At 51.2% G+C, this 67158-nt stretch overlaps 4 protein-coding genes across 5 annotated transcripts; 3 read left to right on the top strand and 1 right to left on the bottom strand.

Annotated features, from left to right (window-relative positions):
* Positions 1-6732: 6732 nt before the first annotated feature.
* On the bottom strand, positions 6733-15553 carry EMC8 (ER membrane protein complex subunit 8). The gene is made up of 5 exons (XM_065641170.1): positions 15206-15553; positions 9708-9784; positions 8230-8299; positions 7629-7723; positions 6733-7402 (listed from the first exon to the last, which is right to left on the bottom strand). Exons 1-5 carry the CDS (start codon positions 15413-15415, stop codon positions 7243-7245), a joined length of 612 nt encoding a protein of 203 aa, XP_065497242.1. The 5' UTR covers positions 15416-15553; the 3' UTR covers positions 6733-7242.
* Positions 15554-15586: 33 nt separating this feature from the next.
* LOC135992177 (cytochrome c oxidase subunit 4 isoform 1, mitochondrial) lies at positions 15587-19761 on the top strand. The gene is made up of 5 exons (XM_065641171.1): positions 15587-15693; positions 16960-17039; positions 17601-17768; positions 18772-18903; positions 19494-19761. The coding sequence occupies exons 2-5, from the start codon at positions 16961-16963 to the stop codon at positions 19628-19630; spliced, it is 516 nt and encodes a 171-aa protein (XP_065497243.1). The 5' UTR covers positions 15587-15693; position 16960; the 3' UTR covers positions 19631-19761.
* A 1548-nt stretch (positions 19762-21309) lies between these two features.
* On the top strand, positions 21310-36301 carry LOC135992195 (dual specificity protein phosphatase 22-A-like). Of its 2 annotated transcripts, XM_065641191.1 has the most exons (8): positions 21310-21362; positions 21491-21566; positions 23381-23414; positions 23942-24024; positions 27276-27325; positions 29930-30004; positions 30844-31015; positions 34947-36301. In XM_065641191.1, the coding sequence occupies exons 2-8, from the start codon at positions 21546-21548 to the stop codon at positions 35151-35153; spliced, it is 642 nt and encodes a 213-aa protein (XP_065497263.1). In that variant the 5' UTR covers positions 21310-21362; positions 21491-21545; the 3' UTR covers positions 35154-36301. The 2 variants fall into 2 exon arrangements, with proteins under 2 accessions (XP_065497263.1, XP_065497264.1); XM_065641192.1 differs by lacking the exons at positions 21310-21362; positions 21491-21566; positions 23381-23414; positions 23942-24024 and adding an exon at positions 24506-24551.
* A 2535-nt stretch (positions 36302-38836) lies between these two features.
* Positions 38837-48291, top strand: IRF8 (interferon regulatory factor 8). Its single transcript, XM_065641065.1, has 9 exons — positions 38837-38851; positions 40671-40845; positions 42035-42218; positions 43266-43354; positions 43788-43899; positions 44262-44309; positions 45017-45403; positions 45938-46050; positions 47112-48291. The coding sequence occupies exons 2-9, from the start codon at positions 40672-40674 to the stop codon at positions 47286-47288; spliced, it is 1284 nt and encodes a 427-aa protein (XP_065497137.1). The 5' UTR covers positions 38837-38851; position 40671; the 3' UTR covers positions 47289-48291.
* Positions 48292-67158: the final 18867 nt, after the last annotated feature.

The raw sequence follows: 67158 nt of genomic DNA, 5'->3' as shown, positions 1-67158 counted from the left end.
GCTGCACAATCCAAGCCGGTGCTGAGACAGAGAGGGGCAGGATGACCCCTTGCCTGCAGACGAAGCCACTGGACCACCAAGCATCCCTACAAGTGGTCCAATGGGCCACCAAGCGCCTAGAAACACAAGCAGGGGTCTGGTATAAGGGTACCGCACCCAGCTCTGGCACCACCCATCACCATCCCTAATTTCTAGAGAGCAGAGATGCTCCCAGAGCATCTTCACCTCCTCCGGCCTCCAGAAAGGAGCTTTTCCCCCCTCTCATCTGAGCCCCCAGCCCCCAAACCATCAGCAGAAGCAGCACCAGGCAGAGGGTTTCTCACCCCCCACCCCCCAGCAATACCATAAAATTTTAGTAATCACCAGGATAAGAGCTCCAGGTTGGGTACCACCCCACGGCGAGGATGCTAAGGCGAAGGCTCTGCCTCCAGAGCATCCACCTTCTCCTGCATTAAAAGCAGCCAGAAGCTTTTTTTTCCCATGCTCACCTCCTCCGCAATTAAGAGGTGAAGCCCCGAGACGGCTCCTTTACAGAGAGCGCTGAAAAGCAGGGGGTTCACATCCAGGGCGCTGGCGTGCAGGGAACACCGGCTGCGCGTTAAATACCCCGCGGCTGCAGGGAGGAACGAAGGGAAAAAGCTTTGAACTTCACCCAAGGATGGCACTGAGCTGATCCCAGGAGCTTGGGAGGTCTCGGCGAGATCAGAGCCTCATGAGTGACACCAAACCCTGTGTAAAGGGGAGTGAGGAGGGGAAACGGGTGGTTTTGCTCCAGTTTCTGCTGGCCTGATCCTGCCACGCTTGGTGAGAAATCACCAACATGGAAAGGGCTGATTTCCTTCCCGATCTGTTTCCTCTGATTTAATAAAATAGCTGAGCTATTGGAAAGCTTTGAGCTCAAGAGCTGGGCACGGGGGAAAGGCTGCAGCCCCAGCTGCAGGCACCGGCCCTGGATACAGAGGCCAGGGCAGGGACATTTGCAACCTGTGGCTTCAGTTTTGCCCCAGAAAAATACAGAAAAATTAACTGGTTCATGGCTGCAAAGTCCAGGTGCCAGAGGACAAGGTCTGAGGCAGAGCCTGGTCTTTCCAGACCCCATCCCAAGCTCAGTGGATGCAGCATCCTGGGACTGGCAGCATCAGCTCTTTTGATGCCTCTCTCCAAAACTGTTTGCTGCTCTTGAGTGAGAACAAACAGCCCCGAACCCAAAAGGGCTGGAATTCGCCTGGCAGCAGCAGTTATTGTTAAAACTGTGAGTGATGGGAAGCCGCGGCTTGCTGCAGGGAGTAAATATCAACATCAGCTGCTAAAATACCTGTGGTGAGCCCTGCGGGCTGCAGCACAGCTCCGGCTGGTGCGAGGACACCAGAGAGGCATCGCACCCCGTTTCCTCTTGTCCCCATGGGCTGGGACACAAAGACCCGTGGGCAAGTTCATATGGTGGGGGTCAGCCACCTCAAGGTGGCTGTTACAGCCCAGAGCCCCATTCACTAGTGGAAAAAGCCCCTGGACAAACAACGTTGGGCAGATCCGAGTCCTGAGCAGCCCCATGGGGCAGGCACCTCCTTCCCACGGGCACCGCGAGACCCTCGAGCAGCCTCGTCCCTGCTCCACATCCCTCCCGGGAGCTCCCGATGCCCGTGGTGGGGCCAGGGCTACGAGACGCTGAGCATCGCATCAGGGCAACCGGCCAACCCCCCCCAGGAGCCAGCGGGAAGAAGACGGGCTCATAAATCTGCCTCGGTAGGTCGGTGCAGAGCTGGATGACTTCTGTGGGTGAGGATTCGTCCCTCCAGCCCAGGCAACCAGCCTCTCCCCAGGCTCAGCACGTCCCAACCCATCGGCCCCATCCTGCCCGGGTGCAGAGGAGGGTGGAGGGGGCTGAATCACCAAAAAGGGGGCGAGGATGGACGGGAACCTCCTAATTTCTCTGGAAGGATGAGCTCACAGCTCCCCAGCTGCCGGAGGAACCGCAGGGAGAGGGATGTGTTTAGCAAACACCAGCCACAAAGAAAAGCTTCAGCTGGAGATACCGACAGATCGGAGCGGTTCCTGCAAACACCAGCTGGGCTCAGTGGAGAAAAGGAGGGAGGGGAAGCGGCTTTGTGGGTCATGGAGTCCCAGGGTAATGCAGGTGACACGTCACCCTGGCTCTGCGCTCATGGAGGGACGAGGCAACACAGAAGAAAAGACTGGTCCCAGTTTGGCTCGGGAATTGTCCTAGAAGGGGCCATGGGGACACTGCACGGGATGAGCTGGAGGTGCTGGGAGGGGGACAGAACCCCCTGTTCCAGGCTCGCAGCCACCCCAGGCAGAACGGGACCTGGAGGGGACGCCAGGCGTGGGCAGGGAGGAGGATGTCACGACGAAGAAGCTGGAGATGCAGGCGCTGGGCAAACTGGAGCAGCTCCAGCAGTCCCCGGGCGCAGGCTCTTGGCAGGAACTGTTCGGGCAGAAAACACCCCCAAAGAAAACCCAGCGGGTCGTGGCAGCGGCTCCAACAAGCAAACCGGGAGCTGCTGTGGCTGTGGCGGGGGGGGAAGGAAGCAAAGCGGGAAGCGAGGACATACCTGAAGCACAAAACCAGTGGGTGCTGGGCTCTCCTGCTGGAGCTGCATCCAGAGCAAACCCCCTCCCTGCCGGGCAGGAACTCAGCGGGAACTGGCTTAGGGACCTGGACACGACTGCCGTGCTCCTCGCCTCGCCGAGCGCCAGGTTAATCTCAGCCCAGCTTTTATCCCCTGCTACAACCTCGATACACTCTTTTTTTTTTTTTTTTCCAATTAGATCCATCTTTTAAGCTCCGGAGCGCATTTCTAGGAAGGGCTGCGTCGTTTCTCATGGCCCTCGTGGGTTGATGCTGCGCAGATCGGGACATCCCTGGCACTGGTCCTGCCCGCATCCAGCCAAAGTGCTGCTGCAGCCAGCACGGCGCTGCCTGGAACCGCTCACGGAGCTCCCCAGTTCCCCCCAGCCCAACCTACCGGGTGTTTTTAAGAGCAGAGTTCCCTGCCTCCCTCATCACAGGTTGCAAAGCTCCTCACGCAGGAGTACGGACCGATTCCACCTTTCCTGCGGTCCCGTTATTGGAAACCCTGCGGCAGCAACCAGCCTCCGTCCTCTGCTAATCCGCCCTTTCGCAGGGCGACGGCCGGAAAGGAAAATGTGCAGCGAGAGTGTACTTTTGGAGGAGAAGGCTGGGTGAAAATGTGGTCTAAAAGCAACAGCAAAAAAAAAAAAAAGAAAAAGAAAAAAATCAATAAAGTCCTCAGTGGATACTTCAGCAGAGCGAAATCGCTGGCGGCTGTGGTAGGGCTGGTTGAAGGGTGATGGGTAAAGCAAAAGAGGAGTTTGCAAGGTTGAGATGTTTGGAGTTGGGAGTAACGTAGCCCGAGTAGGATGGGAAAGAAGCAGCTTGTCCAGCCTGCTCTGCCCAACACCGGCCAGCTCCCCACAGCTCCTACGGGCACTGGCGGGCGACCCAGCTCCGCTCCAGGAGCTGAATTCAACCCCAGCCGAGAAGCGCAGCTCACAGATGAGCACATTTCCCCTCGAGGCCATTTTCCAAGCTGCAGTCGACCGCAAGTCCACGCTGCTAACAGCCTCCTCCATTAGCACAGGCGTGCTCCTTCCGTAGCGGCGATGCCCTCCGCCCCGGCATCTCCAGACGTTTCGCAAAGAGCAGCAGAGTGCAGTGATTAGGCCTCTGGCCAGGGAGCAAAGAGACCCAGCTCTGCTTCCTGCATCTGTCACTGTCACCCTCTGCAGGCATTTCTGCCGCTTAAATAAGAAATTCTGGGGGGGTAAGGGGGTCACCTCTCAGGGTGCATCTCCGCGGGGCCATGCGGAGCAGGGCTGGGCTCTGCACATCTGTCTGGCCCGGGCTCCAGCTGTGCTGGGCGAAGAGGTTGCGGCTCCTCCGTCCCGACAGCTCGACCGCTTCGCGCACTCGTGTCAGTGCTAATGAGCTGAACAGGTAACGAGCTGTCTTGGCTCGTTTTCATGCTGACACAGGCCAGCGAACAACATCTCGTCAACAGCTCAGCCGGGAGGGGGGAAGGGGGAGAAACTCCAGCAGCAGGCTGCTCCACTTGCCAAATAAAGGAAAAAGAACCCAAACTCCTCGTAATACACACGGAGCAACGAGCTCAGAGAGAATATGGCACCAGTGTGTTCCCCAGGAACAGGAATCTCACTTGTGAGCAGCTGATCAAAAACACCCCTTGGCTCTTGTCACCATCTGCTCTTCTCACTTGTGACGCTGCATGAGGCAGGAGGAGCAGAGACCATTCCCAACATCCATCCAGCCCCAACCAGTCAGTGATTCTCCGAATTATAAGGCAGACTCATTTCTCAGTTAAAATAATGCCTACAAGCCCCCCCAAACTCTCTGTTCCCCTCTGGGTTTCTCAAGCTGGATCTGTACAGGGGGTTTTTGAGCACAGCTGGAAGTTGCCAGGGGCTGGTGGCACCACTGGGGACACATCTCGTGGCTGCTGGGCTCTCAGGTCAACCCAACCTTTAATTTCAAACCAAACTGGTGCCTGAAGCAACACAGGCTCAAGGCTCCTCGTACTCTGCTGTGAGTAAAGGATTCAAGGTGAGCACACACGTGGATACTGCCGAGTAGTCTGCATCCTCCCACTCAAACCTGAGCACTTGGTACTGGTATTTTCAGATACCTGCAGGGTCTGTTTATCACCATTTTGAAATATCAGGGCTGAGAGTGGAAAAAAGTAATCCTACATGGGAATAATTCTGGATTTCCAAGTGCCTGAGGTCCTACAGATGAGGTAAAGAGCTGTGAGTTAAACATCTGGGCAGGCAAATGCCAAATGTCGGTGAACAGGGGGAAAAAAATAACCTTGCATGTCATTAATTGCTAACGAAACAAAAAAATAAGACATCCAGGCCCCGTGCCATCTTTGCAACGATCACAAGGACTCCAGCAATGGAGACACAGGTGCCTTCCCCACGATTTCTTCCCCCAGAAGTTTTAAAAGGAGTTACCTTGAATGCCCCCGATGAATCCCACCAGCATTTGCTCCTGCGGGCAGGTTGTGTTCCACGGCAGCTTCCTCCTTCTTTCACAAGAGCCAGCACGCTGTTTTATGAAATTGCTGCCTTTTGTCCAGCCTTCAATGCAAATAGGGCAGGTGAGATAAGATCTGAGCAGCACAGGGCTTGTCCTTTTCGCTCCAAGCCAGCCTGGGGTTCTGCTGGTGGCAAAACACCCAAAGGACGTCATTGAAAAGCAAACAGGAGATAAGGAAAGGGAAAGACAAAGCATTAAAAGCTGCTCCTCTTCCAGCAAGGGTTGGTCACCGGGAGCGTTTCCATCAGGTTACGGACTGATGAGATACATTCTGCTTATTATTAGCATACATAGGATCAAAGCTTGATTGTGACATCGAGTTACAAAGAAGAAGAAATAACATTTCCCGTGGCTCAGGAGACACAGCAGCTTACACCAGCTGACAACCTCACTGATACGCTACGATAACATCTGCCTTGGGAACAAGAGGCTGGATTGCAGGAGGTGTTTGTACAAAGACAACAACCCTCTTCCCGCAGAGTCTGCGATTTTGCTCCATACGTTGCCAGAGCATTCTGGTTTCCAGGATATTTTTTCACACAGCCGTGGATGTGCAGTAAAACAGCTGCTGGAAGGTGTTTATCTCGCTGCTTGTGAGCCAGGTGAGTTTTTTTTGTTCAACAAGTGAAAACATTTTCCTTTCCTGCACACGTATCTGACTCATGGTTAGGAAAGGTTATTGACTAAGTGCCCATCACACCTCACACTTGCACAGCAGGGAGACAAACCCAGCGTTCAAACCTTCCTCTCCTCCTTGGAAAAGGGAGCAGAACATCAGACCTCGCGCCTCTGCGGAATCTGAACTGCACGGAACTCCACAACCAGGTATCTTGGCTCTATTCACCAGTTCAGAACAGGATTTGAGCCTTGTCCCATCTCTCACTAAGACCAAGAGGAAAACTTGTGCTTATTTAAACGAAGCAGAGGTTTTGACAATCCCACCGCTCATGTTTTAAAATAAGAACACTAAGGAAAACTTGGAGAGAGGCAGGCCACTTGCTGGACATTCAGATCTTCCTTGTAAAGACATTTGGATCCTCATAAAGACATTTTTGGGTAGGAAGAGAAGGAAATCTCGAGAAACCACTGCAGGTTGAGACCATGTTTAACTAGAGTTTGACAAAAGGTAAGAAGACTCACTAAGAACTGCACTAGTCTGATGTAAAGCTTGTCTAATAAACTTAAATCTTAGAAACAAAAATTAATTAGGACAGGCAGAAGCTGAACTAGACTATATCCAGGCTCCTTGATTTGATGTACTCAGATCATTTGCCTTCAACTTGTAGGGACACATTTTAGACCTGCTTAAATGGACACATATGGACCAGGTGAAAATCACATTTGTTTATAAACCCCCAAAAGATTGCATAAAATTAATAAGGTATTTCACTCTCCTCTTCTTTTGTAGACTCAAACTGTTTCAGAATTGTCGTTCAAACTCATTAGTGTGCTTCCAGTCCCTGTGATGAATCATTACATTAATGTGTGTTTTGACCTTGGGTTTAACATTTTCAAGCAAGAACTGTGGTTAGATGCCCACGGAGAGCAGGAATCACTGTCGCGCTTGGGATTATCATTTTAACACGTTCTCAGTAGCTGTGTCACGCTAAACCACTGCAAAACAGGCGACACATGAGCACTGTACATACAGCAGTTCGCATTTTACTGTGCCGACAGAATGACACTTCCATACCAGGCTGAAAGAAACCGTTAACCTTGTATTTTATGTATTTGACCTTAAAATTTCTCATCCGAGGACAAGAATGATTTTTTTTTAAAGGTATTTCCATAAATCATTAAAAAGTAATCTCTCTAAAGATTAGAAAAGCTTAGTCAAAACTCTGTAATAGGAACAGCAGGGACAAGCAGAAGTAGTTCTGGTTTCGAAGGAACAGCAACATTCGTTACAACCGGGAAGGCGCCCACAAGGACAGCTGGAAGCGACAGTTCTTCCAGGGAATCTCAATAAAAAGATTCACCGGTTTACGGACACATCACTCTTAGCAGCGTGATGCGTCACTCCTTTTTAATCAGACGGGTTTCCACACAAGGTACTGAATATTATTCTATTTACATTCAAAAATAGCATTTTTTTCTCTCTTCAGTACGTAGCGGGAATGCCCGTCAATCAGTCAGTAGAAACCCCTCTAACACAGGTGGAGAACGGCCTTGTTGATCTCTGGGTTCGTCCAGTCGTTGCGGATATCATCCAGGTGATTATCAAAATCCACGAGCGTCTCGTAGGACTTGCTGTCCAAGAGAGATGCGGCGATTCTCTGGGCTTCGCTCCAATCTTCGCAAAAATCACTGGGACGGAAAACGAACCAGGAATTAAAAGCCATCACAAAGACAATCACCACCACCACCTTCTCTGCTCTGGAAATTAAGCCACACATTCTGCAATGTGGAGCTTTAAAAGCACCGTCAGCTACACCCGCCGCCCTTACAGTGTCACTCAGCACAATCCAGGTTTTGCCCTTAACCAGGCAACTTGTTTTTCCCTTACAGAAATAAAACTCTGAAGTTTACTCACACGTGCGGGTCCTTGCACCTCCACTTGTTCTCGTGAAGCTCGTACACATGGATGGCAGGCTCTAGGCACTCCATCGAAAACTTGGCGTTGTCAACCTGTCACATAACACAAAACCACCACCTTAGTCCCCTCCTCAAGATCCCAAGTAAAGAGACGAAATTAAAGAGTCAGTTTTTACAAACAGGGCACCTTACACTAACTTGTCCACTGTTCTACCTTCAAATGACCCAAATTTTACATCCAACATCCTTTGTCAGTGTGGCAAGGAGGCAAAGCATCGTTTGCTTCATGTAAAACAAGAGTTTAAGTCACAGAAGGGGTCTGAAGTCATGAAGTCGCTCAAACCTCATGAGTGGAGAGGCCTCCGCATCCTTTGAGATGGCAGAGACCCAACCAGAGTCTCTCTGTAGACTTAGAAAGAACTTCACTGGCTACATATCATTAAATAATTTTGGTTGCTCATCGCATGTCTTCCCCAGAGCATTTGGAGGGCAAGAGAAAATTAGTTCCTTCACTATTAAAGGCTCCAGAGAATGGCATTTAAATGGTCATAATAGTAACAATACTAAAGAAAAGGGGAAAAAAAAAAAAGAGTAATCACCATGATGAGTGCTGTATCGTTAAAGCCCTCTGCGATCCTGGAGGCCACTTTTTCCGCAACCTGGTTGGGACTGGAGCAGAAGGTACAAGTCAACTGTGTTATCTGAACTGTGACATTTTGGCTGAAAGAGGCAGGAAATACGCTTAAAGAGATGTGAAAATTACGCTGTGCGCTTACAAACAGGAACGAGATAGCAAGCTGATGCTACACTTGATTGAACTCAGGAGGCCAAAAAAAACCCAGCTCCACTCTTCAGCACACGATCAGGATCTCAGCTACGCTTAGGCAATAGGTTTTTTGAACAGCAAAATGCTCACCGCTGATTTTTTAATGTTTTTAGGACTCCTACCTTCTTTCAGCAGACCAGAGGCTGCAGACACATTTGCCCTGACAGGCACTAAAAAAAAAACAAACCCCAGTTTGCTCCCCAGTCTGCACTTGAACCCACTTGCTGCCCAGTTTCTCTACCAAAACTCAGATAATCTTTCAAAGGAAAATCTTTACCGTGTTTCAAAGATAACAATCTCTACATGGTGCCAGTTATCTCCACAAATGAAACTGGAGTTTAAAGAAATACCCGAGCCTGTGGTATTCTTTCAAACCTTAAACAGAACAGGCAAACTGTATTTCTTCCTTTAAAACACTGATTTCCCTCATAAGGAAAGGACAAATAATGTCCTTATCCCTGTTAGAAACATTAACAGTCACAAATATTACTTAAAAAACACACTTGTGACTGAAGGATATACATTAACAAAATAACTGGGACATAGCTTAATACTTTAAACAAAATGTTCATATTTTTAAATGCAAGTATGAGGTACTCTCATTAGTCCCAGTACTGGATTTGTCGAACAGATACAGGGTGAAAATATTTGATACATGTATTTAAAATATATTGTGGCTCCACAGGAAGGTTCCATTATTGCTTATTGAGTAATTTGAGTTAGCTAGCAGGAAAAAAAATGACTTATTCTGGGGAAAATAAGTGAAAAAAAAAAAAAAATATCTCTCTGCTTGACTGACATCATCTTTCATTTCAAGATCGCCCCTTTACCACGTAAGAAAATGCTTTGATAAAACTCGGAGACAATTTAGTAATTTAGTATGAATTAGGTCGCTTCTGAAAGATTTTCCACAAGATACTGGGAGTCACTCGAGTTTACAAGATCTGCACCACATGAGCAAACACACCCGCAAATTTCGGCTATTTCCCTGACAACTGTAATTAAACCGGTTGGCAGGTGTTCAAATATTGGCCTTTTATAGTATCCACGAAAGAGGAGAAATTCTGGAAAGTCGGGGTTTTCTGCACCTGAACAAAGGCCACATCCCCCAGCGCCGCCCAGACAATGCGAAACCAGATGACAGGTGGCAAAGTGAATCAACAGGCACCATTTCTGTCGCTGATTTTTGCTGGCAGAGGACGAAGTCCAAGAGAAAAGAGCAAACCGAAGGAAATATTTGCCCCAACGCACCTGGCGTCTTTCACGCGCTCGTTCGCCTGGTAATATCCAGCGATCACGTAGCTGTTCTCTTTGCACCAAGAGTCAATCTGGAAAAGTAATTGGAACAATTAAGCCCAGAGAAAAAAAAAAAAAAAGAAAACAACCCCCACAGAACTAAGGAAATGTGTGTCCTGCAAATAAAACGGCAATTGAAGCCATCACAATATCTTTGGCAATTGCTTCTTCAAATATATATGTATTCACATATATTTATGCATGTGCTCGTACAGACAGTTTGATTAATTTAACTGGAAGAGATAAAACAAATTGGGCATTTGGAAAATGATGGAAAACATGAACCAAATGGAGCAAAAGAGCAAGAAGTTATCTCAGTCAAAGCCTGGCCTAAATCCGAGTGACAGGACTTGAAACCAGCTTCAGCAATGCTGCCCAGGACAGGAATTTGGGTTTCACCTACTGAAGCCATTTGTGGGTATTTTCTGTTGGTGTTTATTTGACACAGACGCGGATGTGTGTAATTTCAAAAAGAGCTTGTTATTTGTAATGTAACATTTCTAGCTTAAAGTGGAAGCATTTTTTACCTTTATTAGCAAATAAAACTTGATGCAAAAGGTAAACGTGAGGAAGAAAAAGTTTGTCCCATTTACCATTATTTTTTTTAACCCACTCTGTTACAAAAAGGCTTTTGCCATAAAATTGATTTTGAGAGTTCATCTGCAAGGCCAACCAATCAATGGAGGAACTTATTAAAAAATGTGGGTGGATTCTCCACTATTTTAACAACTTTCAAACAAAAGTGAACACTTTTTTAAAACGACAACTGGAATAAATTCTCTCCTCTCTGTTATAGACACGGTCAGTCCAGGCAGCTCCTATTTACCACCTGTATGTAAATACTTAAACATATGCATTTATTTGCATGTAATTTATAATAGTTTATGTAGTTTGGGTTTTTTATAGGCGCAGTTTCAGCCTCCACATGCTGCTGTTATTTCTGCTTTATCCCAGGTCTCAATTCCTCCTGCTCAGCCTGTCTTGTTTTGAATATATATATCTCTCTCTCTCTCCCATGTTTCTTCTTATAATTGAGGATATCAAGTCAGCACAATAGAGAGCCCTGAAAGACACAAGTGGAGAAAGCAGCTAGAATTTTCCTTCGCAGTCCCTAGAGAGCACGCAGCAAAAAAACCTCAACAGCTACATTAAAACCGAGTCTAAAAATACATCTGATGCCAACCGGTCGCATCCTGTAAGTCAAAACAATCTCATTTTTCGCAATAATTATAGTATTAGGCTGCATCAACAAACAAAGCCATGTGAATAATCCCTCCTCTACAAGGGATGACATGGATTTATGTGATAAAACAACAACAACAACAAGCTACGTGGCTCTGCTATAGCTGAGGGCCAACTGCTGTTTCAATTACAAACCCATTTTGAGGGTTTAAAACCAGGATTTGTTAGTGGCTTGAAAGCCTGGCATTAAAGCCAGAAGCCTAGACACTAAAATTATTATTATTATTATTAATAAAAGTCCATTAATTTTAAAATTAAAACCCTTAGTTCTACATAATTTTTCGTTGCGTACCGAAAATGGTCTTAATTTAAAATAAGAGCATGATTTTCAAGTTCTCATCTGCCTAAGTGGTAATTAAAATTTGCTTCTGGAAAAAAATAAAAATGTTTTTAGAATGAAAGCCGTTTGCACCTGCGATTTCCAAGCACTCTCAAACCGCGGCTCTGTCACCGCCGGTCGCCTTCGTATCAATTAACCCCTGATATTTTTAGTCACATCCAGCCCTGACCAGAGGACACCGATGGGGGACAAATCGTGCCTTGATCCCACACGGCGGTGCTGTTCCGTTTGTATTTTTGGTTTTTTTGAGGTTGCAAAACCACATCAATTAGCCGAGAAATTCAAGAGCACCAAGGATAAAACAACCAAAGTGAAACTTAATTCATTTTTTCTTTAATGACTCCGTTTTTGAAAGGGATTTCAAACCAACAAGCCAAGTGCAAATTAAATGCACGAGCTACAAACCTTCAAGCACAGCTGAGTATTTAAAAAAACCTCATCTTGCTGACTCCGTTCGCAATTTTTAGAAGTTACCACACGGACAAGCCTGTTTGCAAGCGTATCCTCTATTTTCAGATGAAATCTGGAGCCTATCAGTCCCTTTTGATGTTCTGGGAAAACTCAGGTCAGAGAAGAGGAAGTGAAACTCGTGGGGCTGGCTCTAGAAAACCCTCTCTTGACCCAGAATCAGCAGCGATTGAACTGGAAGAGAAACAAATCCCATCAAAACCCGCCAAAGCTTCAAAATCTTTCAGAAACAGGCACTTCACTACAAACATGGAGTTTCAACCACGCTAATTTTGCTCATTTATTCAGTAACTGCACATTACATTGGGTGGGGCAGGTGAGAGCGCCCTCCTGTTAAACTTTCCAACAATAAAATCCTGTTTTCATAACTGTGCCAGTATTTATTGACACCTTTGCCTTTGTTTCAACAAAAAAACGAGAGCAAAAGGCTTTGGGCTCCTGTCAAATGCTGTTTTAAATATGCCAAGTATCACAGGAGGCATCAAGTGTGACTGCAAACCACAATATCTCTTTGCAAGTCTGAATTAATGTGGGAAACACCAGGGGTTTCCTATCTTTAACTTTTTGTATCAAAAACCAAGAGTAAATGCGTGAGATGGGGCCATTTCTTCGGTTCCATAATGATTTGCTTACTGTTGATGTCATAAGATGTTTCAGATGTTGTAAGAAACAGGATTTATTTCCTAATCATCTGATCCTGTAGCAAGATCTACATCAGAAAAGTCCACTGGAGGCTGAAAGTTCATCAAAATACCAACCCTGTAGAAAGACGTCAAATCCTGATTCAAAGACAAACCCTATAGATACTTTAAATACATTATATGTGTTATTCTACACATCACAAGCGACTTGCACTTACTCATTCCTAAAGAAAAAACTAATTACTGTGGTTCAAAAAGGTAAAGTCCATACCCCGCCTACATTAAAGCACTAACAAACAGAATTATTACATTTTCCCAAGCAGCAATACGAGAAAACCATAAGCAAAAAAAGTTTACACCAGCAGCGCATATTTCTGTGTCACTCCTGTGCTGTTATGCTCCTGTAAATATATTTAAGAGTGACAAATTTGGGGTGTTCCACAGCAATATGGCAAATCTAAAAGGCCAAGGCCCCTGTTCCTAAACCTCTGGCTGTGTTTAATCACACCCTGACCCCAGAAAGATCTCAGTGTTCCCCTGGTGTCACCTCAACTTGAGAAAACCAGCATTTATTTAATAATAATTATCTTTTGAGGAAGCAATTGGTTAAACTCAGGGAAACAGGGCAGGAAGCCTACAAGAATCAGAAACAAGTTCCTTTTTACAGGTATCAAAAGGGGACGGACTTTCTTCTGCTAATAACAGCAAGTCTTGACCTCACAACACACCCAGATCTCACTTTAGCGGCGGCTACACCTGCCCTGAAGGTGGCCAAGCACTTCTTTGCCTCCAGATTTGCTCCAGTCCACCCTAATTCCCTGTTACAATAAAATTTAAGGCTGTTTTGCTACCTCCATCTCCTGGTTTTGACCAAAGGTCAGGCACAAAGGAGCTGTGACCCAACAGATATTCTTCATGTTCTGGGAGCTGAGACCAGAAAGCACCGGCCCTACAATCCTGACGTTGTTCTTGTCCTGCCCATGTCACGACAGGGAGAAAACCAGATTATTCCATGACGATATCGTACCAGAAAGTACTCAGCTGCCCCTGACTGCCCTGCGCTTACTGCAACACACCCAGTGAGATTACACACCCAAGTCAGACCTGCAGTGCAAAGAAACTTCATTTTTTTGTTCCTATTTAGGCTAATAAATGGAGAAAGTACACCAAAATGAATTAAGCAATATGTTTATACGCATCTATACACTTGTACTTGGAGACAAGTGTGCCTTTTTCCAATTATCTGATACTGCTTCAAAGTGCCTTAAAGGGAAGCTGGGAAAAGCTTTTTCTGCTGTAGAATAAGGACATTCCCTCTGGGAGTTATTTGGGGATAATGACACCAATATAAACAGCAGTTTCTCCGCGCTGAAAAATATATTAATACGAAACTACCAAGCTCTGTAGTTTTCTGCTGCATCCCCAGCAAAAATCTGTACAGCACATGGGCCAGGGGGGTGGCGGGTTCCATAATAGAAACACTCAGCTCACCCCACAGATTTGGCACAGGGCTGGGGGAGGTACCTCAGCACCCTGAGCCCCCTCAACCCTCCACCCCCAGTCACCTTAGAACCTCCCCCAGTCCCCTCAGCACCCCAAGTCCCCTCTGATCCCCCTGAAATCCCCTCAGCACCCCAAGTCCCCTCTGAACCCCCCCAAACCCCCTTAGCACCCCAAGTCCTCTCAGAACTTTGAGACCACATCTGGAATATTGTGTCCAGTTCTGGGTCCCTCAGTTCCAGAAGGGCAGGAAACTGCTGGAGAGAGTCCAGCGCAGAGCAATGAAGATGATGGAGAGAGTGGAGCATCTCCCGTGTGAGAAAAGGCTGAGGGAGCTGAGATCTCAGAAGGAACTGAATAGCTTTATTATGTTAGAAATTAGACAGAAGGGAACTTGAAGGTAGATACTCTTATGTGATCGCTGTAGAGAAAAAAAAAAAAATATCTTTTTTTTTCCAAGTCTGAAATAGTGTAGTTTATATACAGGATAGGAATATTTTTACTAGACACTAGACATTTTAAAAGATAAGGATGATGCTAATTACCTTCATGTGTTAAGACGCGTCAGCACAGAAGGTTTTTTCAAAAATAAAAATCCAATATAATCCTGGAAAATGAAGTACTTCCCTGGAGAATAACACTGAGGCACCTGACTTGTTTCATCTGAATCTATTAGAAGTTACAAAATACCAATATGATGAAGGGAGTGGAGCATCTCCCGTGTGAGGAAAGGCTGAGGGAGCTGGGGCTCTTGAGCTGAAGAAGAGGAGACTGAGGGGTGACCTAATTCATGGGGATCAATATGGAAAGGGTGAGTGTCAGGAGGATGGAGCCAGGCTCTTCTCGGTGACAACCAATGATAGGACAGGGGGCAATAGGTGCAAACTGGAACACAGGAGGTTCCACTTTGAGAAGAAACTTCTTCTCAGTGAGGGCACCAGAGCCTGGCCCAGGCTGCCCAGGGGGTTGTGGAGTCTCCTTCTCTGCAGACATTCCAACCCGCCTGGACACCTTCCTGTGTAACCTCAGCTGGGTGTTCCTGCTCCGGCGGGGGGGTTGGACTGGATGAGCTTTCGAGGTCCCTTCCAACCCCTGACATTCTGTGACTCTGTGAAGTCACCTCAGCACCTCAACTCACCTCAGAACCCCCCAGATCCCCTCAGCACCCCCGGCCGCGCCTCCCGAGCTCTGCCAGGGCCTGGACACGACTCCCCTTCCTTCTTCTCCCTCTCTCAGGCCTAAGAACAGCCCCAGGACCTTACCAGGGTGAGCGCCACCTCCAGCATGGGCGCCAGGGCCAGGGTGCCGTGGAACAGCGGGATACAATCCACGAAGAGCGAGGGGGACCCGGGCTGGTCGCGGCGCGGGGCCCCCGGCGGCCGCTCGGCCACCAGCAGCCCGTTGACGGCGCAGTGCGGGTACTTGGCGCCGTGCAGCAGCATCTTGCAGTAGGCCTGGGTGGTCAGCTTCATCCCGCCGCCACGCCGGGCCCGCTCCCCTCCCTCCGCCCGCCGCCAAGTGTCGCCAAACGCCGCCAAGCGCTGTCGTAAAAAAATAAAAAAATAAAGACAAGTGCGTGGAGAGGCGGGGGGGCGGGGGACGGGACGGATGGGGACGATCCGCCCGCATCCCATCAGCCTCCGCGGGCGGGGGACGCTCTGTTGAGGCGTCTCGCTGACCCTCCCGGCGTGCCCCGCGCTTCCGCTCGGCGGCTCCTTCCGGTGGCAGCCCGGTAGAGGACGGTCGGCAGGTCGTTGGGCGGCGGGGCTGGGACGGGGGGTCCTGGGGGTCCCCAACCCCCGCTGCTGGCAGGGGGACCTTTCCCGCCACCTCCACCCGCCCTGGGGGGCGGCTAGGGCAGCGCGGGTTGGGGGGTGGAGGTGGAGGCGGGGGGGCGGTGCGGCCGCCCCCCGGCGGGGCCTGTTTGCGGTGACATCGCGCCGGTGTCGCGGCGTGTGGGGCCGGGGGGAGGTGTCACCACCGGGGGGGACACGGTGAGGGGTGGGGAGAGGCGCTTCTCTGAGCCGCAAGCCAAGGTCAGGCGGGGCCGTGGGCTCCGCGATCGCCCCACGGGGGGTCGGGGGGTTTGGGGAGAGGTCGGGGGCCTGTGGGACCCCGGGGGCGGGGGTGGCGCTGCCGGTGAGTCCTTGTGTGGGCAGCGGGTCTGCGGGAGAGTCACAGAATCATTTTGGTTGGAAAAGACCCTCAAGATCACTGACTCTAATTGTTACCCCATCACTACTCCATGTCCCTGAGAACCTCATCTCTGTCTGTCCAACCCCTCCAGGGATGGCGACTCCACCACTGCCCTGGGCAGCCTGTTCCAATGCCCCACAGCCCTTTCTGGGAAGACACATTTCCTTGCCATTACCTGGGTGTCTGCCCATCCCTCAGATGTGGCGCCATTATTCGCTGCAGAGTTGTTTGTTCCATGGGTGTGAGATGTGTTTAGGCTTAGATGTGTTTAGACTGCAGCTCCAGGCTGGTGCCCAGTAATGATTTGTTACTGAGTGAAAGCATCCCTGAAGTGCGACACGAACAAGGGAACACCTGTGGGTTCAAACGGCCTCAAGTTGCGCCAGGGGAGGTTGAGGTTGGATCTAGGGCACAATTTCTTCCCCAAAGGGCTGTCGGGCATTGGAACAGGCTGCCCAGGGCACTGCTGGAGTCACCATCCCTGGAGGGGTTGAACAGATGCGGAGATGAGGTTCTCAGGGATGTGGGTTAGCACCAGCGTTGGGTTGTGGTTGGACTTGATGATCTTGAGGGGCTTTTCCAACTAAAATGATGCTAAATTCAGGAGGCTGCAGGGAAAAAGGAGGAGGGGGAGACTCATCTGAGTTGCTCTGGTGGGTGAATGTCCCGGAAAAGCCCGGAGCGCTTGGGTGTGATGTGCTGCTCTGCGGACGAGGGGCAGGAAACCTCTAGGCTGCCTTTTTCTAGACAAATAGAAAATGGTGTTTTTTCACCCTCTTCACCTGACATTGATTTACCTGCTGTTGTTTTCTCCCGACAGGATGTTGGCTTCGAGGGTGTTCAGCCTCATTGGGAAGAGAACCATTTCCACCTCCGTCTGCCTGAGAGCGCACGGACATGGTAGGTGGCAACTGCTTTGGTGTTTTAGTGAGGATGATAAAATGAGAGGAAGAACACAAAAATCTGCTGCTGGGGTTTGGGTGAGGAAGGAATTTGGATCTAGGGAGGTTGGTGAGGCAGGGGCCTTCCCTGGGGCAGGAGATCTGAGCAGGTTGCGCGAGCAGATAGTGTTGCAAATGGGCGGGAGCCAAGGGCCAGGCAGAAATTAGGATGGAAAAGGTATGGAGGGCTCCAAGGTGTCAGTAGGGGAGGGGATTCGTGTGCCAGCTGAACACAAAGATACCTGAGACATTAATAAAGCCATTTTGGATATTACCTCTTTTGTAGATCCCCTTCTGCTTTATTCTTACGCTCTTAAAATAGCACCTGCTTGAGGTTCTGTCTCTTTTCCCTCTTCCTGATGAACGTTCCATCTCTAAATCTTTTCCCTCCCGGATTCCTGATCCATCGTCACCTTTTTCACTGAGTGTTGGGGTTTTTTTGTATCATAACCAGTAAGAGCTGTTTGTGAGAGCTGTTTGTGCAGGAGTCGGAACTTGTCCCTTCTCTTCCCCCATGCAGCTGGTGTTGTCAAAGCTGAGGATTTCAGCCTCCCAGCCTATGTGGACCGGCGGGACGTCCCCTTGCCTGAAGTCGCCTATGTCAGGGATCTCTCTGCTCAGCAGAAGGCACTGAAAGAGAAGGAAAAAGCCTCTTGGACTGCTCTGTCCATCGATGAGAAGGTTGAACGTAGGTAGCAGGGGCTGTAAATAACCTCACAGCCATACAATTAACCCCTCAGACATTTGTTACTGACAACTTTCACTAGACAGTAGCCGCAGGCGGTTCCTGTTGAGGCGGCCGTTAAATCCTGCTCTTCCCAATGGCTCCAAGGATTTAACGGCTGCCTCAACAGGAACTCTGAGGGAGCTTTGTAATTACGATGTAATTACTTTGTAATTATGCTGGAGCTTCTTGTGTGTACACAAGCAGAGATGTGTGGTTTGTGTTCTGAGGATCTGTGGTTTGTGTTCCAGGGATCTTTGGTGCTGTTTCAAAAAATGAGAAGCACCTGTTGTGTCTGTTACGTACCCGAGGTCAATTTCAGAGTTTCTTCCTCTTCCAGGAAACAAATAATAATTATATTTGTTTCTTGATTGCCATCTGCTTTCAACAAACCAGAAAAAATCTTTTTGTTATAACAATATATGATTGTTAGTGCAACTGAGTACAATGAACGCAATTTATTTGAATGTTAATGAGCACTGACCTTTGCATGACCCAACTTCAGGTAATTAAAGTGTTTTGACTTGCAAATAAAATTGCATCATCTTTTCTCTGCCATCACGGTGTGCGGGTGAGAACCTGCTCTGTGAACAGCACTGTGTGTGCCCATGTCACAGCGAGAAGGGGTAAAACTCTCTTAGGAACTGCTCAAATCTGCACAAGAACTTTCCAAATCTCATTGTCTTTCCAGCTTCAAAATCTTGGGGACCTTTGTGGCAAAGCTGAGAGAAGCTTTTTGAGATACAAGCGTACCTGTTGGAATTATTTGCGTTAGGGAGCTTTATGGTCAATAACCATCGTGGGAATGGGAGGGGAGGAAGGAAAAGCGACGTTTCTCCTTCTATAAACCAACTTTTGCACACGTTCACACTGACACTGACCTGGTGGGAGGATGAAACACAAGTTGCAGGAAAAGTAAAAGAAAGGATTTGATGCTTTTTAACTTTTTAACTTTTTTTTTTTGCAGTGTATCGTATCAAATTTAATGAGACCTATGCAGAAATGAACAAAGGTTCAAATGAGTGGAAGACGGTCCTGGGCGGAGTTCTGTTCTTCCTCGGCGTCACTGGGCTCATCCTCATTTGGCAGAAACATTACAGTGAGCAAACTCCTTACAGTGTTAACTCTGAAATTATGAGCTAGATCAGTTGATACCTGACGGGAAATTAGAGAATTCTCTGCAAACTGCTCTGGGGGAGTTCAAAGTAGTTTATCCAACAGCTGTTCCGGTGACCTCCTGGCAGTTGCTGTTTGTTAGTCCCTGAAAATTCAATCCTGAAGTTGTAACTTCATGGAGATCAGCGGGTCCAGGGTATAAAAAAAAATCCCAGAGCTTCCCCTCTCTCTCACAAAAACTTATTGCTGATTTGGGGGGAAACGTTTGGGTTTCTGCCACATTTGGCTTCCTTCCCAGCTGTGATTCTTCCTCGAGGAAGCCCTTGGGCTGCTGTTAAAGCCAAGGAGAAGGCAGTTGTCTCGGTACAGACTTTTCTTGACACACAAAACTGCCAGAGAACCAACGCAGGAATCTGCTCTGAGCTAAATTCTTCAAAATGGGAATTAGGAAGTGTAGGTTTGAAGAGGTGATGGGTTGTGTGTGATCGCTTTCGGGGGGAAAAAGGTTTTAATTAGCAAAACTTTCACCTCGTTTTGTCTCACGATGTAATTCTGCCCGCGTTTGGCTTGCAGTGTACGGCCCCATCCCACATACCTTCTCAGATGAGTGGGTGGCATTGCAGACCAAGAGGATGCTGGACATGCGGATGAACCCCGTGGAGGGCATCTCTTCCCAGTGGGATTTCGAGAAGAACGAGTGGAAGAAATGAAGCAACTGAGCGGAACCTGCTCGACTTGAACATGAAATGATTCCATCAACTGTGCGTGACCTCGTTGCTTATGTACTGGAACGACCTCTCCACCTACAAAGATGCTAATAAATGTCTGGTTAACTTGAAAATTTCCTTTTCTCTTGGTCTTTAGATGCGTTTTTTGCGATGGTAATGTGTAGCACAGGTCAAGGGGCAGCGCTTTTCCAAAATATTCTTGTCATGGTTCGCACATGATCAGTTAAAATGGGTGGTTTTGGGGCACAGCCGGCAGTTTGGCTGCACCGAGGTCTGAGCTACATGTAAGGTGAGCAGATCCTGACTCCTGTGCAGGCTCCGCATCTTGTAACCGCTCCAAAAATAGCACCTCTGTGCCCCAAAAGGCAGAGGTGCGAGTCAAACCGCACAGATTATGCAGTGGGGATCGACACTGCTCCGTCTGTCTGTCCTCGTGAAGGGAACTCTGTCCTCCTTGTGAAGACTGCACCTCGCTCCAGTGTCCCCTGCAGACTCCAGCGAGGGAGGGAGAGAATTTTTAAGCCAAGTTCAGCCAAGAATAGGTTTTAAGTGAAACCCCGGAGTGTGTTTCATGCCTCGAGGTGATGGGGTTCAGAGAGGATCGTTGCAGCTGAGGGAGGGAAAGAAAAGCTGTGTTTAGTGGGAGCATCTCGGAGCTTTTATGAAATGCAGCGGGCTGAACAAGTTCTGGTTTGTGATTTAACGTTTTTCAGGGCTCAGGCTGGTGCGTTTGCTTTGCTCTGCCTGTAGCTGCCAAATTTCTCCCTTTGGCTAATAAGCCCCTGGGCTTTCTGCAGGCAAACTTCTGCCTTCGGATTAAAAATGCCTGTCTGAAAACTAAAACAAGCTTCGACTTCAGCTTGCTCCTGTCCTGATTACAAGACCATCATGATTTTAAAAGCACGCGTGTGTTCAGCAGCCTTGGTGGAAAGGCCGGAGGGTCTCAGATGCTTATTATGACCTGATCTTTCAGTCAGAGAAATTCAGGGGAGGTTTTTAAGACGAGATGATTTGGTGGGAATTAAGTGATGAGCTTCCTGCATCTGAAAGATCCCTGGTGTGAAATGTTTGTCTCTGGGGTGCTGTGCAGGGTGTTACGAGGATGACGGAGTTACAGACGGGCGATGGCTGTGGGGTTTTCGCTCTCGTAGAATCATTTAAGTTGGAAAAGACCTTTAAGATCATTGAGTCCTGATTGAGTCCTGCTCGTGGTTTTCTTTTCTCTGCTCTTTGTACAGCTTGTAGGCTGATAGTATTCATCTGGGAGGAGGCTGGTGAGCTGTATCTGCTTTGAAAATTGATGGTTTTGAAGCACATGCTGGAATTGCAGCGCTGCTTTGCAGCTCCTCTCACCTCCCTTCCTGGGTTATTTATCCTCAGCGCTCCCTCAGCTGCATGCCGCTCCTGCCACGCTCGGCTTTTCGAGCTAAGTGCCTTATTCTGAATTCCGCTCTTGTGACTGGGAGAGAAATCCAGCTGAGTTGGGGGGCTTGTACCAGCCCATAGCACCCTGACCGAAGCCCAGTGAGCATCACTGGGGTGAGTGAGTCGTTCCTCCCAGTTGTCCCCCTCTTCACCCTCCCCAAAAGGCTGTGACAACCCCGGGGAGAGAAACCTGAGCCTCGCCACAGCCCCAGATCCATATTTCATCCTCCCCTGCCCGGCACCAGGTGCTCTCCTCAGTTCCTGTTGCCTGCCGGAGCAGCTCGCTGTGGTGAGTGAGCTGAGTTTTCTGGGGCTTTGCCCGCTCCCTTACTGACATGCATTCCCGTTCCTCCTGCTCACAGCGTTGTTGGAGGGGGCAGATCTCTCCAGCTGGGACTTTTGGGTGTTTATTTGCAGATAGACTTGGAGAACAAGAGGATACCTGAATTCTGACCGTGGAGAGAGAAAAGCCATGGGGAGTGGGATGAGCAAGGTACTGGGGGGACTGGGGGGTGGTGGCCAATGTGTCCTCCTTGGGCAGGACCTTCTGCAGCCCAGCTTGTCCCAGACCGCCCCGATGCCCTAAATACAATTTGCTTCTTCCCTCATTCCCCTTTGAAACTTTGAGCACTTAAGAAGGGGAATTAATTAAGAAAGCAAACACTGATTCTGGATTTGTATCCAAGGCAAAGAGCTGAGTGTCTGTGGGTGTTAGAGAAGTGACAGCTGGGTTCGGGTGCCTGTCCCTTGGGTGGTGAGGCCATGGCATTTAAATCCTCAGGGCTCATGGGGGTCGCTGCAGGGAAATTTCCCCCCTGGGTCATGTCTGTGCCCTGCAGCCCTGGGCTGCAAAGCGGGAACTGGGGTTCTACTGGTGCTTGTTGCTCAGCTGAACTCCCGGGCTGGCCCAGGGGATGAATTTCTGTTGCTATCCTTAAATAACCGTTTGGTATGTGCATTCTCCGGTTTAAAATTAGACTCTGGGACAACAGCAGAGAGATCAGTTCAGGGCAAAACTCTCTCCGCGTGGCTCTGGTGTGATATAACACTGGGATTTCACCCCCTGCAGACTCAGCCTGACCTGCAAAGCGGCTTTTACAGCCCCCCTGGTGCCACCAAAACCTTTTGGGGAGCCAGAGTTGCCTTTGCTGGAAGTTGGGTCAGTGCAGACACCAGGATCTGGCCTTGATTTGATGAGACGCAGGACTTGAAATCCCCCTTCTCATGGCAACAGCTTGTGCTGGGCACAGCCATTTGCTGAGCCCAGGTGTTTGCACCCCAGGAGCGGGCTGGGGTTCAGCTGGATGGGACATATTGGGCTGGATGTGACCCAAAGCTGCTGGAAACCCTCCCTGCAGCCTCCCTGAACTGGGTGTCTTCTGCCAGATGGGTGCAAATGAGGCCGTTAAGAAGCCAGCTCCTCTTTTCTGTGCCCCTGGAAACTGCTGTGGTGGGTTATTACACCCCGTAAATATGCTAAACTGCCCCTTTTTCTCCTTCGTAAACCTGTGGCAGCCAGTTGGAGACCAGATTTGCATATTTGACGGCACTTACTGCAACATCCTGGCCAGAAAAGTGTTATAAATAGTGCGTGTGTTGGCCTGTCTCTGCCCAGCTGGCAGAGGAAACCTTTGAAAGTATTTGCGGGAGGTGGTTGCTATAGAACAGCAAAACAAACCGGAGCTGCCTCTGGGAGCTGGGGCCTTGGGGGGGTCCCCGCTGGAGCCCCCGCTTGGAGGAGGAGCCTGAGAGGGGGCTGAGATGTTTGGGAAATCCAGCCCCCAGCGCTGCCTTTCCGATAGCAACAGGAGGAAACGCAATCCCCTTCGTTTATGGCCTCAAGTTATATCAGGGGAGGTTTAGATTAGATATTGGGAACAATTTCTTCCGCAAAGGGCTGTGGGGCATTGGAACAGGCTGCCCAGGGCAGTGCTGGAGCCACCATCCCTGGAGGGGTTGCACGGATGGAGATGAGGTTCTCAGGGGCAAGGGGTGGGTTAATGGTTGGACTCCATGATCTTGAGGGTCTTTTCCGAACAAAACTATTCTATGATTTATGTGATCAGTTTTCCTGAGCTCTGTGCTCCTGGAGAGGTTCGGGCTGGTGGTTTGAGTGGGCTCAGCCTTTGCTATTCATTAATTAAGTTGGTTATCGATTAGGTGCTCTGTTTATCACTGCCTGGGGAGTTCGGTGCTGGGTGCCCTGGTCCTGCCGGTACCACACGTTCGTGTTGATACTCCTGCCACACTGGGTGCGCGTTGCGCCTGGTGCTGTCTGAAATATTTTTCTTTTTTGTCACCTCCCAGGTTGTCAAAGGCCTCTACCTCGGGAACATCCGCGGTGAGTGCCTTTCCCTGCTCCACCTCCACGCTTCTGTGGGATCCCCCAGCAGCCGGGGGGGCTGGAGGAGCCCCTGGGGTGGGTTAATAATTGGACTCGGTGATCTTGAGAGTGTCTCCCACCCAAAATGATTGTGATTCTATGAAATCTCCTTATGTTTGCTGAGACAATATTTCCAGCCGCCAACTCCTGGTTTTCTTAGCGAGGCTCGGTGGGGAGCGGGGTGAAGCTTGGGTTTCACCCACCAGCGAGAACATACCAGCTTTTACCAAATTAACAGTAGAATTCCTGATTCTGGGGGTGCTTTTAGGAGCCTGCTGAATACCCAGTGCATCCAAGGGGGATTTTGCTTTGCAGAAGGCTCATTCTGATGCTTTGGTGTCCCTTTCTGCACCGTACGGGGGGAGCGGCAGCGAGGAGGGGCTGGCAGGGGGTTTCGGGGGTGATGGATGAGGGATGCTGGGGGGTGCTCGATCCGGCAGATTTTCCAGGAGAGCAGGTGATTCATGTGCTGCTGCTGTTTCCAGACTCTGAGGACCGGGAGAACCTGCAGAGGAATGGAGTGACACACATCCTCTCCGTTCACAACCGTGCCGAGCCCGTGCTGGAGGTGGGTGCCTGGGTTGGAGGGACTGGGGGGTCACCCCGGGGTAGCAGGAGCTGGGAAAGTGCATCTGGGACACACCGTTTTCTCTTGGCGTGGGGCAGACAGGGGAGAAGCAGTGCTGGATTTGCACCGATTTGCACCAGTTTGCACCGATTTGCACCGATTTGCACCATGCGATATTGAGCTGCACCCAAAGGGGCTCAGCGCTGGATTTTTGGAGGGGGGATTGGGGTGTTTTGGGGGGGCATGGCCATCCCAAACGATGGTTTTTCGGGCCAAGCTGTGCAGCCGCGGGGCTGGCGGGGCCGGGAGCCGGCGGGGTGGCCGGTGCTGCGGCGGGGAGAACCGCGAGAGGGCGGCGGTGACCCGCGGATGGGGACACCGGGGCCGCGGCCACCCCGACCCGGGGCAGGGGGGCCAGCGGGACCCCGAGCACCCCCCACCCCCAGGACAGGGCTCCCGGGCCGCTCTGGCTTCGCATGCCCGGTTCCCCCCACCTGACGCACCCCGGAGCGCTGCGGAACCCTCGGGTGAGTCGGGGAAACTGAGGCAGGGGGGAGCCGCCCTGTGGGTTGATGCTGGAGGTACCGGCCGGGTCTTTTGTGCGCGAACCCACGGAGCCGTTGGGGCGGGTGGAGCTGCAGCAGGAGGAGGGGGATGCTCGGCCGTGCTGCTCATCTCGCGGTTGCGTACTCCCAAAAGCACGCCCAGAAGCAGGAATTCTGCTGCTAATTTGATAAAGGCTGGTGTGTCCTCGCTGGTGGGGGAAACCCAAGCTTCACTCCGCTCCCCACGGGGCTTTGGTAAGAGAACCAGGTGTTGGCTGCTGGAAATATTGTCTCAACAAACAGGGGGAGGTTTCCTAGAATCATAGAAACATTTTGGTTGGAAGAGACCTTCAAGATCATCGAGTCCAACCGTCACCCCACCCCTGGCACTGCCCCATGTCCCTGAGAACCTCATCTCTGTCCAACCCCTCCAGGGATGGTGACTCCAGCACTGCGCTGGGCAGCCTGTTCCAATGCCTGAGTCCAACTTCACTTCATCCCAGTGTCAGCCCCACTGCTGGCTCCCAAATCCCGCGATGCTGCAGAAGGCAAAGGGGATGGCATGGACCCTTCATCCTTTGGGGCCATGATGGGCTGGGAGCCCCAGGAAAACACCAGCTCAAGCATTTAAGATGAGAGAAAATGGCCTGAAGTTTCTCCAGGGGTGGTTTAGGTTGGACATTGGGAGCAATTTCTTCCTGAAAAGGGCTTTCGGGCATTGGAACAGGCTGCCCAGGGCAGCGGTGGAGTCACCATCCCTGGAGGGGCTGAACAGACACGGAGATGAGGTTCTCAGGGACATGGGGTAGTGTCAGGGTTGGGTTAACAGTTGGACTCAATGATCACGAGGGTCTCTTTCAACCAAAATCATTCTATGATTCTAGGATTTTCCCTGCTAAGGCACTGAGTAATGTGCAGGGGGGAGAGAAGAGAAGGAAGGATACTGCAGAAAATCGGCGCAGAGAAACGGCTGGTGGCTGGAGAAGGGGCAGCATCTGGGGCTGGTGGGGCTTAGGGCATGGCCAGACGGGGAGCAAACCACACGGCGAGCTTACAACACGGAGCAAAGCCAGCAGGCTGGTGGAAAAGGGGAACAGGAAGAGCATGGTGGGTTGAGCAATGTGTCAATCACGGCCCCGGGTTGGGAACCGCAAAGCCCAGCACCGTTCCCATGTGTGGCCGAGGCAGAATGGGGGCACCAGGGGAAGGGGAAGCTGCTGGGAGCCTGGCAGTTAATCCAGGATTGGGGTGCGGGTTGCATTTTGGGGAGGTGTGGGGTCACTTTGGCTGTTTCACTGCTTGGCATGGTGGCTTTGCTGGCACGGTGGTTTTGTTGGTATGGGGACTTGAGGCTGGTGCCACATCTGGAGTCCTGTGTCCAGTTCTGGGCTCCCCAGTTTAAGAAGGACAAGGAATTATTGGAGAGTCCAGCAAGGACTACAAAGATGCTGGGGGGTCAGGGACATCCTTCTGATGAGGAGAGACTGAGAGAGCTGGGGCTGTTCAGCTGGCGAAGAGAAGGTTGAGAGGAGATCTTATTTATGTTATATGTATATTTATGTTATATAAGGTTCAGATTGGATATTAGGAACAATTTCTTCCCAAGAGGGCTGTCTGACGGTAAAACAGACTGTCTAGGGCAGTCATGGAATCACCATCCCTGGAGGGGTTGAACAGACGAGAGATGAGGTTCTCAGGGACATGGGGCAGCGCCAGGGGTGGGTTATGGTTGGACTCGATGATCTTAAAAGCCTTTTCCAAGCAAAATGATTCCATGATCCTAATATCTCAAGGGTGGGTGTCCGACGATGGACCAGACTCTGTTCAGTGGTGCCCACCAACAGAGTGAGGTGCAACAGGCACAGACTGAAACACAGGATGTTCCATCTGAATATGAAGAGAAACTTGTTCGCTTTGAGGTGCCAGAGCCCTGGACCAGGCTGCCCAGAGCGGGTGTGGAGTCTCCTTCTCTGGAGACATTCAGTTATCCCCGTGCCCATCCCACTCTGCTCCTTCCCTCCTTAAATAATCAGGTTTTTCCAGCCTTCTGCTTTGCCCTGGGCTGGAGGAAATTGAGGGTGGTCTGGGGGGTTGGTCTTTATCAACGCAGTGGGGTCCTTCCAGCAGCTGATGGAGATGGGGCAATCCCAGGTGCTCAACCGCTTCAGCTCTGGCTGGGAGGATTTCCACCCATTTTGCTAAGTAAAAAAAAAAAAAAAAAAAAAAAAGCAACAAACCAAAACTCAGATGAAAAGTATCTAATTTTAGCTCAGAACAGGGAGGATCGAGGAAGCGACATTTTAAAGAAAGTAATCTGACCTACGCCAACATGCGGCGGGATGATTTATTGTGTATGAAAAGGACGGGGAGGAAATAACTCATTGATGAGGGTGACTTCATCGGTGCGTGTTCGCACACGTCTTCCTGATGGGACTCGCCGGTCGGGGCCCCGGGAAAAGGGCGGCTCTGTTTTGGGGTGGTCCTGAGCATCGTGGTGGTTCCCCACAGTTCTCTGGGCTGAAATGGGGGGGAAATAGCCTGGGGTGGGATGGGTGTGACACGTCATGGAGCGGGACGATGGCACTGAAAGTGGATTGAGGTTTCCTCCTCACCTCAGGGTCAGCTGGGGTGAGGAAAAGAGAAAAAAAGGGGGATTTTGTGTTTCTCAGAGGTATCTTATTACTGCAACCATCTTTTGTATTGCAGGACATGACTTATCTCTGCATCTCGGCCTCGGATTCATCCAGTCAAAACCTGTAAGTCGTTTGCCATCCTCCCGCCTCCCAGCAGCGCGTGTTGGTAGCTGTCGGTCAGTAGAAGTTCAGATTCTGCAGGATGAAGGTTCAGTTCATTGGTGCTGTGGAAACTTTGCAGCATCGCTGAGCTTGGCAGAAGTTGTAGCTCATTCTCAGGTGATATATCGCATTTGTAGGGCTTAAAATCTGTTTCTGTGTGTGTTTGCAGTCAGTAAATTTAATTTTCCATCGAGTGTTAGAATTATTCTACTGGGCGAGGTTTCAAATTGGAGCCTTTTTAATTGGTTTAGAAAGACGATGATTTGTGTCAGTCTTCCAGACATCCTCCTGGAGAAGAGGAATAAAATATTTATTAAAACCAATGGTTTTTTCCCCCACACAAAGCTTAGGTACTTGTAAATCCTTTGATGATGTCCTCAAAGCTGGCGAGAGATGCTGCCCCAGGTTTGGTGGAACACCGTCCTGGAGTGGCCCTGGGTGGGTCCTGGTACCTGCTGCTGCTTGTGCATCGGGCATCCGTAAACCACCCATTCCAACCAGAAAATGGGTGACTCCGAGGGATTTTTCTCACCAATAAAACCCTACAAATGAAGCTGGTTTGTGGAGCTGCTGGTTTTCCCGCATCCTGGGGAGCCGCCGTGCCCAGGGCTGCGATTCTGCTCACTCACCCTCCCGCTGAGCGGAAATAGAAGCTTTACAAGAAAATCCTGCCTCAGCAAGAACTGCCTTTTTTTGGCTATTTTTTTTTCTCTCATTTCTTTGCATTTGTGGCATGTTCACTGAAAGGAAAAAAAAAAAAGGGAAAAAAAAAAAAAAAAAGAAAAGACTGAATGCCGGAAGGAAGACTTATTCAAGGAACTATTTTCTGCTTGTTAGTTTGTGCCTTGGATTTCACAATCCTGGTGAGCTCCGTGTCCTGCAGAGACATCGCTCCTGGAGGCAAAAGTATCACATCCTGGTGAGCGAGGTGCATCCCGGCTGGTCCCAGCCTGGGGGCTGAAGGGGAAAACTGGGATCTGGAGAGCTCAGAGCTGTGTCAGCACCACATGCAGGTCCTGGGGGATGCTGGTTGCTCTGAGAAGATAAGTAGGATGAAGAGAAATGCTCCGGGACAAGGTTTAGGCAGGGAAAGGCTCCCCAAAGCGTGATGATCCGTTTGCTATGGTGGTCAAGGAGGAGACACGTCTGTATCCCACGAGGAACAATGAGCTGACATCATCTTCTAGGGTTTTATATTTTCAGTATGACCGTGTCTTCAGAGACTCCTCCACCTCTTCTCTTCTTGGGCAGCAGAACCCCCTGCTATTTTTGAATTTCATAGAATCACAGAACAGTTTGGGCCAGAAAGGACCTTCCCAGCTCCCGCAGTGCCCCCCCTGCCATGAGCAGGGACATCTGCACCAGCTCAGGTTGCTCAGAGCCCCGTCCAGCCTGGCCTGGGATGTCTCCAGGGATGGTTCATCCACCACCTCTCTGGGAACCTGGGCCAGGCTCTCACCACCCTCAGCGTAAAAAATTTCTTCGTCATGTCCAGCCTGGATTTGTCCTTGGCTGGTTTCTTAGAAGGCACCTGAGCTTTTCACATCCAGGAAGGGGTGAGGAGCATCATCCCTTCAATCCCTCATCCAGGAGAGGGTGAAGAGCATCCCCTTTGATGGGCCAACAGGGATGGGGGAGATTTGGGAGGGTTCTGCCTTGTCCCCAGAGGGAAGGCAGCTCTGAGCCCCACCGGCCTCTCGGAGGAGGATACTCTTGCTGTGACCAAGCCCTTGGTGAGGGGCGCGGGGGAAACAACCCTGTGGCAGCTCGTGCCTTGGCTTCTGAGAAATCAGGAAGGTTGTGCGGGCACTCACCCACCCCATCACGTGGAGGCAGAGGAACTGCTGGCTCCAGCAATTGCTGCCGGGTGGCAGGAACCCTCTTCTCCTCCTCCTGAAAAAGCCAGGGCTGTGTGGTCAGCGAGTCTACCAGCAGCCCAAGTTACCCAGGACCAGGTTTTCTGCCTCAAAACTCCCCCAGGGCTTGGTGGGACCCCGAGGGCGAGCAGGGGTGGGCAGCCTTGATCTCCTGAGGAGCCGAATATTCACTGCGGCGTGAGCTCTTGGAGATGCTGCTGACTTCAAGAGGGACCAGCTGTGGCTTCCAGCATCCTGTGCAGTGATGGGCAGGAGAGATGTGTCTCACCAGAGCCTCTGTAACCCCCCTGCTAACACATACAAGTACATACGGAGTTATTTATCCTATTTCCTAGGTCCCCATGCCTTCAAAAAGATGGTGCTGCTCATATTGCTGAGCATCCAAGTCAGAAGGAGAGAAGGTTTCTGAGCTGCCAGCAAGCACTATCTCCCTAACCTGCCCTGTTTTATCACAGAATCATTTTGGTTGGAAGAGATCCTTAACATCACCAAGTCCAACCATAACCCAACCCTGGCACTAACCCATGTCTCTGAGAACCTCATCTCTGCATCTCTTCAACCCCTCCAGGGATGGTGACTCCACCACAAGCATCACCCTGTTCCCATCTCGATGCTTTGCAAAGCAGGAAATTTCCCCAGGAAGTCATGGTTACCCCCCCATCCTCCCCTCCTGCCTCTCTCCTCACAGGCTGCAGCATTTCAAGGAGTGCATCAAGTTCATCCACGAGTGCCGGCTCGGTGGGGGAGGCTGCCTCGTCCATTGGTGAGAGATGCTGGCACCGCCCCGTGTCCCTATGTCACATGGGTCCTCTGGCAGGTAGGGGTGGGATCCCCAAAAAGTGTCCTTGGCATCAAGTGTCACATGCAGTGGAGAGGAAGAAGAGGAGAGGAGAGGACAAGGAGCAATGGGAGGGTGACAGGGGAAGGTCTCCAGTGCTGAGAGCTATGGGGATGGGTGGTCCATGCACTGAAACCCTGAACATCACAGAATCATTTCAGTTGGCAAAGACCCTCAAGATCATTGAATCCAACCATTCCCCCAGCCCTGGCACTACCCCATGTCCCTGAGAACCTCATGTCCGTCTGTCCAACCCCTCCAGGGATGGTGACTCCACCACTGCCCTGGGCAGCCTGTTCCGATGCCCCACAGCCCTTTGGGGAAGAAATTGTTCCCCAGATCCAACCTCAACCTCCCCTGGTGCAACTTGAGGCTGTTTCCTCTGGTCCTGGCGCTTGTTCCTGGGGAGCAGAGCCCGACCCCCCTGGCTCCAAGCTCCTTTCAGGCAGGTCAGAGATCAGAAGGTCTCCCCTCAGCTCCTGTTCTCCAGCTGAACCCCCAGCTCCCTCAGCCGCTCCCATCACACTTGTGCTCCAGCCCCTTCCCCAGAGGTGGGACAGGCTGGAGGGGGGGACACGGCAAAGCCACCAGCCTGGAGCCACCATCAGCAGCTCCCTGTCCTTACCCCCACCCCACCCATGTCCAGGGATCTGTGCCAGCACCCAGAGAGACGGGATGTCCATGGGAAGCTGCATCCCATGGGTGTCCCTCGCCTCCCCGGTGGGAATTCCTGTCCCTGACACTGCTCCCTCGCCCCTTCCCAGCCTGGCTGGGGTCTCCCGCAGCACCACCATCCTGGTGGCTTATCTGATGACGGTGACAGAGCTCGGCTGGGAGGGCTGCCTGGCGGCCACCAAGGCCGTCCGGTCCTATGTCAGCCCGAACTTTGGCTTCCAGCAGCAGCTGCAGGAGTATGAGGCCACCTTGCTGCAGGAGGTACGTCCCACCCCGGCATCCCCTTCTGCAGGTGGCTGCAGGGTTTGCAAGCATGCTGCGGGGTTTGCAAACATGCACGGCTCTTTTGCATGCAGCTCGCTGCAGGGGACCAGCTGTTTGCTCAAGCTCGCCTCTGCGTGTGCTATTTATTGCCTGGGGATTTTGGGTTTTGCATTAAAAAAAAAAAAAATAGAAGTGCCTAGACATTATGCGAATGCACTTAAAGAGGCTCTTTAAAACCACAGTGCTTTTCTAGGACACAGTGGGAGGGATGGGCGAGCAGTAAGTCCCCCGGGATCCCTGGGAAGGATCTGGGCTGGTTCCAGGGAATGAAGCGCAGCGGAGCTGGAGGCGGAAAGAGGGAGAGGAGAGGGAGGAAGGCTCTTGTGAAAGGCTTAGGGATGTCTGGGCGTGCTTGGAGCTGGCTGGGCTCCCTCTGACAGCAAGTCCTCTGCTTTTCAAGACATGCAACAGCCAGGAGCAAGCGTTGGTGGAGAAATTCTCCTCTTTCCTTCCCGAAATGGCACAGAGCAGCAGGTTTTAGGACAGCAGAAGACCTGGCTGGGTGGGTTCCTGTCCCCATGTTGTTGGAGCTGAGCTGGATGCTGGGAGTGACAGTGGCATGTTTAATAGGGAGAGCACAAGTTGCAGAGGTCAGAGCTGCATTTTTGACCCAAAAAGCTTTCAAAACCAAAGGGAAAAGCTTTTAAAAGCACCGGACCTGCTGGTTGCCCCCCAGCCTCCCCACTCTTCTGCTCAGCCCTGGGCTCCACAGAGAAGGACCAGGATCCAAAACTGCCCCGGGAGGGCACACGGGACAGGGCTGGACCTCTGCAAGGCAAGAGAAACCCACAATTTGAGGTTTACAAGGCATCTCGCAGCCCACGTCACCCCTAAACTTGGTCCCATCCCTGGAGGCAAAGCGCCGAGTGAAACCTCCGCCAGCATCACGCAGCGTCCCCACAGCAAACGGCGATGGAGAGCCGGCCGTGCCGAGCCCTAAAAGGGGATTTCTGTCCTTCCAGGAGGGAGGCAGGGACAGCATGTGACATCGGCCCAAATGTCAGCCCCTTCCCCGCCGTTCAGTTCCCTTTGCCGGGTGCTGGAGGCAGCGGGCAGGCGCTGTCACATGAAGGACACAGCCCTGCCCTGTCCTTGCAAAAACGCCTACGGAGGAGGGTGGAAAATGGTCCAAGGAGTTACAAAACCCTCCCCGGTACTGGAGATTCCCTGCGGGGCTTCCCCTGGCCGGGTGGCTCCCCCCAGCCCTTCCCACGCTCAGATTGTGATGGGGGGTTTGCTGTGCCCCCCGCTCCATCTACCCTATTCCTCCTGCTCCCCCAAATCCAAGCTGGGCTCAGCAGACACTGGACTTGCCTCCCTTTCACTTAGATGCTGTCTTTTCATCACCTCAAAATTTTTCCAGGGGCTTTGCAAGCGTTTCCCTGAAAATACCAAAGGCAGAGCCAAGGCTGGAGGCGCTCGGATGTGGTTTTTTTATTTTTCTGAGCCCTGTGGTTTAGCAAGAGCTGCCTTTTCCTTGAAAAACCCCACGCTCCTGGCGCTTGCGGCGTCTGGGAGGGAAGCTGGGGATGGCCCTGGGGGACACAGCTGGGTGCTGCAGCGGGGGATGCTCCAGCATTACTCACCCCCAGCTGTGTTTGAAGAAGAGGAAGAGCCGGGATGGATGTTCCAACCCCTCCGGGGATGCTCTTCTCCCACTCGCCCCTGTGCCTTTTGCAAGAAGAAGGGATTCACAGGCAGGTCAGCCCAGGCGGGTGGCTGAGGGTCCCGTGGGGTGGTTGGTGTCACCTGCGTGGCCAGGATTCCCTGGGACCTGATGCCGCACGGGTGCCATGTCTTGTTTCATGCCGAGCAGCATCTGGCTTGCTTACCTTGGCTGCGGGAGGTCACACCGTCTTCCCATTTGTGGCTTTGGGGTGGTTTTCCATGTGTGCAGGTAGGATGCAGGAGCATCCTCTTGCTGAGGATGCAAAAGAGGTTAAATTTCCCCATTTAGCCCAACTGTCTTCCCGGCAAGCAGCAATTTGGAAATGCAATGCTTGGCAGCAGCCATGGGCAGGCTGCTGGGGAGGAAAAACCTCATTTCTCCTTGGCTAAAACCTGTGAGGAACAGGTTGGACCTCCTGGAACATCCTGGGACCTCATGGGAACCTCCTGGGATCTCCTGGGACCTCCTCCCTGCAGGCAAGCATCCCTCAGTGCCTCAGTTTCCTCGATCTGAAGCAGGAACCTCAGATGGGACCCGGGGAGGTCGAAATGGGGAAGATGCTCTCTGGCCCCAGCCAGCTGGCTCCTCGAGTGTGCAGCTGTGGTTTCCAGCTGGCAAATGGTGCTTATCTGGGCGAGATGGATAAAGAAGGAAGGAAGGGCATGAGAGCGGCAGCAGGATGATGGGGAAGGTTAGAAAAGGAAGTAAGCGAGTGCAGAGAAGACAGTGTGGATGTGAGGGAGGGTACAGATGGACCTTCAGGTGATGGAGCCATACCCCGAGGTGCTGACACACCGTGACCAGGCTGCTGGGTGCTGTCCCCGATGGGACGGGGGCTCCGGGCCCCAGGAGAGAGGAGGAGGAGGAAAGCAGCGGGTTGGTGGTCAGCGCTGGAGGAAACGGGCTGTAACCACTTCTTGCTCTGGCTTTAAAGGGAAACGCCTGTCAGCAGCAGCTGGGTGCTTCCCCAGCCTCCCACCAGCTCCTGCCCTTCGCTGCTGGGTGGTGGGAGCAGCTGCAGGGCTGGGCGATGGGTGCTGAGCATTGATGAGTGCTGAGCATCGACGAGTGCTGAGTCTCAGTGGCCAGGCTGGTCTCCCCATGGAGCTTCATCCCTCCAGATGGTTACATGGGAGGGATGTTCTCCCCATGAGCAGCTAGCAGGGGTGTTTGCCCCAAAATCCTGTCTCAAATCCCATCCCAAATCCTTTGGGACTCATTCCCAGCAGTTGTTTTCTAGCACGGAAATCAAGTCTGGCTCTCAGGGCTCGCCCCAAACCAGAGCTGTCCCAGCTAACAGGCAGCAAACACAGCAGCTGTGTGAGTCCTGCTGTCTGAGGGAGTGGATTTGGGAAATCCAGACATTCCCGATGGAAATCCCGACATTCCCGATGGAAATCCCCTCTGCCCAAGCAAACTTTCCCTCATTCAGGAGGTGGAGATGCCACCAGGGTCAGTCTCAGACTTTATCCTTTTGCGGTTTGTGGTCCCACCTCCTGCTGTCCGACCCTCTCTGGACCCTTTGCATCTGCAGGTTTTGTATTCCCAACACTGTGCCCTCCATCCTTTGGTGTCTGGTATTGCTGGATGAGCTCCTACCACTGGAGCAGCTTGTATAATGATGGGGGGGACGAGATGCACCCTCAAACCACCGGCAGCAAGCATGATGCTCTGCAAACAAACCTGGCCCAGCATGCAAGAGCCAACTCAACCATGCAGCTTGTGGCATCAAGTCCAGCCCATTCCAGTGCTGCCATGGTGGGGAGAAAGCGTGGGGAAGGTTTTCTTACAGAAATTTGTGAACACAAGGAACAACAGCAGCTTCTTGGCAATGAAAAATAAACCAAGCTGCCGTTCCGACCGCAGCCGGCGCGGGAAGCTGAGGATGCTGCCAGCTCTCGGGTCCGGCTGGCAGCCGAGCTGGCGGCATCTCTGCCAGGCTGGGGATGTGGGAGCGCTCAGGCGGGGGGAGCCGTCGCATCTCTCATACAACACGGTTGTGTCGTGTGCTGTGGGAGCTCCTGTGAAACTGGAACTTTTCTGCTGGCTGTGGCTGGGGATCCCCCAGCTTTGTCCGAGGCTGTGGCTGGGATGCAGTGGGCATCGCGCACCAGAGCCATTGCAAATCCCAGTTCTCAAACTGGGGGTGTCTCAGCCCCCCGGTGACCCTGACAACCTCTTTTGGCTTTTTCCTGGCAGTATCGTGCCTGGATCCGTCGTGACTACGGCAGGAACCCGTTCCAGGACCAGGAGGAGCTGCAGGGCTTGCTGGCTGGGCAGGAGCAGAGGCGGCTGGAGCAGCAGCTGGAGAGCAGAGATGGGTCCTGGCTCCGCTCCCCAGCTCCCACCTCCCCGCTCCCCGACCACGCAGGTGGCACCGGCAGAAGCAGATGGATGAACAGATAAGCAGCTGGTTGCTCGCAAACCCTTGGGCTTGGAAAACTCCCTCTTCCCTTTGCCAAGCGCTGGCGTGGGTTCGTGTCTGGGGCAGAAAACAGTCAGCACTGGGCTCAGAGGTGGAGCGGTGGGGTCAGGACCTGCAGACCCTCCCCTGGGCTGCTGGATCTGTCTAAACCTCTGGGCAAGCTGGTTAATTGATGACAGGGTCTCGCTCTGTCCTGTTCCCTTGTTCTCCAGGGAATCACAGCCACTTTGCTGTCACCTGGAGCAGCCACCAGCCCTGTCCCCCTCCCTGGTGATGTGGTACCCGGGTGCTCCCCCAGTGGGGCAGGGGGATGCCGATGCGGAAAGTCACAGCGGGATGAAATGGGGAAAAGACACCTTGCCTTCTGCTTTGCAGTGAAGCTGGAGGCTGGTGCAGCCTGTGAGGATGTCCCGAGGAGGGAGGGACGGTCCTCGGGGGTGGGTGTGCTGCTGTCACCCATGGGATGGGAGAATGGACAGGGGCTGAGCTGCTCCTGGGGCTTCTCATCATGTTTGGACTTTCCTGGTCCAGCCTGTCCTTGGCAAGTGTCCATCTGGCATTTTTCTTAACCCACCCCCCCAGGGAGGGGGGAAATCCAGCGGTGCCCGAGGCTGCCCGTCCCCATCGCCTCCATCATCCCCATCCCCGGAGCTGGAGCGGTTTTGGGTTTCCCCCACTGCCTGACCTGAATGTCCCTGGTTGCAAAAGAAGCTCAGTTGGACCCACGGACCAATTTTAACACTGTCTCTCTCCAACAGCCTTTTTAATATGGCAAGACCATTACTGTATCCCTTTTTTCATCCCAAACTCATACGGTGCCTTTCCAGGTGTGGGTTCCTTTGCCAGGGCTCCCCACATCTGTCCTACAAGGTGCGGGGGGGGCTCCCAACTCATCGACTCAGCCCTTCTACATGTAAACCTTTGACTCTTCCATGACAGCTTGGCCTTTTGCTACAAATACTTTGCCTGGTTTCTCAATAATATCTGCTCTGCAATCCAAAAAAAAAAAAAAAAGGTGCCTAAAGTATTTCTAGGAATTCTCTTAATGAAAATTTGTGGGTACTCCAAGTCTGACAGTGCTGGGGTGACTTGGCCAACTCCTAATAAAGCAGAGAGTGATTAAAACCATGAGGATGGCTGGTCTTGATTTGCAGCGTTCCTAGTGGGAATGGAGGGATGGACTGATGTGACTGCTCCATTGCTGTGTTCTGTTTCCTGTTTTCTTGGTAAAAACCACCAGTAAAATTTAAAGTTTTAAAGGCTCAATGTTTAGCCATAATGCATAAGATGCTGGGAAAAAAATATGGAGGCTTGTCCCCATGTTTTTAGGTTGAGAAAAGGTCCGTGGGAATGTGTCCCCAGCAATTAATGAGATCAAGGACCATAAATGCTGTTGACGGAGTGGGCTGAAGGGAAGTCAAGCAAACCAGGTCGATACTGGATTTAATGCCTCTGTTATCATTTTAGGAAGCAAAAAAATGGAACTTGCGCACACGGGAAAAAAAAAAAAAAAAGAGAAGAAAGTTGGTTTCTGGTATGAATAGGAAGTCATTGGAGATGTGTGATAAGCAGAGATTAATTTGCAGGAGGTGTGATAACCTCCCCAGAGCGTTGTGCCAGCTGGGATGGCCGTGACCCTTCTGTCCCACAACCGGCCATCCCGAGACTCAAACATTCCCTGTGGAACCGCGGCACCAAAGCTGCTGGAAAAATCCCCGATTTTGAGAATCGCAAGGGATGCTCCCCATAAACTGCAACATCACCCACCCCTGGCATCACAGCAGCGACTGTTTCTCAAATAACACCTCCTAAGTGCATTTTTCCCTGAATTGGAGGGATGTCCCAGGTGAATATATATATTTTTCCACTCTGGCCTACATCAGCAGGACCTGTGGTGGCTTTTGGACTTCTGGGCATGGGAAGACAAGCCCTGAGGCTGCTGCCAGCACTGCGAGCAGCTGAAAACCCCATTTTAAGTGGGTTATTCTTCTATTATTTTATCCTTCTCCTTCTGGGATTCCCTTCGCCCCCCAAAATTGAGATTTTTGCCTTTCCAGGCTGCCCATGTAGTTGTGGAGCCAAAACGAAGCCAGAGGTGATGGAATCACCCCACTGGTAGCAGGGCTGCAATTAGTTTTCAGCTCCTTGGGCTCCTGAGGGGACGGAGAAGTTTGATTATACGAAGCCCCTTTGAAATATCCCAAATTTGCCAGAACTTTTGCAAAACGAACAGTTTTTTTCTGGAGGATGTGGGGAGGCAGGACAGTGATGCAAACTCCTCCTGCAACGCTTGTTTCTTGGTTTTAAAAAAAAAAACCAAAAAGGCGAGAATCCTCCTAACCACATCTGATTGCAAAAGATGTTTTTGGCTCCCCCCAAATCTCACAGGGGGGATCTGATTTGGATCAGTTGGATGTTTAAAAACAAGGGTTATTACAGCCGTTATTTATCATAAATGGCAGTAAAGGTTGTGTACCTTAGATCATTATTTTTACTCTGCCATCTGTGCAGCTCCATATATTTCCCGTTTCTCTGTATTACCCACATGGGAGTAATTATGGTTTTCTTCCAAGAAATGCATGTGTAATCTGGTAATCCCAAAAAATACCCTCTAAAATCGAGCTGCAGATGGTCCTTGATGCTCTGTGGTGGCCACTGGACCCAGTTGGGGACGTCAGGGCTGGGTTGGGGCTACTGGGGACAGCACGGGAGAGACCGATCCAGCACCAGGGGTTGAACTGGGAGGGAACTGGGAACTGCCTGGGGATGGGCTGGGCTGGGTGTGGGGTTGGAATAACCTGGGACTGGGGAGACTGGTCGGGGACTGGGGATGGGTCAATTTGGGATTGGGGACACTGGTCTGGGGTTGGAAATGGACTGATCTGGAACTGGGGAGACTGGTCTGGGACTGGGGATGGGTCAATTTGGGATTGGGGACACTGGTCTGGGGCTGGAAATGGACCGATCTGGGACTGGGGAGACTGGTCTGGGACGGGGGATGGACCAGTTTGAGTTTGGGGAGACTGGTCTGGGACTGGGAAAGGACTGATGGGACTGGGGATGGGTCGATCTGGGACTGGGGAGACTGGTCTGGGACTGGGGATGGGTCGATCTGGGACTGGGGAGACTGGTCTGGGGCTGGGAAGGGACTGATTGGGGACTGCGGAGACTGGTCTGGGATTGGGGAGACTGGTCTGGGATTGGGGAGGGACCAGTCCGGGACTGGGGATGTGTCGATCTGGGTCTGGGGAGACTGGTCTGGGAGAGACTGAGCTCTGCTAGTGGATGGACCCCTCCGGGGGACACGGGACCCACCCGGGACCCCCCGGCCCGGTGGGACCCACCGGCGCGCCCCCGCCCCGCCCCGCCCCGCCCATTCCCGGCCCCGCCCATTCCCGGCCCCGCCCATTCCTGGCCCCGCCCCCTCCGGCTGATTTCTCGGAAACGCGCGCGCTGCGGAGAAAGCGGCGCCGGCCGCGCGCGCCCCACTGGTCGCCTCCCCATTGGGCAGCGGAGGACAGAGGCGGCTCCCCATTGGGTAGGCGGGCACGGGGAGCGGCTAGCTATTGGCAGGGAGGCGCGGGGGCGGGGGCGCTGGCGGTCCCGCCTCCCCATGCTGCTATAAAAGGCGGGGCGCGGGGGGCGATGCGGGTGGTGGCGTGGAGCGGAGCGGGGGCAGGTACGGGTTTCGGGGGTTCCCCGTGCGGTGGGGCATGGATGCGGGGTGCAGGGGAAAGGGTGCGCTGGAGGTACGGGGAGGACCCTGGGGATGCGGGATCCGCGATCCACCCAGCCCGGTACACCCGGCCCTGTGCGTGCGGGAGCGCAAGGGCTGAGCCCGGTTGATGCCGAGCGGCGCTGGGACCGCGGGAGGTGATGCCCACGATTCCCGGGTAGAATGAGATGGGGTGAGCTTGGTGGTGGCTTGGAGCTGTGGTGGGGAGCGTGATGTGCTGCATGGTGGAGCTGCCCAGAGCAGTGGTGGAGTCAGCATCCCTGGAGGGGTTGAGCAGATGGAGATGAGCCTCTTAGGGCTGTGGTTTAGTGCTAGATTCAGGTTATGTTTGGACTCGATGATCTTAAGGGTCTCTTCCAACCAATATGATTCTATGGTGTGGTGCTGCCTCTGCCAGCCCAATTTTATGGCAGTTTGTCCCTCCTGGTGTGGGGTGGATGTGCAATGTGCTGCATGGGATGGGCTCCTTGGAAGTGTCCCGTGTGTGCTGGCTCATGTCACCAGTGGCAGCCTGAAGGGCTTGCCCAGCCTTTTGTGGAGGGGAACTGGAGCCTGGTGATTGCAGAATGGTGGGGATTGGAAGGGACCGCTGGAGATCATTTAGTCCAACCCACCAAATTGATGGGAACAAGCTTTCTAGAAAACAGGCTGATTTAGAAGAGTCTCATTTCAGCAAGTGTTTCTGAGGCTCCTCATCTCGGCATGACTTGGGTGCCAGGTGTTTGGTGCAGGGGCCCACAGAGGGACTGTGTGTCCCCGTCCTGCTGGGGATGAGCTGTGGTACGTGATTTGGGGCAGCTGGGACCCAGAGCTGTGCCGCCACTGGCTCGTGGTGTCAGCTGTCACTGTCCCCAAAAACAGAGGCTGTGCTGCGGGTGGCCAAGGTGGTCTGTGTGTGCTGCTGTGCAGCAATGGAGAGCGGGCAGAAGTTGGTGGCACTGAGCCTGTGACAAAACAGGGACCCCCAGGTCACAGGCTGTGCTGGGAGCATCCTCATCTTCTCCCTAAAACCTTCCTTTGGGTCAATAAATACAACAAAGAATGAGGGAGAGGCAGTCTGGTAAAATTTGGAGGAGGGCTGTGAGCGCCAAAGGCATGGAAGGCTGATTCTGGGGCTGCTGGTCATTTCTACCAGGCCACCAGCTCATGGGGACCATGTGGGTCTTGCCCTGGAGGTGGTGAGGGATGCCGGGAGGGTTGAGCCCTTTGCTGGGTGGGAGAAGCTTTCTCCTGGCTCTTCCATGAAATCACCCAGCGGTTTTGGCTAAAAATGACCTGAGGTCCCCAACAAGGGTGGCTTGACATCTGTCCCAGTGTCAGCTCTCTGCTTGAGGGGGTGGGTTGTGCAGGTTGTCACCTCCTCCAGGACAGACCCTTGTGCCACCACCAGCTGGGGACAGCACTTGGCTCCCTCTCCTGCAGATGCTAAAGGGTGTCTGCCCTGGGGTGCCCTGTCCAGTGTCCCTTGCTCAGGTGACAGCACAACCAGGCGCTTTAATCCCCATCCATCTGCTTCCAATGTGACTTATCCCGCAACAAAAAAAAAAAAAAGGAGGAAGCAGAGCGCCGAGTCAGCCTGTTTCTGTGAGCGGAGCTTTGATAGAGCTGCAGGAAGAATTCGAAGTAATTCAGAGCAAACTGCCTTGATTTTTTTCATTATAAAAGAAGCAGGGGGGGAGGATTTTAACGTCCCCTCGTGCCCCAGTTGTGGTGGGACGGTGCCGGGGGAGCTCACGGCGCTCGGATCTCTCCCTCCATCCAGGATGTGTGACCGTAACGGCGGGCGGCGGCTCCGGCAGTGGCTGATCGAGCAGATCGACAGTGACTTGTACCCTGGGCTCATCTGGGAGAACGAGGAGAAAACCATGTTCCGCATCCCATGGAAACACGCTGGGAAGCAGGACTACAACCAGGAGGTGGATGCTTCTATTTTCAAGGTAGGGACAGGTGGTTAATGCCATTTCTTGGTGGTTCCTGGGCTCAGAAATTCTGTGTGTGGTTGTGTGGGTTGTTTTTTCTCCTTTCTGCTGGGAGATATCCATGCTATCTGTGGGTTTTGCATCCTTAACCCCTGCAGCAGATGCTTCACCCTCAATTGGTCTCCCAAGCTCTTTTGGGGGTGTTTTTTCTTCTTTGCTAAATGCTGGTGCCAGGTTTAGGTTTGTTTTCAGCATGTTTGAATCCTGGCCTACCATAAGAAGAAGCTTCGTGTGTTACTTTTGACCTGCTCTAAACTTGTTCTTGATAAAAGTCTGGATTTACAAAAAAAACCCCCTCACAACAACAACAAAAAAACCAAAGAAACAAAAACCCCAAGACTTTGCAGGAGGGAAGTCTTAGATTTCACTGATTGGGGGGATTTCCAGTTTTGGGGAAAAACTGGAGAATGCCATCCTGAACCAAAAAGGTCAGGCTCTTCCCCAGGAATTCCCTTTCCTTTGTTTCCAATTCTCTGTACCGGTGAGTGAGTTCACTCTCAGATCAGTGACAGCTCATTAGTGGCTGGTTTGGGAGCACTAAGTTATGAGGATGGCATTGAGTTCAGCCATCTGAAAATATATAAACATCTACAAAATAAATAAATATATATTTAAAAATAATACATATTTTTGCAGTCTCCATTCAGTGGTAAAATGTATTTTTCCCATCAAAAGTACAAATGATGTTCTGATCTTAAAAAGAAACAAGCTCTCACTTATTAGTCAGGAGCTGGCAAATGAGGTTTATTTTGAATTTTTAACTGAGGTGTTAGCAGGTCATTAGGAACATCGCTGCTTCAGCAGCGATTCCTCGTGTCCCCAGCAGCTCCTGACCTCTTGGTGCGGAGATGAAGCTGCATATTATCATCCTGACATCTCCTTTTTTAAAACCTGGGTGTTGCAGCCATTCCCGCACCCAGGAGCGTGGCTGGGGCAGGTGCTGCTGCTCTGTCCCCACGTGCGGTGGCCGCACATGTGTCTGCAGTCGAGGAGCGAGACGATGAATACACCTGGGATGTTTGAGAGGGTTCAGAGAGGCGAGGAGAGCGAGATGCTCTTTGCAACCCCAGCTCCTTCACCCGTGCGATTTGGGGCATTTGCAGAGCTGACGTGGAGGATTATTTTTATTTTAATTGCTTTGTTTTAGGCCTGGGCTGTTTTCAAAGGCAAATTCAAAGAAGGTGACAAAGCAGAACCGGCTACGTGGAAGACGCGCCTGCGCTGTGCCCTGAACAAGAGCCCCGACTTTGAGGAGGTGACGGACAGGTCCCAGCTGGACATCTCCGAGCCCTACAAGGTCTACAGGATTGTGTCAGAGGAGGAACAGAAATGTGAGTGTTCTGAGAAGGGACTGACTCCCTGGTCCTGTAAGAAACCACGGGCTTGTGCCGCTGACCCACATCTGAGCAGAGTTTCCTGGCCAGATGCTGCTCTTGCACTGTGGTGTTTCGCTTGTCCGGCTTTGCAGAAGATGTCCCCTGTGTCACCGTGGTGGTGGGGAGGGGAAAGGCAGGGCTTTTTTTTTCTACTCCCTTAAACAGCTGCTTAGGAAACAGGAGATAATTGCAGCACAGTGTAAGCTGCCATCCTGTAAGGATGTTGTAGGGGCAAATCCAAAATTCTTCCCCCTTTGAGGGGGGTATTTGAGCCCCAACCCCTTGTCCTCCTAATGCCTGCCCCAGGCAGATGGCTGGAGCTCCAATAAATTCCTTTTTTTCTCCTGCCAGTGCTGATTAGAGCAGCAGTAATTTCGCAGAGAGCAGTTGCCGTTGCGATGTCTGCTGCGGCGCAGGTTGCACTAAGTATATATCTGTTTGTGGTTAGGCGTATGTGTACTTTTTTCCTTTTTTTTTTTTTAAAGTTAAAAACTTGTAAAAACAAAAAAAACCAACCCTGCTGTCAGGAAATCTGCCTTTAGCATCTCGGTCTCCCCCATCCGCATTCACATGGGGGGCACGCTGCTGCTATGCAAATGGTGCTGCAGGTTCCCACCGGCAGCGCGACTGCACGCAGGGTGGTCGGTGGAAAAAGGAGAAGCAGCAGCGGCAGCCCCGGTCTCTGGGGTGCTCAGAGGAAAAAAGAAAGGCAAAAAAAACCCCTCAGAAACAACCCTCTGCTCTAGCTCTGTCTCTGTCCAGCTGGATTTTTGCTTCACCTTGCTACTGTGCACTGGGGGAATGGGTTGCAAACTGGGGTTTTGGTCCCAAAAAGCTGCTCTGTGTGAAGCTGGAGGGGGCTCTGAGCCCCCCTGAGGTGCTGTTATGTGGCTGTGGTTCTCGGCTTCAGAACTTTCACAAGGCAAAGGGTTTCTAAAGCCCAGAGATGAGCTGCGGCTGGGGGGGTGGGTGTCCTCACTGCATCCCAACCTCTACTTCCAGGCAAAGCGGGCATTGCCAACGGGAGCAACCTCACCGACGTGGCGGAGATGGACTGCAGCTCCTCGGCCATCGACGACCTCATGAAAGAGGTGAGGGCTCACTGTGGACTGGTGTGGACCTTGCCTTTCTAAAATTCAGTTTGCAAAGCTTTGGGAACTGGCCTGGTGAGCAACGCTGTGTTTTGCAGCTCATTCAATGAGCCGGTTGCTGGTGAATGGCTCGTGCTTTCAATTTGCATCTGGGCAGGCGAGACCTTCACTGAGGGACAGAGGCTGTTTTGCAGCTCTGTTCCTCTTCTCAGCTGTGTCACCTTGGGCTGCTTCTGCTTGGTAGCTCTTGAAGGTTTTACTTGAGCGTACAGCCTGGGGAATGCCAAATTTGCTATTTCTAACAACAAAAAAATTCATTCATCCTGTTGACATTGCAATTTGGACCCTCTGAGTGCTGTAAGCATCTCGGTGCAGGGCAGCAATGGCCTGAGGCATCAAACCCACTCTGACTTCTGTGTTTGGTCTCGCACAGCCCCCCTGTGTAGACGAATACTTGGGGATCATCAAGAGAAGCCCCTCACCCCCCCAGGAGACCTGCAGAAACCCCCTGATACCCGACTGGTGGGTGCAGCAGCCCAGCCCTGGTAAGAAGCTGACAGCGCACGGGGTGTTTAATGGCGCTGAGATTTTTGGGGGCATAGAAAAACCTTGCTGTACAGCAGTGGGTAATGAACAAGAGTTGTATTTTAACATCTTTATTAAGTGAATAAGCTACGGCAGACTATTCTCTAACATTAAAAATGCTTAAAATACTAATTATGGACACTGTGCTTGGTATCAGGCACCCAACAGTGCATTGCAAAGGATTAAATCCACCTGGGAGCACTTGCTGGAAGCCTGATGTGCCTGGGAGGGAGAACCTGGGTTGCTTGTGGCGGGGAAAGGGGGAATTTGGAGTTTGGGAGCTGAGCACCCAGGCACAGCTCTGTGTTCTCTCTGCCCACAGCGTTGCCACTGATGAACGGATACTCCAGCTACGAGCAGCATCACTCGGGTAAGGCAGCTCCTCTGCTCGGCTGTGGCCACCAAATGCCTCTCTGGGGTTTGGCCTTGCATGTGTGGTGGCAGAAGGTGGCTCTGACTCTGCTCCTGGCCTTGGGGGAGGCTTTGCTGTGGGTTTGAGAGGTGGTGCCACCCTCCTGAGTGTCCATGGGGTTTGCACGCTGAGAGGGGATGAGTCCTGAGCACACGGGGCTGCTCTGGGGTGCTGGGATCAGCCGTGGCTTTGGGTGGGGACATCTGCCTACAGCAAGGGATGTGTGGAGCAGGGGCAGGAGGAACGGGGTCAGAATCAAGAGCTTTTGCTTGCTGATCAGCTCTGCTACCAGGCTGAGTGCTGGAGGAGATGTCCTCTAGTGAGCCGGAGGTCTAATTATAGAATCATTTTGGTTGGGAAAGACCTTTTAAGATCATAAAGTCCACCCATTAGCCCAACACTACCAAGTCTACCTCTAACCCATGTCCCTGAGAACCTCATCTCCACATCTATTCAACTCCTCCGGGGATGGTGACTCCACCACTGCCCTGGGCAGCCTGTCCCAATGCCCAACAGCCCTTTCTGGGAAGAAGTTGTTCCCAATATCCATCAAGTGAGACTTGCTCCCAGGAAACTTTGCTGCTCCCATGGGGTTTGGGCACTGCAGGGTAGAGCGGACAGGGTTTGTCTTCTGATGGGTGCTGTATGTGTCCATCCCCTCCCAGGTTACTCTCAGATGGTGATCAGCTTCTACTACAGCGGGAGGCTGGTTGGACACATCACCACCTCGTGCACCGAGGGCTGCCGCATTTCACTTGGCCAACCCTCCAGCCATGGCGAGAAGCTCTATGCCCCAGAAGCCCTGGAGCACGTGCGGTTCCCCTCAGCTGACGCCATCCAGAATGACCGTCAGAAGCAGATCACCAGGAAGCTCTTTGGGCACCTGGAGAGGGGCGTCCTGCTGCACAGCAACAAGCAGGGCATCTTCATCAAGAGGCTGTGCCAGGGCAGGGTCTTCTGGAGTGGCAACACCATGGTCTACAAGGACAGGCCCAACAAACTGGATCGGGATGAGGTGGTGAAGATATTTGACACCAACTTGTTCTTCAGAGGTTTGTAGGAATGTTTCCCTCTGTCACTTTGTCTGTTTAGAATCCCAGAAAAGTTTGTGTTGAAGGGACCTTCCCAGCTCCCCCAGTGCCCCCCCTGCCATGAGCAGGGACATCTGCACCAGCTCAGGTTGCTCAGAGCCCCGTCCAGCCTGGCCTGGGATGTCTCCAGGGATGGTTCATCCACCACCTCTCTGGCCAAACTGGGCCAGTGTTTCACCACCCTTATTGTTTAAAAAAAAAAATTCTTCCTCATGTCCAGCCTGAGTGGGGTTGAAAGGGTGGAGCCCTTTGCCTTGGAGAACTTTAAAGTCATCACTCCCCATCACCAGGTGCTCTGGATGAGCAGCTGATGCTACTAGATCTAGGAAGGAATAACTTGGTGCCTTGTACCATCAGCAAATTCCTCCTGGTTGGAGGCTTTGCACATCAGAGCTGGCTTCTCCTGAGCCCACAGCTTTCCCCCCAGCAGGGTGCTTGTTCCTGAAGCTGTGGAGCAAAGTCTGGCACCTTCCAACTATTCCCTTCTCCTTGCAGAGCTGCAGTTTTACAACAACCAGGGCCACTTGCCGGACAGCAGAGTCGTGTTGTGCTTTGGAGAGGAGTTCCCGGATGCCGTGCCGCTGCGGTGCAAGCTAATCCTTGTCCAGGTACAGACGGCTGCCCTTCAGAGCTCTGCTGCTGCATTCCCCCCTTTTCTGGAGTATATATTTCCGCCCCCCTCCTTCTTTTTTTTTTTCCCCAAAGAGTAGAGTTCTAGCTCCAATTCCTGGAGCCACAGACCATCTGGGTGCCTGAATTGGTGGGGTGGCAGGTGTGGCAAGAGTATCTGCTTATCTACAGCCTCCTGAGAGGTGCTTGGGCTGTTGCTTGTTAGAGGCTACTTGATCTGAGTAGAACATGTTTGCAAACAAAGCTCCCAAGTGGAAAAAGCTTTTCTAAACCTTTAGAAAAATCTCTTCTCCTCCTCCGGCTCCTTGGCACTAAAATCTTTGCCTTCTTCTGTGGGAAATGGGGGAATAAATCCCTGGAATGGTTGAGTTAAGGGACAGCCTCAAGCTGAACAGCCAGCAGATGTGGTGGACAATGATGGGGTTGGGAAATCTTCCAGAGGGTGAAGGAAGGGATGGGCTGAGAGGGGCAGTTCCCATGGCTCTGACCAGAAGCATCTTCCTGGAGAAGCTGAAGCAATTCCGGGATCTCAAAGCTTTGGGGCAATGCACAGGGTGTTTCTGGAGCCTACACCCAGCGTGGGACACCCTTGGGTCAGCAGGGACATGGCATGGAGGGCACAGGAAGGGTGTTGCATCCACCCTTGAGCAAACAGAGACCAACCAAGTCTGTGAGGTCCTGGGGGGGACTTTACAAGTTCAGAGATTGGTCCTGTCCCTCCCTGCACAACTTTGTGACCTGGTCGCCTCTTCTTGCCTTGGGCGTCTATACCAGAGGATCACTCTGCATGTGCTGGGACATCCTCCAGCTTTGCTGGGAGAGGAGCTCTTGTGACTGCTTCTCTTCTCCTGTGTGTGCCAACTTGTGGAGTTGGACCTGTTGGCCTGGCTGGTGGTGGCCACCTGGGTCTGCTGGGCACAACCACTCTGTGGTATCTCCCACCCCTATACGCTGCCGGTGAGGTGGATGGCAGCAGTGAGAGGCACCCGAAGATGTTCCTCTTAATTTGGTGTCTTCACGATTTGTAATTTTTGCACAGGTGGAGCAGCTGTGTGTCAAGCAGGTGGTGGAGGAGGCTCGGAAGACCTGCAGCAGTAGCCCCCTGCTCCCCATCGCTGATGAGACCCAGCATGACCAGGTCTACAGGATCTTCCAGGACATCTGTGGGACGCACCAGCGGCCACTCTTCAGGGAAAACCAACAGATTGCTGTTTGAGCCTCCTCTGCAGATGCAGCCTGGTGGTTTGGGTTGATTCAGACCAAGTTTGGTTCTATTAGTGCCTGAATTCCCATTTTTTGGAAAGTCAGTTTTTGTTCTTTGCTGTTTCCAGCCTAGAGTTTGTATAAATATAGCAGTAAATTGCCATGAGAAAGTAGGTTGGATGCTTAGTGTCTGTCCTGCAGGCACTTTACTGATAAAAATGACTTTATTAGCGAGCAGGGAGTCCATGTGCTGGTGTCTGTAGCTGATGGTAGCGGGAGGAGTGTCTGAGCTGTGTGGGAAGCTCAGGGCTGGGAGTGCTTTGTGTTGCCTTTGTTAATGGCCAGTCAAGCAAAACCCAAAATCTACAGCTATAATGACCTGTCCCAGCACTCTACAACTCAGACCTTGCTCAGAATAATGATTTGATAGGAAGTGACTCTTGGAAAAGCCTTAAACTGCTCAAATACAGGAAATTTTTTTCCAGAATTATTTTTTCCCCCCCCAAAGAGTCCTGTTGATAAAGGATAGTATATACCTTCCAAAGAGAACTTTATCAAATTCCTCTTTATTTTTGCTATAAAGTTTATCTGTATCTACCAAAGTATTTTGAAACTTGGAAACCAATGCAGAGATTATATATGTACATGTTGAATGTAAGAACTTAGGAATCTTAATTTTTCCTAACTAGAGACAGAGTTTATATAAATATATTGTATCTTTAATTTTAAAGATTGCTGCGTAGCGTGACTTAGGTTGGCTTTACCCTCCCAAATGCACGTGTTGGGCTCTCCCAAGCGTGACCAGGCAGCGGCATCCACGTGTAAATCCTCATTAACAGGCTTTGTGCGCACCCAGCACCGGGGAGCTCTTGACCACGGGGCTTGTGCCTTGCAGCTGCCAAACCAGGACCGCACGTGTGTGTGTGCTACTGAGCTGCCTATTTATTTTATGCCTGAGTTCTATTCATTTTTTTGTAATTTTTTATCTTCCTGCAATTAAAGTGCTATATTTTGTATTTCTCTTGCAATATGGTTTTTTATGGTTGTGATGAGTGGGGTTTTAAATCTGATGGGGGGGATTCTGGTATCTCTGGCTTGCTCCTGGTCATCCCTGTGGTGGGGTTGGGTGTTAAATCTCTGCTGTCACCTCTCTCCTGCCCCATAACTGGCTTCATCTCTGAGGCAGGAGATAAATGAGTCAAAGTGCTTTCATGTGATGGGGGACCTTGTAGGACCTTCATGTGAGGGAGCATGAAGATAAATCTCTGCTTATCTGCCCCAGCACTGACCTGGGTTGTGATGCCCCAAGGTGATGGGATGGGAGGAGACAGTTATTTATGGTCCTGCTCCAAGATGTAGTGCCCTTCCCCTTCATTGCCTGGTGGCGTCCTTCCCCTTTCTCTTCATCTACCTTTCTCCTGGGGCCCAGTCTAGTGGAGGTGGGTGGTGTTTGGAGAGAACAGAGAGCAAGAAGGGGACATCTGCCTTGGTAAATAATGAGGTCAGTGTTGCAGCAGGGGAGGCTGAGGATCTGCACCCTCAAGCCTGTGTCTTGGGGCAACATCTCTAGACGCTCTGGAAGGCTGTGAGGACCATGTTTGATCTGTCACCTTGTCCCCTGTGAAGGACAAATGCCACCAGCTCCTTCCCTGCCATGTGCAGTGGCTCAGGGGTGCAGGCAGGGGAGCACCAGCCTTGGTGGGGTGACCTGGTACCCTAGGGGCTGTGGGCACTTGTGGAGAGGATACCTGGAGATCCAGACAGCTGGAGGCTGAGCATCCTTGGGAGTTGCTGAGGTGATGGATGTAAAGCTCAGTTCCCTGCTTGGGTATCAAAGCAGATCAGCCCCTTCTTTGCTGCTCTGCCCTTTTTTTTTTTTTTTTTTTTTTTGTTTTTTTGATTAATGATGGAGATGTTCCCAAGTGGGAATGTGTGGTTGGTGCAGTTCAGAGGTGAGGACCCTGACCTGGGGTGAGTTGACCACAGCTCACCTCTGCCAGGAGATTGTTCTGTCTGCAGGATGACTGGTTGTTTTGGGGTGAGCAGTTCAGGCTTCCCAGTGAAGCCTCCCTAAAATAATCAAGTGTTCAGCTCTTGGGACACTTGAAGCTGACCCCCCCTGCATCCCTCCAGGGTCAGAAGTTACCACCTCTGTCCCGAAGAGCAGTAGTTGCACAGTGGACAACACACAACATATAGCACACAAAAAGTGCTCTGAGATGGGAGACCCAGCTGAAACTTTGTGATTTTACATTAGGATTAAGGGAGGACCTGTATCTCAAGCTATTTATGCTCTGAGCACCTCACTCTGTGGCCCAGTTCTCAATGTCCCAACCATGTTGGTGGGGTGTCCTTGTGCACATCTCTTGCAGGCATGACAGCACGTGGCTTTGGTGATTGCGAGCGGAGATGGCTGAAGATCAAGAGCTTTCAGGATGCCCCAGGATCCCAAACACAATGAAGTCCCCAATTCTTCTAAGCTCTTATGTGATATTTGGTCATGGAGATGGGGATGGCACCTTGCAGGCGCACCATCAACATTCACCCCCAGCCTTTCCCTGCTCCTTCTGAGGACCATCACGGTGTCCTCCTCGAGGTTTAATCCTGTTCCAGTCCTGGGTGCTTGCTCAGAGTGTGAGGAAGACTCACGTCCCCATGGCTGAGGTGCCTGGTGGGGGGAGATGAAAGCAAAGCTGCGGTCTGCTCTGGAACAACACGTGCCCATTTGTGAAACACATGATGGGCTGCGGGCTGGGCCACCAGAAACACCACTTGCAGATGTCCTGGTGCAAGTCCTTCCTCAGAAACCACCATCTTGTGTTTGCCTGGAGCCACCTGCTTCAGGGCTCTTTCAATTTCCACCCCAAGACCGCGGAATTGCGGTGGGGAGCAGAGGTCCCTTTTGTTGGACTCAACAGAACTGTTTATTTTTAGCGTTACCATTGTGCCTCAGAGCTCGGTTTGGGACCGTGCTGCACGTGCTCCATCAAAGCAGCAGCGCAGCTCATGTCCTGAATGGCTGTGTCCAAGAGGGGACAATCAGTGGGTATGGAGGGACTGGGATGGAAACTGTGGGACAGGGTCTTATGGCAGAGGTGGGATACAAGAGGGATAATGTGGTGGGGTGTGTGACTGTGGGCAGGGGCCCGTTTTTTGCTCAGAGCCCATGTAGGACTTGCAGTTGGGTTCGTGCCTAATGCCAGGCCCAGGTTGGACTCCCTGGCTCTGTCCCACCCCAAAATTCAACACAAGAGAAGCCTCCAAGGCTGATGCTCTCTCACAAAGGACCAGATGCTCCAGCAGATGGGAACAGGTTTTGAGGTTGCTGCACCAGATTGCACTAAGGGATCATAGAATCATTGAATAGTTTGGGTTGGAAGGGACCTTCAAAGCTCATCCAGTGCCACCCCTGCCATGAGCAGGGACATCTGCACCAGCTCAGGTTGCTCAGAGCCCCGTCCAGCCTGGCCTGGGATGTCTCCAGGGGTGGTTCAGCCACCACCTCTCCGGGCAATCTGGGCCAGGCTCTCACCACCCTCAGGGGCAACAATTTCTTCCTCATGTCCAGCCTGAATCTCCCCTCCTTTAATTTAAAACCATTACCCTTTAAAGTGGCCTAGACTTGCAGTGGCCTTTGTAAAAAACAGGAGGAATTTCTGCACATCTCATAGTTTTCCTGCAAGCCTCCTGGCCAGGCTGGTGCTGGTGATGTCTGGGAACATCCTGACACTGGGACAGTGCCTGCATCCCAGGTACCCACCCCTGCATCCCGGGTACCCATCCCTGCACCCCGGGTACCCACCCCTGCATCCCAGGTACCCACCCCTGCATCCCGGGTACCCACCCCTGCATCCCAGGTACCCACCCCTGCATCCCGGGTACCCACCCCTGCATCCCGGGTACCCATCCCTGCATCCCGGGTACCCATCCCTGCATCCCGGACACCCATCCCTGCATCCCGGGCGCCCATCCCCGCATTCCAGGTACCCATCCCAGCATCCCGGGCACCCGTCTCTGCACCTCGCTGGCCCCCGACAGCTCTGGTGAGCTGGTGGATGCAGCTGCGCCGAGCTTTAGTGGTTTTTGGCAACGAGGGACTCAAATACTTTCGTTGGTTTCTGTTCACTTGGGTTCTTCTCTGTGGCCTCACTGAAGTGAAACCTCGGTGCCTGGTGTCGAGCCTTCTTTGTCAATGGCTCAGCTGTCGGCCCATGTCTTCAGCTGAGAGTCCCGTCCCCAAATCCTGGGCATGCAGTCCCCACTGCATATGGCATCTGTGGCACAGGCTGCGTCCGTGCCACTGAATGATCCTCGCTGGTGTAGCAGGATCACAGGTAATGCCTCGAATCCTGGGGTCAGTTTTGGGTCCCTCACAACAAGAAAGACCTTGAGGTGCTGGAGCGAGTTGAGAGAAGGGAACGGAGCTGGTGAGGGGCTGGAGCACAAGGGTGATGGGAGCGGCTGAGGGAGCTGGGGGTTCAGCTGGAGAACAGGAGCTGAGGGGAGACCTTCTGATCTCTGACCTGCCTGAAAGGAGCTTGGAGCCAGGGGGGGTCGGGCTCTGCTCCCCAGGAACAAGCGCCAGGACCAGAGGAAACGGCCTCAAGTTGCGCCAGGGGAGGTTGAGGTTGGGTCTGGGGAACAATTTCTTCCCCAAAGGGCTGTGGGGCATTGGAACAGGCTGCCCAGGGCAGTGCTGGAGTCACCACCCCTGGAGGGGTTGGACAGACAGAGATGAGGTTCGCAGGGACATGCGTTAGAGGTAGACTTGGCAGTGTTGGTTTAACTGTTGGACTTGATGAACTTGAAGGTCTTTTCCAACCTAAATATTTCTATGATTCTACAATTCTATAAACAAGAAGCTCAAAGTTTGTCCTCCCCAAAATGCCTGCTGCTTGTCCAAATGTGCCTTCCTACATTTTGAGCATGTGTTTGTGTTGGAGCAGTAATGCCTTCAAGCTCCCACTTGATGTGGAAATATTTCCATGCTTCTCAGGAAGTCCAACCCAGGTACCAGGTCCTGCTGCTCCTCTGGAGAAGGCTGTAACTCCTGCAGACATGGGAAGGTATTTTCCGGGAGATGTCCATGCTAAAGTCCTGCCTTCAGGAGCAAAAGTGCAGAGTGAAGATTTCACATGGGAAGGAGAGAGGAGCTTGGTTTCCATGGAGGAAGACTGACTTTTCCTTGCAGGAGATACACAGTTCTCCTCAGGCATGTTTGGGAAGGATCACTGTTCTTACCCGATCCTCGTACTGGCCAGGGCACACAATGTGGGGGAATTTTCTGCTGACCTCTTCTCTAAGATCTTCCAACATAAAGACATTTACTCCATGGTCTACACTGGAACACTTCAATTTCTTTCTAGGAGCTGCAAAGGATGTGATAAACACTGCAGCTCCCATCTGATGTTTTGCTCTCTGGCTTGGGGTGTTATTTGTGTTCCAAGTCAACACTAGTCCCGAGATTTGTCATGGCTGGAAGGCAGTTGTGCCACTGGGAAGCATTTTCCTTGGGAGAAAATGAGCTGGGTTACATCCTGCAGAATTACCAGTCTTGTTCCTTAATGTGCTTTGGTAGTTTCCAATGATGTGCCCTTCAACAAATGCAAAAAAGAGCAGAATTCAGTGTCTATGAGGATAACCAGCTTCTACCCATCCCTGCTACATGTTTGAAATACAGAGTGAGGAGTTACCTGGTGACAAATCTTCAGGTTTGTGGGACTGGGGAGAAGAAAGGTGAGGTTTGACCCAGCTAAAGCTCCTGAGATTTAGCCCATCTCATCCTGGAGAAAGAGGAAAAGCTCTGCAGCCATCTCCATCCAGCTCTGGAGGCCAAGTGCTCTGCAGAGAGACAACCACGATTCAGTCGCAGGTCCCAGCTCACAGTTGAACTGCTCAGGGACACAACACAAACCAGGTCCAGCTGCTTCCTCCAACCTGCTGCTGCTTGGCCTGGGCCCCCACCGGCCCCTATGGGCGTTAGAAAACAAACAGTCACTTTTTATTTCTAGACACCAGGGTTTCCAACTGGTTTGATTGCTCAATGCCCCATTTCAGCACAGCAGCCTGTCCACGACGAGCATCTCTGGGCTCTTCCTGCCAGCGTGTTGTAATATGGGAAGCAGACTCCTTCGCATGGTCACCAGCAGCAGGACATCTCCTCCCTGCCCTCAGGAAGGCAGAAGAACTACGTGGGGGCTCGTACCTCCCTCTCCAAGCAGTTTGTACCCCCTTGGCTGGTCTTAACACCAAGGACACCTCAGTGATGCCTTGTCAAGGAAGCCTGGCAGAACAACCCGCCTAGGGTTGTCTTTGGTGGAGCTCGAAGGACTGACACTGTTGTTTGAGGTGCGACAAACTGGTGCTATGTGGCATTGCCAACCCACGCTGGCTTTGGATGGTCACCCTACGTGGCTGGTGGGGACTTGGTTCTTGCAAACCACACTTTCCATGAAGTCAGATCTGTGCAGGGAATGGGAGGGGAGAGTTGGTCTGAAGGCATCTCATCAGCTTTGGGCATCCCAGCTCCATCAGGCCTGGCCGAGAAGGAGGGAGAGGAGGCGGTGGGAAGAGCCAAGGGTGAGGAGGATGAAGCTGCAGGATCTGAGCTCAGGGAGACAGCCAGCATCCCAATTTCCTCAAGCAAGACTTGGCTGCAGAAAGGTCTCACGCAGAGGAAAGGAGATCCCAAACTCCAGCAAGCATGACAGCCTGTTATTGTTCAGAATCAATTTCTGACAGATGACCTCTTCCTCTTGTGAGTCTTCACCATAACAACAAATACAAGGTGATGAAAACAGGCGCCACCCAAGCCACAGCTGCAAAAATACACTGGGACGAGAAGAAATACCGCGATACTTGTTCTGTTTTGTCAAACCCTTGAGTTTATTATGAGACTAAGTCTGTGAAACCAAGGTCCAGGCTGAAATCCCCTCCCTTCCCCCCAAGTTTGCATGCGCCCAGATCTTGTGTCCTGCTCTTGCGCCTATTTTTGGCACATGCGATTTGCTTGCAATAATGCAAAAACTGGAGTTGTAATTCAATAATGACATTTTTGCTCACCAAGACCATAAAGGAAACACGTTTCCTTGACATCAGATGCCTTGGTGCACCAGAGGTGAGTCTTCATCCATGCCACGCTGCAGTAGTCGTGTCCAGAGACCACCAGCCACCACCTCGGTCTCTCCATGCCATCTCCGCTGGTTAATCCAAGAATGTCCTTGTCCTCATTTAACCCTGGTCTCCTCTCACACCAAATAGCCCCATTCACCACCCAACCTTGCACTTTTGGACAATGCCATGTTAATCCACCCTGGGACCCGAAACTTCTTGAGGCTCCTGGTGAAGTTCCTACCAAAATCAGCGTTTCCCCATTTTTTGCAGAGCGTTGTCAGAGCTGGGTCCCCATCAGCCAAGTGCTGCAGCCCCCGGGGGAGGCATGGGGTGGGGGGACTGAGGGATGTGGAAGCAGCACGGTGGTTCGAAACAAGTGATTCCCTTGCCTGGATCTTTCTGTTCTGTATTTCTCTTTAGAAGTAACCACTTCTCCCCGAGATAAATCTGGCTCATGGACACGTCCGCAGGGTGCAAATGGCAGCATGTCTGCAGGTTGGTCTTCGCAGCGAGAATGGCTAGAAAATAGGGAGAGGAATCAGTCTGGGGAGTGTTTTTACACCGCTGCCCCAGAAATATAGTTTGTTTTTATTTTGGAGGAAGATCTGGACACATTTTTCATAAAAATCCTGAATATTTAGAGTTTGCCGGTTTGCTTTACTGCTTCTAGCTAGGTTTCTGCTCTGGGTTTGTCTCTGTTTGCTCCTAAATACTCATCAGCACTGCGACCTTCCCATTCCTCCTCAGGTGCTGTTGAGATCTGGAGGAGACTCGCTCCACCAAGAGATTAGCAAAGCCTTGTAGCTCTGTCTCTTGGAGCAGTGAATTCTCAGGTAGAGATGGGAAGGGATGACTTGGTTGCACTTAGAATCATAGAATCATAGGATCAATTTGGTTGGGAGAGATCCTCAAGATCATCCAGTCCAACCACTAACCTAGCCCTGGCGTTAACCCATGTCCCTGAGAACCTCATCTCTCTGTCTGTTCAACCCCTCCAGGGATGGTGATTCCACCACTGCCCTGGGCAGCCTGTTCCAACGCCCAACAGCCCTTTCCAGGAAGAAATTTTTTTCCTAATGTCTGATCTAAACCTTAATGCACTTCATGCAAGGAAGGAAAAGGCAATGGGAGATGTCTCAGTAAGGGCAAGGAGAGCCTGGAGGAAGGGTCTCATGGTTGGGAAGCTGGGGAAGGTGGGCTGTTGTGTTCACCACCAAGCAGGAGATGGAAAACGTGAGGGAAAGTGAGGGGTAAGGACAGATGGAGGGAAAGATTCATCACTGATGCAGTGATGGAGGAGCTGGTGGAAGGACAACAACAGAGAAGAGTGAACATCTGCCATATCAAGGCTCAACAAATGTCCACCCAGGCCAGGTTCTACACCCAACATCAGTCAGTAGATCTCTGGGAGATGAAAGAGCAAGCCTGGCAGATGGATCTTGCTTGCTGAACCCCAAAACCAGTACCTGAGGGACAACCCAGACCATAGGTTGTGCCCGCAATGTGGTGGGTCATAGCCGCCACCACAGCTCTTCTCCACGGACATCTTTAATGCCTTTAATGCTCATGGCTCGGGTGGCCAGGCCCTAAGAAGTGATGGCCAAGAGGTGGGCTATGCAGAGAGGGGAGGGGAGAAGAGAGAGGGAGCTATCTCTGTCCGGCATGGTACGGCACCAGTCACTTCTGGAAAAGGAGGAATCTCCTGGATTCTTCTTGATGAACCTGAGAGCATCTTCGGTGCACGGTGCCGCCTCAGTTCCTCTTTCAGGCCACAGCAAGTGATGGTGCTGAGTCTCTTTTCATGATGCCGAGATGAGGCAGGAGACCAGTGTCAGGCCAAGGCTGGGGGAGAAGACGAACCCATTGTGCCCAACCTGTGTGACTCTGCCCTCAGGGTGGATGTGGGAAACTCTCGGTCTTTACAAGAGGCTGGAAATTCTGGTATAATTATAACCTTGCCGTGGGTTGTGAGAAACCAAGGGGCTTTACAGGTTGCCGTGCCGGGCAATCAAAGTCACGGTGTGCAACTCCCCCAGGAGAAACATTGAACCCCGGCTGAGATGTGACGTGGAGCGGGGCAGGATCAATGCAACTACACCCCTGGAAACCTCTTTCTCTCAGTTTCCTTTCTTCTTTTTCTTGTATTTCTTACCTCCTTTACCTACTTCTCTCTCTTAGAAAGTTATTTGGCTGGCAGTTTGCAATTCACTTATGGAAGCATGCTACACAATAATAATAATAAAAATATATATAATAGTCATAATAAAAAAACCCGGGATGTACCCTCAGTACAGGTTTAGGTTTTTGCCCGAATAGGGATAAAGTTTATTGCTTATTTTGTCCAGGACAAGATTTGTCCTTACCTTTTGCAACTGAGTTGAAAAGTCTAGATTCTCTGAGTTGAAAAGAATTAGTGTAAAATCCTAGAGGTGGAAGTAGCCTGATAATCTTCACAAAAACCTAAATATGCCTGTGAAAAATGTGAAGGACAGGTATTTTACATTAATAGAGAATATTTTCAAATCGCTTTCAAGCATCTAGGAAACACTGAAGCGGGGGAAGCTTCTTCTCATCCCAAGGATGAACAAAAAAGCCAAGAGCTGTCATTGCAGGAGGGTTTTGAGCAGCAGGCAGGTATCTGGGCTGGTTTGCTAGTGCCTGTCTTTTTTTTTTGCCTTGTTCAGAAATTATTTCATATTTGTAGTAAAGGGACAGCATCAGTTAGAGCTGCTGGAGCGAGGGAGATTGAAGTATTCATGGACCGCTGTGTCTTTTCTGTCCTCCCTCTGAACTTTGGAGTTCGGAGGACTCAAATAGTAGTAAACTCGAGTAGTTCAAACATGTAAGCACAGTAGTGGAAAACGAGGATTTCACCCTAATTTTTATGAAACCGATGTAGTTTATAGCCACCATTTCTAAAGTGAGAAAGGACAGAGGTGAGAGCAATGATCACTACAGCCGAGGGAGCATTTTTTGCACAGCAGCGTCAGTTCTGATGATCAGTTGAGACTGACAAAAACCTTCCCTGTGCTGAAGGTTTAATTGCTGAAGGTTTATTTGCCGAAGGCTGAATCATCCGGGGCTGCTGGTTATGTCTGGCACCACCAGGATTCCATTCATCTCCTAACAACCAGGAGTCATTCAGCAGGAGCTGATGCATCACGACCTTGAGACATCGCGTGCTTATCATCCCCAGAGGAGGTAAGACTGGAAATGAGCCCCGTGAATTTAATAAGTCGCTCTCGGTTTGCGTGGCCAGCGCTGATGGATGCTGAAGGTGATCTGATGTTCAGGGCAGGGCCAGGTCTTAAAACAGGAGGACGGGAATGAATCACAACGTTTGGTTTTTATTGGCGTGCTGTCAATGTTCATGTCCAGCCTGAGCCGATAGCTGGGCATGATGTGGTAATTCTGTCTTTTTGGGGAATCGTGTCCATGGTGGGCCATGGACCTACCTATCACCCCAATCTGAGTTGGCTTTAGCACACCTCTGGTTTTTCTTGAGATGAGAAATATTTGTGAGTTGATCATAGCTCTCTTATTTCTTTCTTTTCCACAATTTTAGCCATTTTGTTATTTTTGGTGGGCCAAGAGGCCGGTGGGGTCAGAGCTGCTTTCACCCAGCCCTGCTGCCCTGTGTGTTCAACCAGCTTTTCTCAGGGTGGGTTAGGGACAGACCCAACTCTCCCCAAAACCAGCATCTTCCCGTCAAACGCTTCAGCTTCCCAGGCTGCAGATGCTACTATTTCAGCTGGCTCTGAAATAGCCCTGCTGCCTGTGACGGACAAGAGTTTAAACTCTGAAAATCTACAAAACTGCAACCAAAAAAAAATCCCCAGCCCCTTCCCCTTGACGCCAAGAGCTGCTCTCAGTTTTATACACTGGCAAAACCTGGAGTTTCACTGAAACGAGCTGTGAAAAAGCCTCCACATCCCGTAACCTCTGCCCTTTGTGCAGCTATTTATTGTGTGCTTTTGTTACAGCCTGCTCCTGTATCTTGACTTAAAGACAGATTCTGGCTTAAACCAAAATTTGGAAAAGTAAATAGATAAAAATCAAACAAATGAGCTCCGGTGCACAAAAACTATGTGTCTCAAAAAGCCAGATTCACCAGATAAATATTTATTTTGCTTGACTGAAGCTGCCTAAAGAGACAGGGAGGAGTTTTCCTACTGGGATGAGCCACATCCCTGGGATGAGATCCTATCTCTGACAGCAAACTGATCCTTGGGTCTGAATTTTGACCCTGACCTCTGCCAGGAATTAATTAATCGGTGTCACGCTGCTCTTACCGAGATTTCGCCTCTTTCGTTTCCCTCCACGGGATGCTGAGCGTGGGGATACCCCTGCTTTAAAAAATCTGAATTTCCTCCTGAAAATTCTGGCAGAAAAAGTGACTCGATGAGACCTGGTGACTGATGGTGACGGGGTCGGTCCCGGGCTGGTGGCCTCGGGGCTCATTTACACCTCACCGAGCGAGAAGTCGGGTGTGAGCCGCTTTCCTGCCAGCGCCCAGCTCGACCCAAAACCCCCCCGTTTGCTTCATCTTTCTCAGGGCTGGCAGCGAGACCTCAAGGGGCAAAAAGCTGCAGGAGCTCTTAAGCCTCGTTTACTCGTGGGTGGATTCTCTGGTGTCTATTAATGGGGTCGAGCATGTTCTTTGTCCTCTTCTTCATCACCTCTACTGTTACATTTGTTGTTTCCAGGAGGTTTTCAAGTATATTCTGGCTGGCCAGAGAGGTGGTGGATGAACCATCCCTGGAGACATCCCAGGCCAGGCTGGACGGGGCTCTGAGCAACCGGAGCTGGTGCAGATGTCCCTGCTCATGGCAGGGGGGACACTGCGGGAACTTTGAAGGTCCCTTCCAACCCAAACCATCCTGTGGTTCTATGAGTTAGAGAAGGTCTGAGAAGTTCAGCCTGGTCATCGGGGTTGCAACACATCATCTTGCTGCAAAGCTCCTTGTGTCCCCAGTATGTCCCCAGTTTCGAGGGAGCGTTGTAGCTCGCTCTGTGCCATTGCCCCTGGTGGAGACACCTGCAAAATAATTGCATTACCCCCGCCCCGAGCAGGCTGGTTGCTTAACACTGCAGGGACTAGGGCGGCTTTTTGTCATGGCTGGGTTGCTCAGAAGTGGCAAAAATGTAGCTGGAGAGGAAATAGAGGGTTTGCAGCCTCATCCATCCATCTGCATGCATAAGACTCCTGTTTGCACGAGGGAGATGGAAGGCAGAGGAGATATTAAAAGGAAAACAGGGCATTGTCTCCAGGACACATGCTCCCATCAGGTGCATCCACTTGAAATTTAGAATATAAAGTGAAGATAACTTTCACTTCTGATTTCTCTTCAATTCCACATTTCTCAAACTCTGCCCATCCCCAGCAAAACTCTAAAAAGCAGCTTGCCCAAATGCTGATCTTTGGGGCCTGAAGGAAATAAAAGTGCTCTGATGGAGGGGAGAAAACATTCCAGCTGTGCTGCTGCTTGCTGGGAGGTGGGTTCCCCTGGCCTGACTGTGGGTGGCCGTGTCCCATGCTCCTGCAGCCCCAGCTTGCCAGGCACCAGTGTGGAAATGAGCTTGGGGACAGCAGGACGCATCTATGTCCTTAATAGCGTTAGCAGTTAATGAAGGAGCTTCTCTTGCATCCCACACTTTGCTTATTTAATAAATACTGCACCAGCCATGCTGCAGGGCTGAGAAGGAGGTTTTTTTCTGCTGTACTGAATGAGAGAGATATTTCCTTTTTGCTGCTGTCATTAATGTCATCGGACTCCTTGTCTTTTTCTTTTTCCCACAATTTTTTAGTGCAGAAGTTTGCAGGATGTGACGGCAAATTAACCCCTGTGCTCCTGTCTCGTCCTTCTATCTGCACCAGGGTGCTGAGGCAGAGCCGGGTGTCCTCTTAGGGCAAAAGGACATTTTACAAGGAGTCATAATGAAAAGAGGGAGAAAACCAGGTCAGAGATGAATCCGGGTCTCGGGGGAGGTTTGCAAAATAGCTGGAAATCTCACAAGGCCGAGCTGCATCTCATGAGATTTCTGATACTTCCCACTTCTGGCTGGGCCAGAAATACCACAAGAACAACGCTGCGTCATCACTCTCAATGTTGGCTTTGCTCTTCCCACACTCCCGGCAGGGATTTGTCCTCCCAAAAATCCTTCGGGCTCCAGATCCGCCGGTGCCGGCTACAGCATCGCCGAACGGCGCAGACGGCGTCCGGCTCTTCTTCCTATTAAGAGCCATGCGTCGAGAAAGGAAGATATTTTTGGCCAAGAAATCCAATGACTCATTTGTGGATCTGAAGAACTATTTTGGGACAGAGCGTGCGCCTCGCCGGCGCAGTCCCGAGCCGATGCTCGCAGGCGATGTCTTGCTGGGGATTTTAAACCATCGTGGGCTGGTGGGTGCAGAAGGGACATCGCAACCCCAACCTCCTGTGTCCCCCCTGGGATTACGAAGCCCAGAGCTCAGGGGTGGCCAGGGAGGTTGTGCAATCCCACCGTACATGTTTCAGTTTGGTCCTTACCCTTTCCGCCCTCCGGCCGGGTTTGTTATACAGAGGAAGCTTGTGAGGAGCCTCGACAAACAGACAGGAAACCGAGTCTTGCGCTGCGCGTACATATTGTCTGCTGGGGGGCTAATTTTGAACAGAAAGAAAAGACTTTATTTATTTCTTTTATTTATAAATCCTGAGCCTTGTGCTTTGAAGACAAGCCCACGCTCTTGTTGGGGTGGGAAGTGTGCAGGAGAGGGCAAGGGGAAGAGCAGCTGTCGTGGCACACAGTGGCAGTATCAAAGTGCGTGGTGGGGTCACAGCAGGCTTGGACATCACAGCACAGAGTGATGTCCATGGGGTGATGGCCAGCAGAGATGGTGCAAATACCGGGACTGGGCCTGGGCAGCTCTGGGTGATCACTCTTGGGGTGGAGACTCCACCAAAGATCTCATGGGCATCCCCTGGGTCAACAGTGGTGAAGGTGATGCTGGGTTGCAGACCCACATTTCCCAGTGGGAGCTGAAGTCTCGGGTGGCTCCATGTCTCCGTGGAGGTTTGGGTGATGGGGAAGCAGCGTTGGCGAGGTCAGCTGGCCACCGCTCAGGTCCATGTCTGGCGGCATCACCACTGGCATCAGCCACCACCTCTGGAGAAGCCGCTCAGGTCCTGGCCAACATCAGAAGCTGCCTCATGCCCACTCCAGGGACTCTGGTGAGACCTTCAGGCAAATCAGAGACCCCACTGGAGATGTGTTTTGTTAGTTTTCCATGTATCAGTGGGTATTTCCAGGGCAAGGTACTGCGATATGGGCAGGCAGATATTAGTCACCGCAGCAGACTTTAAAAAGTGAAAACATGAAGTTGAAAGCTACCAAACCTGCGGCAACTTCCCAAATCCCACCCGAAAAGTAGCAAAACTCACCTAAAAAGGCGCAAAAAAAAAGTAAAAGTTCCAGCATTGCTTTTTTGTTGTTGTTGTTTTTGGAGAAACATTGTTCTTTATTCTAAGAAAGGGGAAGCATTTGGCTCATCAGGATTGTGCATCTTCCATAAGTGCCCCTCAGGAGAGCAAAGATGGGGATTGAGCCCCAGCATCCCCTGTTGCATCAGGGCTTGGGCAACACAACAGTGATGCTGAGGTTTCTGTGGCAGAGCCGGGATGTGCATGATGATACAGAAGAGGAGAAACCTCCCCTTATCCTCACCCTCTGCCCTGTTCGGGCTTTGCAGGGATGGTTTTGGGCACGGGGCTGCTCCTTCTCTCCCCATCCTGCACAGCCACATCCCACCGCTGAGCTCGATCTCAGCTGCACCCAAAAACACACACCGGCCATAGCGGCTCTTTTCTTTATTTAACCCTCCCTGACCCCAGGACTGAGGACCCACTTCCACATTTTCTGCCGGCCACGGCCAAAAAGCCCAGGAGCCGTTTCACCTCCTCCTCCTGCCCGGCTGCTCTCACTTGCAGATGCTCAAACCACACGCGCCTTTGCCCAGCCCGGCCCGTTGCAGATGGACACGGCTAAAAATACCCCAAAAATACCGCCTGGCCGCAGGCGTCCTACGAGGGTCTCGCAGCCAGAGCAGCTGGGAGAGAGAGGACGGGCTAAAAATAGGGGTGTGGTGCGAGTTTCAGCAGATCCCGAAACATAAGGTGAAACTCAGTCGGGGTTAACGGAAGAGCTGAGCATGTCTATTTACTTTTGCTTGAGGGGGCTCAGCAGGAGAATGTGGGAGCCTGGTAGCTCTTGTGCCTCGATTTAGCGGGGCATCACCATCATCTCCTTGCATCGCCTGTGTCTGCACTTTGGGGTCACCAAGGGGCTGCCTTCTTGGGGACCAGAGGTGCTACAGCCATGTTGAACCGAAAAATCTTCTGCTTAGGATGAAAACTTGGGGGTTTGGTCCCCTCGTCTCAGGTCTTGCATCTAGCCCAGCATTCCCCTGTACTTGCACGCAAACCTGACAGCATCTGTGCAAATCACTGAGCCCCATCCTGCTCCAAGAGGATGCTCAGGCCCTCCAGCCTTTCATATTTTCCCAATCTGGGGCAGGGGAAAAAATCTCTCTCTGATGTTTCTGGGCATGAACCACGAGCTAGTGCCATGCCTGAAGGTCTGAGGTCCTGCTCAGGTCCCCTCAACCTGTCACTGAGCCAAGGGAACCCATCGCGTCCCCGTCCCCCAAACCTTGCACAACCCGCTGGTCCTTCTCCTTCCTTGAGCTGGGTGAAATCAGAGCTGTTATTTCAAAGAGCAGCTTGTGATTTATCGCTGTAATCTCAACCACAAGTTGAGCTGGCAGGAGTTAGGGGAGCCGCGAGGAATAAGAGAAGGGTTAGCGATGAATTTCTGCATCCTCTACGCTCTTGAGGTTTTTGTTTCTTCAATACAAGAGCGAGGAAATACGGGTTTCTGCTGAGTAAAGAGGAGAAAATGAAAAGGAAAAAAAAAAATTGCCCGGGATTTGTGCTGAAGTAGCTCATATTGGGCCATTTCTTTGCATAATGTCAAAAAAAAAAAGCAGCTCTCTGAACTTTGAAAGACGAGGTCATTGCAGAAACCGGTGGCACCAGCTTTTTCTCAGCAAGGGCAACACCCTGGGAAGGGAGCGGGCTTGCGATGGCAGCTCCGCAAGCAGAACCAAGGGGGGTTTTCTCCTCTCTTTCCCTCTTTCTGCTTCTCCATAAGTCACTTTTACGGCTCTCAGCAGCCGTTCGGGAAAGCGCAGCTTTGCCCCGATGTTAATGAGTCTTTAAATCAAAGGGGCAGCTGAAGGGTTGTGGTGGCCAAATCCAACATTGCGTTTCCTTCCAGAACGGGCTGGGGATGCACAGAGATGCAGAAAACTCCCAAACACTGACCCTCTGTGAAGTAACAGCTTAATCATCTTTATTATTTGACTTTTTTTCTTATGTTGATCTTTATTTATGTATGATTCTAGACTTTATGTAAGGCTTTAAATTCTATTTTCCCCAGCTTTGCTTTGCTTCGAAGGGACCTGGAAACATATTTTTTGCTAAATATCAGTGAGCACATTATCTTATATCATTTCATACTCGGGAGATCTAATAAAGCCCCCAAATTTCCCAACACTGGAGCCTGGTAGAGCCCTTTGTACCAGGTACTCTGAGCTCCTGATGTGCTCAGAGGAAACCCATCAGATTTTACTTCTTTTCCCTGTCTTATAGAAGAAAAGGCTCTTTTCCAGGCTTGCTACAGCATTTTAACCCAGCCTGAGGAAAAGACAACGCATTAATTCCCCGCAAGGTACTGGAATATTTTCCATTAAATACAATCTTTGCAAGAAGCCCACAGTTATTTTCCAAGCCAAAAAATAAAAGGGAAAAAAAGCTGTTCTGCCTTGGCCTTTCTGGTTTGCTAATCTACTTCGACATTTATTAGCAATTATTTATTTCCTTCCCTGTTGGCTGTTTATGCTGCAACTTTTCAACAAAATGGGCATTACTCAATAATAACCTCTGCAAAAAGACAATTAGGAAATGTGAAGAAGCGTGCTGCAGGGATGGCTTACAGAGATTGTGGGCCTTGCACCATGTGCAAAATCGGATTTTTCTGGCTCAGATGGAGCTGAAGATGCTGTTCTGGGCAGCAGATCCCGGCCAGGCTCCAGCACCGGAGCTTTTCCCCCATCTTTTCTGCAAAGGACCCAGGGGCTCGTCCCTGCTGTTTGCAGCCTTTGCAAGGAGCAGAAAGCTAAGAAACACATATTTAGGAAGATCTTTCGCCGTCTCCTGGGTAATAATAATGTTCTTTCTTCCCTCTGGGTTTTGGTGATGAGGAAGATCTGTAAGAAAACAGGATTCTTGTTCCTTAATGAAAATGCTCCACAGCGTGAGACTCCCACGAGTTCCCATAAAGCCACAAGGTAGTGCAAAACCGAAAAAAATATAAATATATCTATATATATATTAAAAAATGGCTAAACCTTTCAGTGCAGCATCTTGGGAGCGTTTCCCCATTCCCCCCTCCGCGGGGAGGACTCTGCCCGCCCTGCAAAATCCCCCCAGAGCGGCGGCTTTCCCAAGAAAAGGCTTCACCGCGGCTTCTTGCGTGCGAGAAAGCCACAGCGGGGGAAAGAAAAAGCTTTGCAATGAAATAATGGTGTTTATAAGAAAACAAAGCCCTTTTCTAGCTACGCTTGCGGGCAGAGTCTTGTAGCCATCACCCTGCATCCCTCCTGGTGGGTGCTGATGTGGGGGTTTGGGTATGATGTTGGGTGTTTATGGGGGGTCTGGGTACCATGTTGGCACTTTTCTCATCCCACCCAGCTGGGGATTAATCGCAAAAACCATCCCAGCAGTGGCCGGGCTGGGTGAGGGCAGGAAACACGCTAGAGAGGGGTGAGCGAGCAGCGGGTGCTGCTTGCAGGCGGGGACCAGCCCCGTCCTGGTTCTGCTTGGCTGGAGCGATCGCCCAAAATAATCAGCCTCGCTGCAGTATTTTTGCTGGTTGAGGCAACTTAATTTTCATTTTTCGAGCGGTTTCCCGGCCGGGACACACACGAGGGCTGGTCCGGGGGTGGTGATGGCGGGGTTTATTTGGTACCAAGTGCCACTGAGCTGTGGTTCAAGTTTGCTTTGCCGGGTCTTCTTGGGGCAGAGCTGCGCAGCGGGACTATATACTCAGCAACAGCACAGCATCACTTATAAAATAACGCCCCTTCTAGAATCATAGAATCATTTAAGCTGGAAGAGACCCTCAGGGTCATTAAGTCCAACCATAACCTAACTCTAGCATTAATCCATGTCCCTAAGAACCTCGTTTAAACGCCTTATAAACCCCTCCAGGGATGGTGACTCCACCGCTGCCCTGGGCAGCCTGTTCCAACACCTTTTCTGGGTTATGATCAGCTTGTTAAATCATCTGTGCTCCAATAGACAATACACATAAACCTTCCATAGACACCAAACGCTCCTTGAGACAAGATGAAGCTCCCCAATAACAAATCCAGTGGAGTTTCATCTATTTATATGAACCATTAAGGCACACGGACAATCCAATTTCTTTACGCCTGCCGTGAATTGCATATTCCCCGGTGCTGTGCACTTACCGAGTCGAGCTGCTCCCTCTGCTTATATTCAATATTTCCTCTGCACTTCAAGGGGCTGAAAACATTTCTCTTTGTGGATTCTTTTAAATTCCACCCCCAAAACAACACTCTGAATCATTGGAAGTGTGAATGTTTGTACCAAGAATCCTATAGAGAGCCTGGGAATTATTTTACAACTACAATTTTTTCTGATGTTTTATCGAAATTCAAATATCTTAATCCTAATGTTACTAAAAAAGTGAAGATAAAATGGCTTATTCGGTGTACGGATTTCTTTTTAGCCTTTTATTCTTAGTGGTTGCCATTGAAAACTGTACCTTTCTGTTTGTAATAAATATAATAGCATGGCTCACAGAAAGAAAAGATGACTTTTAAGCAAGCAAAGGCAATCCCTGAAATTAGGAGTTTCGAATTCTTCTGGAAAAATGTGCATGAGAATCATAGGGGAAAATATCTCACTGGAAATAACAAGGGCAGCCTGGAAAGTGAACAGTGGAAATATTCTTATGTATGAACAGGAAGAATCCACAGCGACTGAAAACCATTACAGTCAGTGTTAATTAGGGTTGATTGACTAAAAACAGAGTCTGACCTGAGCTCAGCTCAGCTCTGCTCGCAGGGCTGCTCGGAGTCTGGACTGAGTCACCGCGAAAACCGTGTGTGAGGTTGCTAGAGTTTAAAAAAAAAAAAAAAAAAAAATTTAAAAAATATAGAAATATAAGCAGATGGGATTTTCCATGTCCCTAAGTGATGGAGGAGCCCGGCACTGGGCACCAGCCCCTGTTAACAGAGCCGATGTCACCTGGTCCCCAGCACTGGCCCCGTTTTGCAGCCGGAGAGAGGGATGATGGATGCTCTGCAGGGCGGGAGCGACCGAGCCCTCGTGTCCCTGCATCCCAGGAGATGTGGAGACAGGAACATGGGTGGAGAAGCTGCGCTCCTCATGGAGCCCATGTCCTCAAAAAGCGGAAAACAAGGCAGCTGGCAGCTCTTCTCTTCCACCCCGGAGGCAGAGCTCCTGTGCTGGATCCAACCTCGCCGGTGACAGCCCTGCTTGGGGTGCTCCTCACTCCAGAGAAAGTTTTGGGGCTGTGAAAAACCACTTCCCCAAAAACATTGCTGCACTTTTGGCATTGGAAGGGCTGAAGGCCCTGCAAAAAATAAATGGATGGACGCACGGTGTGTTATTGGGGGGGAA

The sequence above is a fragment of the Caloenas nicobarica genome, chromosome 9, assembly GCF_036013445.1.
Source record: "Caloenas nicobarica isolate bCalNic1 chromosome 9, bCalNic1.hap1, whole genome shotgun sequence".
Taxonomy (NCBI): Eukaryota; Metazoa; Chordata; class Aves; order Columbiformes; family Columbidae; genus Caloenas; species Caloenas nicobarica.
Note: the sequence above shows the minus strand (reverse complement) of the source record. Positions and strands in the feature narration are given on the sequence as shown.

Excerpts from the sequence above, each read along its gene's own strand:
- LOC135992177 (XM_065641171.1), top strand. The coding sequence starts at position 16,961 with ATGTTGGCTTCGAGGGTGTTCAGCCTCATTGGGAAGAGAACCATTTCC. Across the intron at positions 17,040-17,600 it reads CCTGAGAGCGCACGGACATG|CTGGTGTTGTCAAAGCTGAG; the intron begins GTAGGTGGCAAC and ends TCCCCCATGCAG. Across the intron at positions 17,769-18,771 it reads CATCGATGAGAAGGTTGAAC|TGTATCGTATCAAATTTAAT; the intron begins GTAGGTAGCAGG and ends TTTTTTTTGCAG.
- LOC135992195 (XM_065641191.1), top strand. The coding sequence starts at position 21,546 with ATGGGGAGTGGGATGAGCAAG. Across the intron at positions 30,005-30,843 it reads GGAGGCTGCCTCGTCCATTG|CCTGGCTGGGGTCTCCCGCA; the intron begins GTGAGAGATGCT and ends GCCCCTTCCCAG. Across the intron at positions 31,016-34,946 it reads AGGCCACCTTGCTGCAGGAG|TATCGTGCCTGGATCCGTCG; the intron begins GTACGTCCCACC and ends TTTTCCTGGCAG.
- EMC8 (XM_065641170.1), bottom strand. The coding sequence starts at position 15,415 with ATGAAGCTGACCACCCAGGCCTACTGCAAGATGCTGCTGCACGGCGCC. Across the intron at positions 9,785-15,205 it reads TGGAGGTGGCGCTCACCCTG|ATTGACTCTTGGTGCAAAGA; the intron begins GTAAGGTCCTGG and ends TTACTTTTCCAG. Across the intron at positions 7,724-8,229 it reads ACGATACAGCACTCATCATG|GTTGACAACGCCAAGTTTTC; the intron begins GTGATTACTCTT and ends GTTATGTGACAG.
- IRF8 (XM_065641065.1), top strand. The coding sequence starts at position 40,672 with ATGTGTGACCGTAACGGCGGGCGGCGGCTCCGGCAGTGGCTGATCGAG. Across the intron at positions 40,846-42,034 it reads TGGATGCTTCTATTTTCAAG|GCCTGGGCTGTTTTCAAAGG; the intron begins GTAGGGACAGGT and ends GCTTTGTTTTAG. Across the intron at positions 42,219-43,265 it reads GTCAGAGGAGGAACAGAAAT|GCAAAGCGGGCATTGCCAAC; the intron begins GTGAGTGTTCTG and ends CTCTACTTCCAG.